The 72,089-nt window shown below is 42.5% G+C and overlaps 1 long non-coding RNA gene across 1 annotated transcript; it reads right to left on the bottom strand.

Moving 5' to 3' along the window:
* Positions 1–7,096: 7,096 nt before the first annotated feature.
* Positions 7,097–34,329, bottom strand: LOC308477915. Its single transcript, XR_013986741.1, has 3 exons — positions 34,146–34,329; positions 9,213–9,370; positions 7,097–7,561 (listed from the first exon to the last, which is right to left on the bottom strand). It is a non-coding gene; the product is annotated as an uncharacterized lncRNA (long non-coding RNA).
* Positions 34,330–72,089: the final 37,760 nt, after the last annotated feature.

Here is a 72,089-nt window from a genome sequence, read left to right on the forward strand (position 1 = left end):
ACCATTGCATCATGTTTAAACTTCTGAATCCTTCCCAGTTAAGTGTGAAGAGCCAGTGTGGTACAATTACAGAGTTTTGTATTTGGGTGTGTGTATTGGATTCAGACACACTGAACTAAACTATTGTGGAGAGCCGGTGTGGCATAGTGATTTGAGTGTCAGACTAGGACCTGGGAGACCACTCGGCCATGAAGCTCACAGAGAGATCTTGAGCCAGTCTCTCAGCCTAACTAGTTTACCTCACATGGTTCTGGTGAGGCAAAGTTGAGGAGAGGGAGAACTTGAGATCCTTGGAGGAACAGTGGGATAAAGAGCGAGGAAAAGGAATAAACAAAGAAACTGCATTATCCCCTCATATACAGCCCAGCCTTCAGACTCTCGTTCTCGCTCTCCCCTTGGATTACGAGAATCCCTACTGCTTGCTTGTGTTTTCTCACTATATAACCCTTTTTAATAAAGGCCGTCTACCACAGAATAGTGTTTGTTGGGGGATGATTGCCTTGCTTGTGGGCAGTCCAGAGGCATCTAGTTGGTCCCTGTGGGAACTTGGATGCTGTACTAAATGCACCTTCAGTCTAATTGAGCAGGGTTTGTCTTACGTTCCTGTGTCTTATGTTAATAATAATAATAGCAACGCAACTAAGATTATGTCTCTTGTGGATGCAATTTTTGCTGATGAGAGAGTGTGCCAGCTTCCATGCTTTACTGACTTCTTTAGGCAGAATGAGAAGGCTAAAGATAACTTTGACTTTCCAAATAAAGCAAGCAAGACAGCCAATTAGCAAGATGCACATTCTAATTTAGTAGATGGGGTGAAAAATAATTCTCTAGCACACTGGAGTAGGGCTCAAATGAATTTAACATTCAGAATCTGCCTTGAGGTAGATTTCAAGGTCAGATGTTCAAGATGAAACAATCAGAACCAATCTCCTTGCCACAGTTTGAATATCAATATTGAAAACGAGTAGGTATTAAGCTTGTTCCTTGAAGCTCAACCCTTTCATATTTTTCTCTACTTCCCTGTAGCAATAGTTGCAGAATCTTGAGAGCAAGTTAGACCTACTAATTGGGTAAACAGAGATGGCACAATTCAGCTAAGGATGGATGGATCATTTCCAGTTCATGTTTGTTTCACTTGTGTTCATTCCATCCTGTTTCCACATTAATCTGTGAATTTTTTTTTTAAAAGTCAGCATGAATATCCAGTATAATTCAGTATAAATCCACCGTGGAATGCACTACGATTGAGCCAAAGACATGTTGCAGAATACAGCCCCACCAGAATGCAGAATACAAAGCCTACCAATCTGGAGGGGACCCTAGGAGAAGATGCAAGAGCTTCCATTTACCCTGACTTGCAGCGATACAAACTGGACCTGGAGGGCAAGCCAATGGGCAGTCATGACAGTGGAGGTGTACCTACTTGAAGAAGGACCATAGCTCAATGGTAGAGCACCTGCCTTGCAGGCAGAAAGCCCAGGTTCAACCCCCCAGCATCTCCAGGTAGGGCTGGGGAAAAGACCTCTGCCTGAAGCTCATCTGCTGCCTGTTAATGTAGGCAACACTGAACTAGATAGACCAATGGCCTGGTTCAGTATAAGACAGCTTCCTAAAGGAGTGGGCCTCCTGGAGCCAATGTTCTTAGGCTCATAGGAAGCTGCCTTATTTTGATCAGACCATCTGTAGCAGTATTTGACAGTAGCTCCCCAGAGTTGCAGGCAGGACCTTTTCCTTGTCCTATCTGGTGATGTTGGCAAATGAACCTGAGATGTTCTGCATACAAAATATGTACTCTGGCCTGTTGAACGATGGACCCTTCCCAGGCTCCACCCCACAAAATAAAAACCTGAAGGAAGCACTGTTTACAGGGTGGGGACGTCTCACCAAGGAGTTATGCTGATATGCGTGGGCAGACGAACTAGTATAAGTGTTTGCAAGGTAGTAGTTTTTGTTTTTTTGTGAAGTTATGTTGTATCAATTATATTGATTTTTAAAATGTCCTTTTTGAGCTGCTTCCTATTTTGCTGATGAGCTGGCATTTTCTTTCCCCACAGCCACCCTTTTCAAAACTGGTCATGTTTTCTTGTTTTAAATGCCATCATACTCAGAAGCCTACTAATATTGGCAGGAGGCAGCCCACATTAAAGTATGTTTGCCTCAATAAACACCAAATTGTTTTATAATCTTGTCTCGCGTAGGTGTTGAACAAGCACAAAACTGTACAAAGGTCTCTCTCCTCTCCAGCTGTACTCAGCATGACGGAAACCGTAACAGGCCAACAGTCAAGGTCTGCAAATGGCTCCATAGTTGTGTATACAAACACACAATAGCCTTCCTGTTGATTTATAATTTCCAGCAGTGGCAGACTACGCTCATAAAAGAAAGTGGGATAGCTCTGATCCTTCCTCATCTCTCAAGGGAAGTAGACAGTACCTTTTGAGCGCAACAGAAGTGGGGCTTCTCAGGTGCTGTTCCTGGACCTGTGGGAAGGTCACTTAAGGAAAGAAAGAGACTGCTGTGTCTCTCATGCTTTTTATTCCCCAGGGTAGCATACTGTACAACACTTCTGCCTCCACTGCAGGAGGCAGAATGCCCGTAAATTTTGGTCAGTGTCCTCGACACTGCTTTTGGAAGATTCACAGAGAGGGCTTCCATTGGCAGAGCCCAGCAGAGGCAAATCTCTGCCAGCTTCAAAACCCCACTTGAGGCAGAGGTTAAGGGCAAGGGTTGCTCCCTAGGTGTCATTTAGGCTGTGTACACAATCCCATTTAGTCTGCATCCAGCGCTCTCCCACTACTGAGTTGGGAATTGGCCTAGCTGCAGTCCATGTCTATCCTGAATCTGTTCTGTCGTTTCTTATGAAATACTGCATTTTGATGTGTCCCCTCCCAAAACCATCTTCGATTGGAATTGAGAAAAAGAACAACCTGGCTGTGTTTTCAGCTAGTAATGTGTACACAGCCTCAGACAAAGAGTACTAAATGGATGAGTAATGGATGCCATCCAAACATCCATATGCACAGCCTAGTGGCGGCTAGGACAAGAAGCAGGGGTAGCTTTCCTCACTGGACCCTTTTTAAATGAACTATTACAATCCATTCTCCTTGGCCAGTGCACATAGGTGACATCCACACCATACATCTAATCCTGGGAAATGTATTTTTTTAAAAGGATGCTTTAATTACAGTTCTTTGATGGGTAAACTACAGTTCCCGGGATTCTTTTGGGGAAGTTGTGACTGTTAGTGCTTTAAATGTATGGTGTGGATACGACCACAGAGAACTACAACCATGTTTTTTGGAAGGAGAAGGCTTCTCTGTTTATCTAATGCTGTCATTACAATTGAAGGTAAAATGAGATGTGATGTGGTAGGCTTTCATAAGAAAAGAAAAAAAGACCATAACAACGCAGGGAGTTCCTGATGTGATCTTTGTAATCCTGATGACACCCCCTGATAATAAATATGAAAAAAAACCAACAACCCACACACAGACAGATCACCAAGTGATGTGTTCAGAGTCTCTGTCAACACTGGTCCTCAGTAAGTCCCAGTGTTTTTTAAAATGTGCTAATTTTTACTATTATTTTTTCATGCAGTATTTTCTGTTTGAATCTGTCTTCTCCAGTTCTTTGCATGTTTGCGCATTCCTTTACCGTGTCAAGTGCTTTGATTAACTATTCATCTGTTTAGAGTCAAGATGAGGCGCTTTGTTCTCTCAGGTAAATCAAAGACATATGTTTGGGGCATCTGCAAGATGAGCAGGAAAGTATTTTCAGACTGATGACACAGAGCAAAATTAAAGTAGCACACGAATATGTAATTATTTGCAAACTTGTTAACCGAGTCACATTATCTTGTTTTTAGACGTGTACGTGGTTTTGTGACGGGTGGGGAACCTGTTGTCATTCAAGTGCTTCTGGAGACGCCAGCCCTCCACTATCCCTGACCATTGATGATACAGTGTGGGGCTGATGGGAGTTGGACCCCAATAATGTCTGGAGGGCCATAGGTTCACCATCCCATTGCCTCCTACTACGAGCTGTTGGGAATGGGCGGAATGGTCAAATCAATGAAATAGTCTTCAGCCCCTCACATAACTATTTGTGCATTATTAGTCCCATTGAAATAAATGCATTTTTATACATTAGAGTGGGGCCTGCAACAGAAAGTTGAAAGGTGGAGCGTTCCTGTTCAAGTAGACAGCCAGCCAGTCAACCATGGGGAAGTGTGTCCTTTGAGATAGGCCTGTGCAAAGTTTTGGTACATTGCCAAAACTAGACACTAAGCACTGAAATTCTAGAACTGTAGAATTTGCTGTATTTTCTAACATTTGCTTGTGAAAAGTGTGTCTCCCCCTCTTTTTTTGGCTTATCTTCCTGTATTGTACTATGTGCACATATATATGATAATAGAATTAATGTATTCAAGTTGCAGCTTATAGTGATTGTTTTGTTCCGTAAGTCAACCATTGCTTCCTGAAAACCAAACTTTTAAGTGCTTGAACACAGCAAGCTACCTTATACTGAGTCAAACCATTGACCCATCTAGCTGACTAGATTTCAGGCGGCAGACTTTCCCATTATTGCTTAGAGATGTCAAGGGCTAAAACACGGGGATGTTTTCCATGCAAACCATGCACTCTATCACTGAGCTACAGTCCTTCTGGGGGTGGGCAATCTGGGGAACATTGACTTTTTTCTATACAAAAGATTCTTCACCCCCCCCCCCCCAAGATGTACTAACATAACTGAATCCATGAAAGTAAAGCAATTCTTTTACCTTCACTGTTGTGGCAATCCAGACCATAGCCTCCATGACCATTTGCTTTTTAAAAGTCATCCATACAATTGCTAATTGCATGAATGGTGTCTTGCCTAGTTTGGCCCAAGTGTGATGCTTTCAGAATTAAAATGGTCAAAATTCATTTTCCCTACAGCTCCTTTCCTCCCTCCTCCAAAAGTTAGGGAGACTTACATATATTCTCTTTCTATTCATATATATACAGCAGCAGGAACAACAATTTGGTTGTGTGGGCCAAGTCTATTTTTGTGTTTGTGCATATCTTCCATTGAATATCTATTCTGAGCGTTAAAGGTAAAGGTACCCCTGCCCGTACGGGCCAGTCGTGTCCGACTCTAGGGTTGTGTGCTCATCTCGCTTAAGAGGCCGGGAGCCAGCGCTGTCCGAAGACACTTCCGGGTCACGTGGCCAATGTGACGAAGCTGCTCTGGCGAGCCAGCACCAGCGCAGCACACGGAAACGCCGTTTACCTTCCCGCTATAAAGCGGTACCTATTTATCTACTTGCACTTAGGGGTGCTTTCGAACTGCTAGGTGGGCAGGAGCTGGGACCGAACGACGGGAGCCCACCCCGTCGTCGGGATTCGAACCGCCAACCATACGATCGGCAAGTCCTAGGCACTGAGGTTTTACCCACAGCGCCACCCGTGTCCCATTCTGAGTGTTACGTAGCAGTAATTCTTAAAATTTTGAAAAGCAGCACATACCTTGGGCTTCATATCCAAGGGTTGTCTAATCCAGCTCCCTGCAATGCAGGCATCTTAGGTAAAGCATCCATGACAGATTGTCACCCAGCCTCTATAAGCTGGTAAAAAAAGGTAAAGGTAAAGGACCCCTGACAGTTAAGTCCAGTCGCAGATGGCTCTGGGGTTGTGGCACTCATCTCGCTTTACAGGCTGAGGGAGCCAGCATTTGTCCACAGACAGTTTTTCTGGGTCATGTGGCCAGCATGACTAAGGCGCTTCTGGTGCAGCGGAACACTGAAACCAGAGCAGCCCATGGAAACACCATTTACATTCCCGCTGGAGCGGTACCTATTTATCTACTTGCATGTTTTGGTGTGCTTTCAAACTGCTAGGTTGGCAGGAGCTGGGACTGAGCAACGGGAGCTCACCCTGTCGCGGGGATTCGAACTGCTGACCTTCTGATTGGCAAGCCCAAGAGGCTCAGTGGTTTAGACCACAGCACAACCTGCATCCCCTATAAGCTGGAGGTTACCCCAAACCTGCTAATATGGCCTTCTTTTGGTTGGCTGATACCATTTTAGCTACGTAAGCAGTGGCACTCACAGCCTGAACATTGGAAACACTCTCTCTCCCTCCCTCTCTCCCCCCCATCCTGAGAGGCTTGCAGGAATCTGCCCCTTAGCTGGTTATCATATAAATGTCGATGAATGTCTCACCCAACACAACAGGACTGCGGAAACAGCTTCTGTTGCACTTGCCAGACGGAATGGCTGGCAAGATTACTACCCTTCCTGATGACAACTGTTCCTTCAGTTGTCACTGGAAATGTGAATCAAATCTGGCATGGATATCTCTGAACATGTGCTCTTCCAACTGAACCTTTTATTTACAGTCATCTCCTAGGCCCACAGCCTTCCTTATAGAACATTTCCTGCAAGTATGTGTGGGTTTCACAAAGAACCTTGCAATAGGAAAGATTGTACCACTAAGTGGCACAGACATTCCTTCTTAGATTTGGTAGGGCATGCTTATTTGTAACATAACTCAGGAATTGACTTCCTAATTGGTAATTGGTTCAACCTTCCTAAACCTCTCCACTTCTCAGCCTCTCTGTTCTCTGTTGCTGCTGCCTCTGCTGCCTACCTTTCACTTGGCATTCTCAGTGCCTTTGGTTATCTTGACTTCCGTTGGCATGTTTCATGTTTTCAGACCCTTTTGGAGTTTCATTAGTCCTTTCCCATAACTTGAGAATGATTTTTCAAACATAACGTATGAGTGATTGAATGCTTTTACTTTTACCTTATACTTTTGTTGATGCTGCTGGCTATACTTGTAATGTTTTCACCACATATGGGAGACAATCTATGGTCAGAAATCATGTATAAAATGTCTGGTCAGAACGAGTCCTTCCATGAATGAAAAGGGCCTTTGATGAAGCAGCCATTCCTCCCAACAGAAAGAAGGTAGGGGTGTGAGTAATTTCCACTGATCACTGTTCTAGAGGGCACCCCATCCCTCCGCAATAGATTTTATGGGAGGACATGGGGTTCGGTAGAGGGGAGATGCGTGAACCTTACTGTGGCGTTCGCACAGAGCCCCAGTCATTCCACGGACCATTGGCCCTGCACCACCACGGCTTATCTCTTCCACTGCCACCAACCAGGTTTCCCCGGTAATATATTCAGACTCAGTCAGGTTGTAACGTATTAACAAAGATTCCAGTTTATTGTAAACGCAAACAGGTTTTAAATACTTTGAAACACTGTACTCCGATTCACTGTCTCTGTCTCCCCTCTGTCTCTAACTCACTCTGACTCCTATGCCTCCCACCCACAAGAAACCAACCAAACTAACTGCCAAAACCCCTGTGTTGAGCCTTAAACACAGTTAGGCTCCGCCCCCGGGCTTTCTTATTGGTCAGCCTAGTAACACTTTCGCTCTCTCCGCCGGTATGACATCTCCATAATGAGTGGGCAAACACCACATTTGCTTCTTCCCCTTCTGTTAGACAGTGACAGGAATATCCTTCTTGGAGTAGAACACTGGCCACATGATCTTGAGAACCAGTCCTATGTCTGGAGATAAGGGGGAAGAAAGATTATCACCCATCTAGGACATTGTAGGGAATATGCAGCCAAATCCTAAGAGCAAGGGCTTTTTCCTAAGAAAAAGGAGGGTGCAAGTACATTGCTTTGCTTTGCTTTATATTTCATTTTATTATTTAAACAATTTATACCCTACCCTAAAAAAATGTCCAGGGCACCTCAGAGCATTTGAAGTAACCTTACAAATTCAATTTAAAACAGCATAAAAGAGAAAGGTAAAAAAAAAAAGTGAATTCCATAAAATAGTAGCAAAACAACACCAGCAAAATTAGCAGAATTAGCATAGCAGATTTAAATCAGGGTGTGTGTGTGTGTGTGTGTGTGTACAGTGGTACCTCTGGTTACGAACACTTCTGGTTATGAATGCTTCAGGTTACGAGCTCTGCTAACCTGGAAGTAGTTGCTCCTGGTTGCAAACTTTATCCCAGGATGCAAATGGAAATTGTGTGCCAGAGGAGCTCACACAGCGGGAGGCCCCATTAGCAAAAGCACACCTCAGGATAAGAATGGTTTCAGCTTAAGAACAGACCTCTGGAATGAATTAAGTTGGTAACCAGAGGTACCACTGTAGTTAGTTACAGCACATCCTTGAATTATATATATGCATTATACAGCACATTCCTGAATGATCAGATCAGATCATAGATCATATATTATACTACATTATTATATTAAACACCATTCAGTGCTTCTGTGTTAACCTTGAGTCCTGGTTTTCTGGGTCTGGTGTGTATTTATCAAAGCACCAACCCAATAGTGAGTTAATACATATTATAGATGATTGGCTTACTCAAGTACTTCACTTCGGAGAAATTTAGTTAATAACAGCCCCCCCAATATCTCCTATGTTTCTAATGTCTCCTATATCTGTTTCTGACTTTTATTCTTTCTCCAGTTCCTTTTCTGCTTCTTTTATGCCCCCCTCTGCATTTGTAGTGGGAGGCTGCAAGCTCCTTTGATTAGTCTGCCTGACGAACCACGAGCTAAGATGGATGAGTTCTCCAAACCAATCAAAGTCAGATTACATTGACAGTAAACAGAAAAAAAGGAAAACCTGTGCCCCTCCAAAAAGCGGAGTGTGGGAGGAAAGGGTGAAGCAAGGGACATAAAACAAGCTGGTCTAACTCCAGTAAGATCCTGTCTCTGTCCCACCAGTTGCAGCTGATACCTGCTGAAGCCCCTATGATATATTCAGATCCTAAAAGGAGCAAATCTTTGATTTCAATGATGCATTTCCAAGTAAAGCACTTAGAAGTGAGGTTCTGCTTGCCTATAATATCCGGTCACCCTGTTGTTCATTTTAAAAAAGGTCATTTTAGAAAGGTCTGATAAAGTTCTTGAGTGTTGCACTTGTTCATATAGCGGCAGATCTTTAGAAGATTTAAGTGCTCCTAATACACGGTTCTTCAACTACTTAAAAGTGGTGACCACAACCTCCTGTAGCCATATTTTCAGGAGGCTTCAGCTTGCTAAGCTATTCCTGCAGCAGATAGCATTATAATTTCCAGAAACTAGTGTTGGTAGTTCCGATTGAGTGAGACCTGCATCTGAGCCAAAGTACATTAGATTGTGCTATAAGGCTGTGTATTCCTGAAGACCCACTAAAGTTACTAGGTCTTACTTTTGCAATGCGCTGTGTATTCCAAGGAGAGTGGGAGGGAATGTTCTCCGGCCACGTGTCTTTTTTTCCTCTTTTCTTTTTTGGTGCCAGACATATTTCATTGAAGGTGTCCACCAGACTGGCACTAAAATATTGTCTTAACTGGCCATTTGTCTCGCCTGGTTGAAAAACAGAAAAACAAAAGCATGCCTCATTTATGAAAATAAAAGTTTTTTGGTCTGCTTAGCGTAAAAATTATACTACGGGAATATGAAAAGCAGCTGGGTCTTCTGGAGGAAGATGAAGATGGCAAAGTTCTCTTTTGAAACTTTGGAGGCTAGTTAGATCCCACCCTGAGCAATTTTGAGGCAACGTTAGCAAATTATACACATACTTTCATTTGCCATAGCTTGCTCTGTTTTTCTAGCCCCTGAATGACTGTATTTTCTGGATAGTTTATATGTGCACAAACTGTGTTGTAGAAAAGGGAACTGATGTGAAAAATCAGTCATGATTGTTAAGAATTGAATTCAAGCTGCTTTTCCTATAGTGCTTTTCCATCTCATTTTTCAGAATTGAGGGTAGCATTTGGGACTGTAACTGGGCAACAAAGTTTTTTTCCCATCCTCTGCAGCTCAGGTCAGTCACTTCATGATACTTCTCTTGCACAGCTTTGAACGAAAAGCCAAAAAGGTATGCTGTGCTCTGTGGCTCTTCTAGAACATTCTGATGTTGCCTCGTTCACTGTTCTTTATATGCAAATAAGCAATTGTAGGACTTCTATGTACATTATATTTTGCCTAATTCACACCTCCCAAAACAACATGTGAACTGAAACATAGCTGTCTTTTGAAATTCACGTTTCTATGAATTTTGCATTGTAGTTCTCCAGTTGAATATTGTGTACAAAAAAAATCATACATAAGGTGTGAAGAAATATGTGTATTAGTGAAAATAACATACAAAAATTGCATTATATTAGGGGGAATTGTTCTGTAAAAAATGTGTATATTTGGCAAAAGTGTGCATTAGGAGCTATTCACACTAAAATGAAAATTGAAACTGACATGAAAATGTGGAAGACACTAAAGTTAAGATGGGGGAAAAATGAGAAACTGTGGAAACCTGAACTTGATAGTCACCTATCACTATTCTGTACATACTTTCTTACACAGTAACAAGGTAATATACAAAAAAGCAAGAATACGATAAAACTGCAATTCAGAATAAATCAGCATTTATTTTGCATTGCAAAACATCAGGTTAATTTTTGTACATGGAAAATGCTGGTTGCATTTCATATTTAGTATTAGCTCTGAGTTGTATTTCTAAATTTAGAGCAAATGCTCTTTCCTGAAATTAATCCTGTTAAACTGTTTTATATGTAAACAGTGCTGAAATCCTGATCAGTTCATAGCATTTAAAGGAGGTTGGAGTAGCCGGTAGGAAATGAGATTTTCCTGCTGAGCAAAAGAACCTGTTTTGTCTGCCAAGTTTTAGACTCAAATGCAGACATCTTGGACTTTGAAATGTCAGCCAACTAGGCCACCAAGTAACCTGTGATAAACTTTGACTGAGTACTTTAAAAAATGTGTAGCCAGACTGCTTGCACTTTGTCTATTTTTCCTACCAAGTATGAAATCACTTAAGTATAACCCAGACAACAGTTTTGCTGACGTCTCTCTTTCCCTCGTCTAGCAGCTATGCTTTTAGACCCCAGCACCCTTAATATAGTTGTATAGACATCAGTCAAAATATGGCCAAATAACTGATTTACTTCTAAATTTTACAAAACTCTTCCTCTGATGTTTCAGTATTTGATAGTCATGCCAGATCATTAGTAATATTGGAACTAGGATTACTGAGAGGAGGATTTCTAGACATAGGATCTCTTCCTCACATGTAAACATTTTTTAAAACTGCACAACGTTAGACACAAACACCATTCTAATTTTTTAAAAAACAAAGGCCTCAGACCTTAAGTGTGCCAATCTCTGTACACAGCCTTAGCCCATGTAGCCTTCCTTTCTCCTCAGCCCACCCAACTGGTACATGTGCAAATCCAAGCTAAACCAGAGTTGGGGGAAAAAGATGCTGAACAAATATTGCAATATTCACTCTTATTTGCAAGTTAAGTTTCATGAAACGTAGTGTCACATGTTTTCAAAGACTGTGCTTACGACTGAAGTATAATAAATAATTTGTTACACAAACTGTCTAAAGGTGTTTATCCAATCTCAGACTTGATTACCATTGGTTGTTAATCTGTGGTGTGTAGTACCAAGTAGATACATTGTCAGCTGTTTTCCCATTGGTTTTTATGAATTAGTTAACTGATTGCAGGAAACAGAAGCTGCTTCTAGTGGTACTGGTAATGGTAACTGCTTATATAGCAGTTGTCCAAAGTCTGCAATCTCTCTCTCAGTTGATTTTATGCATTGTCTAGACAAAAAGGAATTCTATAAACGAAGTCTTCACTATCCAACCAGGTCAGTTTCAAGGTAATGGTGTACTGCATCTGGCGCTATTGGTTGGGTTACTGTATGTCGCACAACTCAGCATCTAAGGTGGGCTAAAAGTAAGTTGGAAAAATGCAATTAAAAACAACATTTCTGTTTAGCACATGCTACTTGTATGCTGAATAATCCAGAATCAAACTGTTTCCTTGAGGAAGCACCTAGTGATTGCAGAAGCTTTCAGATCTTCTTTCGGTTGTTGTCTGTGCTATTTCAGATGCTGCTTTTGAGCTTCCTCAATCCACATTTTGAGGGACGCTGTCTAAGACATTGAATATATACTGACACATGTCACTACATTCAGTTGGGATTATTTCCATTTTAATGTGCATAGGATTGTGCCCTTTATCTGGGATAATGCCTGTTGTCCGCAGTCTAGCTGTGATACAGATTAGTAGGAGTAATTGCCAATATAATGCAAAATATAGACGAATAATAATATAGAGGGGAATCTTGCAATAGGAGCTATATGGGTCAGTGAGTCATAATGTTTATTACTCTTGTATTAATAGTCATATTTCCAAAACCAGTCTGAATGTACAAACATGGGAGATGTTTCAAGGGTGTATCTGTTGGAACAGTTGCAATGTGGCTTTCTCAGCAAGAGAAACTATTGATCTGTACCAGCCAGTGGTAATGGTGTTGACCTGCAGTCAGTCTGGCTGAGTTATTTGTTACTCATGCAGCAACAGATATTCATTATAAACTATATATGCTGTTAGTTTGCTCTGTTTATACAACCATTTAGTGGTCATTTATTAAAAAGTAAAAATTATGTATAGTTATTGGATGTACAATTTGGCAGGGAAGTGATCCTGGCAGAAATTTAGCCAAAGAAACCACACTAACACCAGTCATATTCCATGTTGTGATAGAAACAAATTCTTCTTCTTTAAATGTTTGGAACTGAAGCTCTTTTATCTTTGCAGATGTCGAGGGACTGTAAAAGCACACAATTTCTTGGCTTCCAGTATAGCAAAGATCCTCTCAGCTGAAGGCTGGAAGGAAGAGTAAGAAATTATCTGCCCTTTCACAGGTATACCCATTCATTGCCATTTCAATATAGTGTTGCAAAGTAACCTTGTTGACAGTTCCTGATAGGATGAAGTGCAGTGAGTTTGAGGACTGAAGTGGGCTGGGTGTGATGTTATTCAGACTGTTTTCTCTCCACATACTTTTCAAGGAAACGTTACAGAGGTAAGTGCCTTAGCCATAGGCACAAAATTATAGGAACTATGGGAAAATGAAGGGATTATAAATGGTTTTTGGAAGTAGAAATGGAGAGAGCTCATTGGAACTGATCAGGAACGGAAGGTGGCAAGTCGTCTACAGGATCCATAGCTGCTGAGAGTCTTCCTCAGGCCACAGATTAGGGCCACAGGGTAGAGTTGTGTGTGTGTGTGTGTGTGTGTCCACGCACAGCCCTGCTCCATACCTCTAGTCATCTTTGTTTCCCTCCACTGAACCCATCCCAATTTCTTTACATCATTTTCGCATTCCACACCTGAATTCCACACATTCCATATTCATGGAATGGATGCACATCTTGTGAAAGTGTAGGCCAGTTGAGAATTATTGGAAAGAAGTTTGATGCATGATGGATTATTGGATAAGATGCAATCTATTGGTTGTTCTATTGAATTACTGCAAACACTGCACAACCTCAGGATAGATCGCCTATTGAAGATCTAATTCTAGATGCAGAGATTGTCTTGGCTGTGTACTAGAATTTCCCTAAGGTTCCATCAATCTCTGAATAGCTAACAAAGGTTTTGAATCTGGCTGAGATAGAAAAATCTTACTTTGGTTATGAAAAGAGAGCATGACTCCTTATGATGGATGGTTTTGTAGGGAACTTGAATCCATTCATAAATTAGTGGACTACTCAGTTCTTTGAAGCAATATGTATATTCAGTTCCATAATAAAAACAAACATTCATTGAGACTTTGATCAAAATGAGATTTTTTTTTTGAGCTAGCAGTTTAGATGATGGAAAATAACAAAGAAGAAATGTTGCTAATACTGTGATTCCCAAGCATATCATGTTTATTCAATCTAACACTTTGTTCTTTTTATAGCATCGCTCTTAGTACTATGCACTACTTTTCTTTAACACCTCTGTCTATTTGAAGCCACTTACTGCATAACACTATTTAGAAGAAGCTGAACATATCTACACGAATTTCCTTAAACAAGCCTCAATAGTTAGTTTAATTATAAGTCATTTAAAAAGTGGTACTTACACAGGGACATTTTGTCTCTGTTGTTGAAACTGCGGATGTGAGCAATAACAAGAAATGGCATGATTCATTATGTGTCAAAGACTTTTCTGTAGCTGAGAATTATTATTATTTTTAATTATTGTGCTCAGGTTCTGCTAGCTAGCTTACCATTGGCGTCTATGAGAACAGGATGCTGGACTAGATGGGCTATTGGCCTGATCCAGCAGGACTCTTCTTAGGTTCATAAACTGAATGGGTATAGCAATATTTAGATGTGTACTGTAAAAATGTAAAGGACCCCTGGGCGGTTAAGTCCAGTCAAAGGCAACTATGGGGTTGCAACACTCATCTTGCTTTCAGACCAAGGGGGCTGGCATGTGTCCGCAGACAGCTTTCTGAATAATGTTGCTAGCATGACTAAACCGCTTCTGGCTCAACAGAACACTGTGATGGAAACCAGAGCACACAGAAACCCCATTTACTTTCCCACCACAGCTGTACCTATTTATCTACTTGCACTGGCATGCTTTCGAACTGCTAGGTTGGCAGGAGCTGGGATCAGAGCTGTCAACTTTTTCCTTTTTTAAAGGGAAATTCCCTTATTCTAAATAGGATTCCTTGCAAGAAAAGGGAAAAGTTGACAGCTATGGCTGGGATAGAACAACGGGAGCTCTCCCCGTCAAGCAGATTTGAACCCCGACTTTCTGATTGGCAAGCCCAAGAGGCTCTGTGGTTTAGACCACAGCATCACCCGTGTTCCTATGAGCACTGTAAGACCCACATCTCAAGTTACACATGCATGACCATTTAGGAGTTCTGATGTGCTCATGTCAGAAATCAGAACTTATGGAATAATGGAAGCAGAAAAATTGGTCTCTGACCCAAGGAATCTAAATTTTAACTGTGGGGGGAAAAACAAGAGGGAATGAAAAAGCCAGAGTAATGAGTGATGAATGTGAGCAAACATAGTGTGGTGTGGTAGCTATAGTGAGGGACTAAGATCCTGGGAGTCCGGGGTTCAGATCCCCAATGAGTCAGGTGACCTTTCAATCACTGTCTCTCAGCCTAACCCACCTAACAGAGTTGTGGTGAGGAGAAAATGGATGGGGGGACAGACCATATGTGCCACCTTGAGCTCCTTAGAGGAAGAATGGAATGTTGTTGTTTCATCTTTCTTTCTTTCTTTCTTTCTTTCTTTCTTTCTTTCTTTCTTTCTTTCTTTCTTGTATCTCATTTGGGTTGGGAATATGGACTAATGAGGTTTAATGGAATGAGAGAGAGGCAGTAAAATGTATGAATTCTGGAAGTAATTTAGAGGTGTATTTATTTGATTTTTATATCCTTGGTGGCTTTGAGAACTGCATGAACTGGGTAAAGTTTAGCATAGAAAAATAGGTAGTCAGGCATCACATCTATTCTTTGAGCTTTCTCTGTATTTACTTCTACTGTCTGTAGTCTCAGAAGGAAGAATATTATGCTTTTGTTTATGGCAAACTGTAAAGGCAGGGATGGCTGTTTCAGTACATACACTCCTGTTTCCCAAACAAAAGAGAGAGAGATTAATTCTCAGCAGTTTCAGCTGCCTGGCACGTCCAAGCCAGTCAGAGTATCACCTCAAAACAGCAAGTTCCAGTATGTACGCTAAAGAAGACAATTCATTCCTGAGGTATTTTGAGCTGGTTGATCTTTTCCAGCGGGGGAGGGGGGACTTATAAAATAGAGAGCACATTATACACCATCACATTCTCAATTTTGGGATTCATTAATTTTGTTCAGTAAAACATTTCCCACCTAACAGGATACCTCAAATTATCTGTGATACCCAGTGTTTGGCATGTCCAACATAAAAGACTTTCCATTTGTCATATAGTGCCATTTGATGGGATAGTGCCCCAGTAATGCATCTTGCTGATTCAGCTGCAAATCTTTGCACCAGGTTTGTGGTAAAGGGCATTTTCTGTGGTTTTGCTGCACAGGTGACGTCACATATATTCTTAATTAAAAAGGACAGTAAGCAGAATATAAGAATTTTATAGCAATGTTTCTTTAAAGTTAATTTTGCTTCACAACTATACCTAATACAACAAATTCTACCTGTGCAAAGGCAACAGAGAAGGACGGGCGTGTTTGCATCTTGGGTCCTGAAACAGCAAACTAATAGTATATACAGACACTTGTAAGAATGGCCAATTTTGGTTTTTCTTACTTTCCCCTTTTCCCTGCCTTCAGTCTGCCAAATTTCTGCATAAGTCTGCAAATTTTTAAAATTGAAAAATCCTCGTGAACATTCATCAGCACATTTTTTCCAAGCGATTCCCTGTAAAATAATGCATTTTATATGCTAGTATCACAAATATATGCATTTTTATGCACACTTTACCATAATGCACACATCTTGGTACACAGTATTTGTTTGGAGGACTGCATCGCAACATTTGGAGAAGTGCAAATTTCAAAGAATAGTTGTGTTTTGGTTCACATACCGATTCAGAAAATGAGAATTAGGTAGGTTTGTATTCAAATCTGAACCAAACCAGATTTGTCTCCCATCCCTAGATACAAGTGTTATCAATCTGTCCTTCCTTCTTTGTTGTTTGTCCTGGCTGCTTTTGCAAACTGCTTCATTTTTTGTTGAGTGCTCTTTCACCAAATTCCCTCTTCACGAGTTTTTACTTGTACACTTCTGCCCAGGGGTGGGAGGAGGGTACTCTGCTTGTATGCTAACTGGGGATTAGGAAATGGCTTCCTTGATGATGGTAGACCCATTTGACATTACATTCAGCTCCCACTTTGAACTGGGTTCAACTGGAAATGAGCTAACCCCCTGCCTCTGCCACTACCCCAGCCATCTGCAGAGATTAGGGGTGGGAGACCTTACAGAGAGAGAATTCTTATACCAGGACTTTTAAGTAATACTTTTAAAAAATACTAGCTCAGATCAGTTTTGATACTCTGCCAAGAAGACATTCCCAAATAATATTCTTTCTGCTTCTGAAGAATATGAGTACCAGAGCGCTGAGAGTGGGGCTATTTGAATTTCTCAGTAGCTGGCGGATACAGGAAGATGAATATGTGCAGCACACTGACAAATCCAATTCTGCCAGAAAGAAACAGCTTCACTTTAAAAACAGCTTTGCTCAATATCTCGAAGATGTATACAGAAAGCAGCCGTGTAGCATTTATGCAAACAATATGCAGCATGGAGCAACTTGCCTACCCCTGTCTTGGACACCCCTAACCCCTTGTTACGGGGTGAGCAATATTTTGTACTGATGCATAACCTCATCTCATTTTTTAAAAAAACAATTGGATAAACAATTGTCATAGTTTATTATTTATACGCTGCGCCACCTGGCTCATATTAAAACATTAAAAAATGTCGAACATTATAAATTTCCCTAAATAGGTCTGCCTTCAGATGTCTTCTAAAAGTTGTGTGGTTCTTTATCTCTCTGACATCTGATGGGAGGGCATTCCACAGGGTGGGTGACATAATAATAATAATAATAATAATAATAATAATAATGTATTATTTATATCCCGCCCATCTGGCTGGGCTTCCCCAGCCACTCTGGGAGGCTTCCAAAAAATATTAAAATACTGTGATACATCAAACATTAAAAGCTTCCCTAAACAGGGCTGCCTTCAGATGTCTTCTAAAAGTCTGGTAGTTGTTGTTCTCTTTGACATCTGATGGGAGGGCATTCCACAGGGAGGGCACCACTACTGAGAATGCCCTCTGCCTGGTTCCCTGTAACTTCACTTCTCGCAGTGAGGGAACCACCAGAAGACCCTTGTAACTGGATCTCAGTGTCTGGGCTGAACGATGGGGGTGGACATGCTCCTTCAGGTATACAGGGCTGAAGCCATTTAGGGCTTTAAAGGTCAGCACTGAAACTTTGAATTGTGCTCGGAAATGTACTGGGAGCCAGTATAGATCCTTTAGGACCAGTGTTATATGGTCCCGGTGGCCAATTATGAACATTACTGGAGGACATTCCATATATATAAATAAATTAAAGTGCCCCCTTTTTCTACACCGTTCTCAAACATGCATGTATTTTTGCGTGGTTTAGTGTGTATGTACATGTGTGTGAATAGAAATGGTGATGAATGTTTTGAGTTGGCATTCAGTCATTCATTATATGTGTGTTCTGCTCTTTCTATAATGTTCAGGTTGTGATAGTAACCCACCAGCACATGGTGCACTTCATGGTAGAATAGGTCTTTTAAATCCAGGACTTCCTGATCTATGACAAACACAGCGCTGTACCATATGGCATGGGTAGGGTACCTGTGACCCTCCAGATATTGCTGGACTACAATTCCCATCATCCCTGATTACTGGTTCTGCTGGCTGGCTGGGACCGATGGGAGTTGAAGTCCAGCAATATCTGGAGGGTCACAGGTTCTCCATCACTGCCATATTGGTTTGCAATATTTCAACAGAGACGGAGATCCAATAGATAACACTTTCACCCCATGTGTCAGGCATCAATACACAAAAAATCAGCCCATTTCACAACAAATGATATTCAATCCACAAAAGAAAGTGTGCAACAATTTAAATTCAGTCTGGGTTGAAAAATAAAAATGTGGTTGGCCACATTCAGTCCTGGGATCTGCTGCGTATGTAAAAGAACAGCAATGGAGGGAGCAGAACAAGTATGTGTGTGGGTGGAGAAGTGTGGTAGTGGGTGGGTGATACCAAAAGCGAGTTCCTTGTTCTTGCTTGCTTTTATCAGAATGCTTTTCCTTTCAACCCGGACTGTATCAAAGCATCCATGCGAATGGGCCAGGTTCACAGAGAGCACCCCTCCGCACAGCTGAGAAATACATTAGCAGGAACATTGCCGGTAGATTATGACAACAGAGAGGTGGCAACTAGAATCTGCAGCACCTTCTCTCTCAACTCAGGGCTTTCATGTCCTTGCAATCATCAGGTTTTGCTTAAAAAGCACTCCCAGCATCTCTGAGCTGGGGTGACATCACCACAGTGGTATTTTGGGCTTTTGCCAAGTTACTTCTAGGCTTCCACTTTCAGGGTTTCCAGCTGTCGAAATCAGCAACAGTCTCTTTGTATACACAAAACCACAGAACTGTAGAGCTGCAGAGCCCTTTGTCGAATGCTTGCCTGTGTCTGCATTTCATTTTGCCTCAGGTCTTCCTGCCCTTTCTGGAACTTGCCTTTCTGTCCCCATCTCCTGTGCAGGACAGCCTGCCATTCCTGCTTCAGCAGACCCTTATCTCCAGTCACAGCAAAGTTCTCTCACTCTCCTGCCCAGGCCCTTGCAGCATGAACTCCAGTTGCCCCTGTTTGCCAGCTGGATCATCCCTACTTTTTGCATGCATGGTGGGCTTCCCTGAATCATTGCCCCTATTTATTTATTTTGCCTTGTTAAGGTTTTAGCACAAACATGTAAATGCAGGCGCATGAATGTTCAAGGCGCAACATAGGGCAAAGACTGCCATTTCACATGATGCTGAGACTCATCATGAAAAGCTCGGTGGTTTATGATCTTTGGGCATCTCTTTAATTGAAAGAAGACACAGTTTGGGTTTCTTTACAAAAACAACATGTAGAGAGGATACAAGAGACAAGGCATTTTCAGTTGTGGCCACCCAACTGTAAAGTTATTCTCCCCAAATATGCTTACATGGCATCTTCTTTGGTGTCAATCAGCACCCAACGTACATCTTATTTTCCTAGGCCTTTAAAACCCGCCGTAGCTTTAAGCTGTTTTTACTCTGTGCCTTGAATAGTTATGCTACATTTATTGTTTTATTGGGATATTTTAAAAATTTGTATTTCAAATTGCTTTATTTCTTCTTTTGAGCTCTGAGAACTTTGTTGTGGTGAAACCTAGGAATACTGGCTTGGATTCAGACTTCACTTCCATCACCAGAAGTGGAAGGGGAGGAGACTTTTGCCAATTCTCTGTTGTGCCCTTCTAAAATCTGCTCCTGAGGCTTAGGGGACATCCCTCTGGAACAGTTGGGTGGGAGGAGGCACTGGCAGTTGTAGAAGGAAGAGGAAAGTTGGCAAAGTTGCCTCCTTCAGATTGGTGGGATCCCTCCACTAGACCAAAAGCCTTCAGTGGATGGAAAGAAACCTTCTGTATTACGGTATTTTAATATTTTGTTGGAAGCCACCCAGAGTGGCTGGAGAAGCCCAGCCAGATGTGCGGGGTATAAATAATAAATTATTATTATTATTATTCTGGTCATAGAGCGTGAAGAATGGACAAAAGCCATTTAAAAAATAAATACCTGTGAGTCGAACAAATGTCGTTTTATAGTGTCCAACATGCTATTGCAGATTAACTGAAAATAGCATTCAGCAAAATTAGAGCCTCCAGCAGCAGAGAATGGGGCTCAGTCAGTGGGAAAGGGGGTGTTTAATATAGTACCCTTTGTTGTTTGGAGGGGTATAGAACTGGATTAGATATGCTGTAAGCCACCCAGCCAAATGGGAGGGGCATCCATTTAGTATTTCTCTCCTGATTAAATTATATGGTCAGGATTCTCTTCTTATGTTTAAACAGTATTGTTATCTGGTAGTATCTGCAGTACAATGAGTTTAGAATAATAATAATAATAATAATAATAATAATAATAATAATAAGTCTCTCCTTTCGACTAGTATATGCTAACTGGTCTTCAGTTGGTGGGTTGGGAATTACCAGTGGGTTGTCACAGCCTGATCCAAGGCATAGCTGTCAACGTTTCCCTTTTTTAAAGGGAAATTCCCTTATTCTGAATAGGATTCCTCGTAAGAAAAGGGAAAAGTTGACAGCTATGATCCAAGGTGAGTCACATCAGGAAGATAGTTAAAGATTAAGAAATGGTTCCCCAAATGCATGTTTGGGTCAAAAGTGGGTTCTGGGTCTGAAAAGGTTGATGAATTCGGATGCCGCTAACTCAGAGATGGAAAGAAGAAATAGTACGTACCAGAGAGGAATGGCAAACTAAGCTGCTGGACTATGCTGAAATGCCAAAACTGACTGGAAAGCTCAAGGACCAAGAAGACAAGAAATTCAAGAAGGAATGGGAAAAGTTTATAATTTATTTAGGAGAACTTTGTAAGCAGATGAAAACATTAGCAGGATTTTAATCTCACTTGTAATGTAACTGATATTGCGTGTCGAGGTCCCCAAGACACCCCCCCCCCCAAGAAAAACACAATTGACACTTAATTTTTGTTTAAGGTTTTTGGCATAATTTTGGCCACAACTTTATTCAATGTGAGTGGTTGCTTAGGCATTGGTAGCACTAACTGCCCCCACAAGGGGACAGCTCTGACATTCGCACCCCCCGCGAAGTCAGGAAGGGTAAGTCACCTGGGGAGAGAGACGGGACTGGGAACCATGCCTCACCTCTCCCCAGCATGCTCCCAGGGGCTTGCGTGGCCCTAGCCCCTTGCCAGGGGGTTTCGGACAAAAGCATGGGGGAGCCCCTGGGTTCCTTTAATGGTAAAACCCTTCAGCAGCAGCAGCAGCAGCATTTTGGAGGGGCAGGCACAGCCGAATCCATACCCCTCCACCACCAGCAGCATTTTGGGGGGCAGGCACAGCCGAATCCATACCCCCCAGCAACCAATTCCAGACCAATGCCTAACCGCAAACCTTACAAGTTGTGACGATTTGCTACGCGGTAGGCAAAAACCAAGTGGCACACACTAATCAGCCAAATAGCAAAATTCCTACCAGGCCCCTGCCCCAAGGCAGATGACCCCATGACAGGCAATAGCAAGGTCAAGGAAACAGCCTAACAGTAGGGAAGGGAGGGCAGGTGATCCGAAGCATGCAGCGAAAGAGGACGTCCATTGCTACATGCCTTGTATTTAACAAATAGGGCTGTCAATCACTAATTGGCCACATCTAAATTTCCCCAGTAACAGCCCGCCCCTGCTTACAGGATGGCCAAACCATTTGCCTAGTAACAGTGAGGTGTCTTGTCAGCCCCGCCCGCAACCTGTGCTCTCCATGAGGGAGAACACACTTTACGGACAACATGGACAGATACAAAATATAGATCACTAAATAAAATGCAGTTGAAAATGTTGACAATAGGAGCCATGGAGGGGATGGGGGAAGTCTTGAGATTCAGAGTAATGTCTTTAGATGGATGTGTATTTGGTATGGTTATAAATTTATATTTGTAAAATCAAATAAAAATGATTTCAAAAAAAGAGAGAAAAAGTTGATGAAATCTTCACTAACAACAATAATTACTAATAACATCAAAAGGCACAATATACCACAGAATTTGACCTGGTCTCTGTAATGTATTCAGCTGGAGGTAACATTATATTTGATTAAACAAAGCTGCTGGGGGCTCATTGCTTTCAATAAGAAAACAAGAGTGTTTGCTTCCAGTGGGGCCACATTAGCATTGTTTTAAAATGATTATACTAACTAATACAATAAGGCAAACTCAAAATACAACCGCAGGGCCTTGATGAGAATGTAGATTGACTTGTTCTACTTGGTGGAAAACCCTCTGACCCAAAACACACCACTCCATCTGTCAACGTCTAGGCAGCAACAGCAGGGCAGAAAAATGAATGAGATGGCTTCAGAGGAGTAACTTTCTGAAACGCATTTGCTCACTTAACACTTAATCTGTGCCCTGCACTGAAATATTGTTCTCCGCCGTATAGCATGGCTAGGTCATTCCCAGAATTAAAAATGACTTGATAGAACAAGAATGAAAATAACCACACTTTTTTATTTTAAAAAAGCACAGTTTTCTTTATCCCACTTTATTCAAACACTCTGAGTGAAAGAAGCAGTATTTATTTAAGTCAGCCTCCATGCATAGCAATAAATGAACACAAATTTGAGATCAGAAGCAACCTCATTCAGAAATCAATGGTAAACATTTCAGTGTCCCAGGGCACTGATGCTGATCTCAAAGGGCTCCTTCAGATGATCTGTTTATTGAGCATAACATGGTTGTTAGATTATGTCTGGTCTTTACTGAACATTCATTTGAATTCATTTACAGGACAGTTGCATGGCAATCAGCATCCATCCTGATTTGCTAACGGGGCATTTAAACATTTTCCCATTGTTCATTCAACACTTTTAAATGCATTTCCCCATCACTTTCCAAACCGCAAAAAGTTCATGGTTTTTGCGTTTGTTTAATGTGGATTTGCCAAGTGCTTTGTTGTTGTTTAGTTATTTAGTTGTGTCGGACTCTTCGTGACTCCATGGACCAGAGCACACCAGGCACTCCTGTCTTCCACTGCCTCCTGCAGTTTGGTCAAACTCATGTTTGTAGCTTCGAGAACACTGTCCAACCATCTCGTCCTCTGTCATCCCCTTCTCCTTGTGCCCTCAATCTTTCCCAACATCAGGGTCTTTTCCAGAGAGTCTTCTCGTCTCATGAGGTGGCCAAAGTATTGGAGCCTCAGCTTCAGGATCTGTCCTTCCAGTGAGCACTCAGGGCTGATTTCCTTAAAAATGGATAGGTTTGATCTTCTTGCTTTAATCCATGTTAAATCAGAAAACTTAAAATTCCACAATGTACTTGACTTCCTCCTGAAAAATAATGACCACCTGGAGGCACCCAACATCAGCATACTACAATTTTCTTACTTTACTTTTTTACTTTAAAGTGAGCCTTCACCACCAAATTGCTGAACTACAGTGTATCAGCAAATTTGATTCTCCTCAATTTGGACTTAATCAGAACTGTGAGTTTCTTGCACACTATGTGTGTTCAATGGCATAGGCATAGCTATGACTGCAGTTGAGAATGCATCACTCAGTTCTCAACATGTATAGCTGGATTCTGCGTAGAAATGTCACAAGCCTACTCCTAGCCCTTTCAGTTTTGGGCTCTTGGATATGCTAGCTATATCCACCTGTTTGTGTGTGTGCGCATATGAGAAATAAGACTCTTTTTTTGTATGTGACATAATAGACTATAAGCCATTAAGGTCCATGCCACAACCAGTTGTAAGATTCCACAGAACTCTTCCTTTTGCATTTGCTCTGGAATGTATGCCTACAATAGCTCACCAATATGTCAGGACATTTTTTAACAACATAGGCAGCCTTTAATTAAACTACTTTGCTTTCCATTGGCCTTTTTGACCTTTTAATGATGGTGTTTGGTTTCCTTGTTTATCTGACATGCTGTTATCATGCTCTTTACATTCCGGGCGTGTTATCTTTCCCATGCATGTGCGTAAAAATCCTCAGATCACAAATCAGTAAACAAAGTAAAACCCTTGAGAAATATCATGTTCTGAAGATACCCTCCTGGAGGAAGTGAGTGACGGGAAAGAAAATGTGGGAGAAGAATGACTTCAGAATTCATTTGCTACACATTAGTATGGTAACGTTTCTCAGGTCACTTTCTATGAAAAGCCACCTCTCCTGCAAACGAAATACGCAACGTTTTATACAAATCTGGAGTTTTGCAAAAGACCTGGGTCTGCTGGTTTTATTGTTATACTTCTCAAAAATGGTTGTGTTTGCCTCGTGCTTTGCCAACATTCATAGGCCTTTCTAAGGCATAACCCTCTGTGCATGAATTGGGGTTTAAGCCCTGCTGAACACAGTGCAACTTGCTTCTGAGTCCATGTGAATGCGACCAGACTGCATGTACTACAGAAGTTGATCCTCAAAGACGCACACCATATAATGCACCCAGGTTGTAGGATTCCTTCCCTGTGGAAATCCAGCTGTTCATGTTGGTACTATTCAGGCAACAACTTAGACGATACTTGCTAGTTTGGACCTTTAGTACATTGGTGGAGTAGAGCTCAATAGCTGTTTGCTTTGTATTATTATTATTAGCTGGCAACTGCAGTGGCAGTTCTGCCAGCATGCCCCCTACCTTCCCCTTGCTCTTCTTCTCCATTTGTCATTGCCTTCTCTCCCTGCTTGCCCCCCTCTGGTGGCTGCTTCAGCAGTTACAATGGAGCAGTAGGTGGTAGGGGAATGAGCCCCTCTCAGTCTCTCTCCCTACTCACTTCTTCTCCGATACATGAAACACAGTTGAAAGTAGTGTGCCAAGGGACCTCTGAGAATTGCAATCTTCCCAAGGTGTTCTAGCTCTCCTTGGGAAATTGACTTTCCCACACATTGGATGAGGAAGAAAGATTGAGGTAAAAACAGGAGAAACTGAGAGCTGTTGCTACTGGAGAAGGTGGGCATTCTTTTCTGGCTTGGATTCAGATCTGAGCCAGAGAAGAACTCAAGTACATAATGTTTGCATGTTGAGGTCCCCAAGCCACCCCTCAAATAACTCACAACTCACACATAATTTTTGTTTAAGGTTTTTGGCATAATTTTGGCCACAACTTTATTAAAATACGTATCTGTGAGTGGTTGCTTAGGCATTGGTTAAAACTATCTGACCCCCCCCCCCGCCTAGGGACAGAACTGAGCTCCAAACTCCCTCGGAAGCCAGTAAGGGAAAACAATATTGGGGAGCAATGGAGCTGAGTCACAGGCCCTCAGCACTCACCCGCATGCTTCCCGGGGCTTGCCGGCCCTAGCCCCATTCCAGGGATTCGGACGAAATCGTGGCAAGCCCCTGGATTCCTTTAACGGAATTCCCTTCCGCAGCAGCATTGGAGGGGCAGGCCCAGCCAGTCCTTACCCCTCCTCCAACCAATTTGATAACCAATGCCTAACTGCAACCTTACAAGTTGTGGCGATTTGCTACGCAGTAGGCAAAAACCAAATAGCCCAGCCAATCGGCCAGATGGACAAAATTCCTACCAGGCCCCTGCCCCAAGAGCAGACGACCCCATGACAGGCATAGCAAGGTCAAAGCAAAACCTTCGAAACTCAGGGTGGGTGGGCGGGTGATCCGCTTCACGCAGCGAAAGAGAAAGCACCAAGCTGCGTGCCCGGAATTTAAAAGGTTCGATCCCTCCCACCAAAATCGCAACAAGTAAATTTCCCCGGCAACCCAGCCAACCAATCAGTCAGCTTGGCCACCTTGCCTGGCAACAGAGGGGTGACTCAGCGGACCCCACCGCAACACGTGCTCTCATTTCAAGGAGAACACGCTTTGCCTTAATATTGAAAGCTAGTCTAAGAACATCATCAGTGTGGCCCTCATAGCATGACTTTGGGCACTTCGATTGTCATTGTTTAGGGGTGGGATTGAATCACATACTGACAAATTCAGGTTGCACAATTAAAGCTAGCACTCCACCAAAAGAAGTGACAGAAAAATGCAAAACCTCTTAATACATACTGATAGAAACCCTTTGCACAACTGCATTTCAAAGACAAGCTACTAATGGGTCTGTTGCTGAATATTAGCATGAGGTGTTGTTTTCATGCAAACTTTTCATGCGTTCTATATCTGTTTCAAAGCAAAAATGACCATCACTCCCACACAGTAATAACGTTAACATTAATTAATGTCACACTTTCAAAACAAACGAAGTAGAAAAGGCCTCCAAACATCTGCTGAAGATATTAACACTGGAAGCAAGTGAGCTGGTCAGTGCTATTGTATTACCTTTGTACCATTCTGAAGTACAGTATCATGCTTGCAAAAGAATATCTGTGCAACATAATTCTTGCTTCTGATGGCCTGGAGAATACCTCATAGTAGTTCTCAAAACAAACACACTTCTAAGATATCCTGCAGTTGAGAGAATGTCTGAGGTTATACCTGAGTGATTGTGTGCTTTTGTAGTAGAGATGTGATATCGTCCATTCACATTATATGTATTGCTTTCTATCCAACAAATGGCCCATGACAAATTGAAAGAAGCCATGCACATTTTTTCCTTTTTTAAAAAAAACACTTAATACTTTGTTTTTAGGGCTGCATTTTTGACAGCCCCCCAAATTGATTGCAAATGAAAACAACAGTATTCCACAAAAAGAAGCCAATTTCAAGAGTTGAATTTGCAGGAAAATGTTACAAAAAGTAGCCTTTATCAAAATTTATTTTCAGTGTTAAAATTTAGCAGTTTATTGAGATTTCACAATACCAAATCAGAATATGCCAAAAGTTTGAGCACCTGCTTAACCACCAAATCATATTTAGAGGGGCATGCAAAATTTTAAAATATATTTCAATGCAATATCTTTCTTTGATACTGAGATATTAGAATTTATTTTCGTGTGCAATTTTACATTTAGTGTTTTGATCTGAAGCTCAAACCCAGCATCAGTGTTCAAGTAGCCTGGAAACAATTTCCTCCCTTGAGTGTTAATACAGTGTAACCCACCTTCGGACTGCATGGTGAAGGGTGGATTAAAAAGTCTAATAAATAATTATTTGATTATAAAACTTCATAAATACTCGTATAGCACAGTTTTCCATTCAAAGTCTGAATTCTAATGCAATCCCCACAAAGGAGAGCAGGAGAAAGCAGTGTATGACTCTGTAACTTCCATTTAATGTTTCTTATATTTTAGATCCATTCTAGGTTGTGGAAGGAAAAAGAGATTAATAGATTTCCGAGCCCCCTGAACAGTTTTATTAATTGTCTGAGAGCAGAAAGTAATTTGATTTTGTAGAATCTGGTTTTGGAATATAATGTTCAATTGCTTTGGATTACTAAAACTGTAAGTGCTTCGAAGCATGTCTGTTTAGATCTAAATTGTGCAGTTTAGTATGTTGCTGGACGTAGTTTAATTTGTGTATTATTCTTGGTAATAACTAACGGAAAATATCAATGGAACCCTATCAAACTGTTCCTGCTAATTTAAAATTATGGATTTTGAATAGATCTGTACCTTGGATGTTGTTGTTGCTGGAGAAAGCGTGTTCATTAAAATGAGACCCTGAGACTCTGAAAGTTGCTTCAGACTATAAATATGCAGCCTTGAAGAAATATGCCAATAATTCAGGTACAGAGTTTGGAATGTTTAGTTACAGAGTGCAACTAATATTCATTTGCAATTTGAAGGGGGGATTATACGATCTCTCCTCCATCTGCCACTCTTAGGGAGGAGCAGTTCCATGCGCAAGAAGCTTGCATAAAGCATGCCGGCGTAAATTAAGCTGATGTAAAGAAATGGCCTTTTAGAATGAGGCATACATCTTTTTCTTTTTAAATTGACATTTGCCATGATGGAATGGAAGAAGGAGGATTCTCCCTGAGGTCACTGTGTTATGCATTATCTTTTACCCTTCTGCACTGAGTCGGTGTCCTGCAACATGGGGCTAGGTTTTTAAAGTTGCCTGTAAAAAAACATTTACAATGGCACCTCGGGTAACATACGCTTCAGGTTACATATGCTTCAGGTTACAGACTCCGCTAACCCAGAAATAGTGCTTCAGGTTAAGAACTTTGCTTCAGGATAAGAACAGAAATCTTGCTCTGGCGGCGCAGCAGCAGCGGGAGGCCCCATTAGCTAAAGTGGTGCTTCAGGTTAAGAACAGTTTCAGGTTAAGAACAGACCTCCGGAACGAATTAAGTACTTAACCCGAGGTACCACTGTATTGTTTAATCTAGCCTTTCAAGGTATGTACAATCCTGACCTGTGCTTTGATCTGGTTTTTAGTCTACTGTTGATTTCAATGTTTTGATCACTTAAAATAGCCGTTTTTTAAACTGATAATTTCATTATTTGATTCTTTTTTTGTAGACTGCTTTGAGGTGTGTTCCCTGCCCCCCCCCCCGGGGCAGGGGGCACACCAATGAAGTGGTCTATAAATTTTATGAAATAAAAAGGAAGTCTATTTGACAATAAACACATGCTGGAGAATGTAGGTTTGCTCAAGCAACCCCATCCTGTTTGGGGCCCTTACTCTATATTCCACAGGCTTCTGCGCTGTAGTCTTCACTTATAACAAGAGTTTGTAGCCCTTGCAATTCTATCTGTGCCCCTGCAGGGAAATTCAATGAATGACATTAAACCTTCATTGGAGGAAACATGGGATTAAATGCCCTAACTTTGAAGTAAGGATGCATCAGTTCCTATCATGCATATTAAAAGTTTGGTGTGTGTGTGTGTGTGTGTGTGTGTGTGTGTAATCCTGCTCTGCTGTTCTTTTACGCTAGCATGATATATGATATTTGCTACTATTAAGTGAAAATTATGTGAAACAGCTGCAGTGACAGATAAGATTAATTATCTTTTGCACTGCTGACATTTAACCCTGCTTGTAACTTGGGCTGCTTGATCAGGCTTCTGTAGCAAAGAAGGCAGGGCAAACCAGGGCTGCCTGCCTGCCTTAGTAAGGGCATATCTGCAGCAACTTGTCGTGCTTTGACATGGCAGGAAGTGGGAAATGAGGCCCTGAGGCATGCTAAACCTTCGAAAAAGGAAGGGTATGATATAGGAGGGACCCCACACCAACACTGTTGTGCAGCTTCACATGGCAGCTGTAAGATTGCAACAAGTATTGCATCAACCTACCATTCGGTTGTTGTTTTATGGCCCACAAAATGTCCCCAGGTAGCCCTCTTACTATTATTTTAAAAAGTGAAGGCAGATTGCAGTCACGGGTTTAGGGTGGGACTTGAAAAAACACACTTCAGGTGTCAGCATTCAATGAAATCTGTATCAATATTTTTATAAATATAAATAAAAAAATAAAAAAATTGTCCAGTAGCAGCTTAGAGACTAACTAAGCTTGTTCTTGGTATAAGCTTTCGTGTGCATGCACACTTCTTCTCACGAAAGCTTATACCAAGAACAAACTTAGTTGGTTTCTAAGGTGCTACTGGACAATTTTTTTATTTTATTTTATTTTTTATATATTTCGACTGCGTCAGACCAACAAGGTTACCTACCTGAATCTGAAATCTGTATAGTTCGAAGTGACTGGAAGCATAAGCACTGCCTCCTTTTGGAAACAAAGCTTTGTCCAGACCCATAAAAATTTTATTCACAGTTTTACTTATGGAACCTTCTTCACAACAGAATTAAAACATCAAAGGTACATAAAAAAATACCTGTACAATATCTTGTGCTATCCATCACAGGCTCAGCATCTTAGAAAATATGAAATAATTCAGACAGAGCTTTAGGCATCCATTTTGCCTGGAGCTGTTTTCTTGGAGAGCTTCATCTACATCTTCCTTCCATGGAGTTTTGAGATAAGAGACTCAAAGGCAACTCCCTTCAGAATGGAGATTTGCAATCAAATACCTTTGTCACGCCCTTCATGGATCACTGCCTTGCCATGGCGAAGGGGCTTGAAGAACTCAGAGAAGCTATGAACTATGCCGAGCAGGGCACCCAAGATGAACAGGTCATAGTGGAGAGTTTTGACCAAATGTGATCCACCTGGACGAGGAACCGGCAAGCCACTCCAGTATCCCTGCCAAGAAAACTCCATGGACAAAGACAACAGGCATATAAAAGTTATGACGCTGGAAGATGAGCCCCTCAGGTCAGAAGGCGTCCAACATGCTACTGGGGAAGAGTGGAGGACAAGTACAAGTAGATCTAGAGCTGATGAAGCGGCTGGGCTAAAGCCGAAAGGACACTCAGTTGCGGATATGCCTGGAAGCGAAAGGAAAGTCCAATGCTGTAAAGAAAAATATTGCATAGGAACCTGGAATGTAAGAACCATGAACCTGGGTAAGTTGGATGTGGTCAAAAATGAGATGGCAAGAATAAATATTGACATCCTGAGCATCAGTGAACTAAAATGGACGGGAATGGGCGAATTCAGTTCGGATGACCATCATATCTACTACTGTGGGCAAGAAACCCGCAAAAGAAATGGAGTAGCCCTCATAGTCAACAAAAGAGTGGCAAAAGCTGTACTGGGATGCAATCTCAAAAATGATAGAATGATCTCTATACGAATCCAAGGCAGACCTTTTAACATAACAGTAATCCAAGTTTATGCACCAACTACTGGTGCTGAAGAAACTGAAATTGACCAATTCTATGAAGACTTACAACACCTTATTGAAGTGACACCAAAGAAGGATGTTCTTCTCATTATAGGGGATTGGAATGCTAAAGTAGGGAATCAAGAGATAAAAGGAACAACTGGCAAGTTTGGCCTTGGAGAGCAAAACGAAGCAGGGCAAAGGCTAATAGAGTTCTGTCAAGAGCTGGTCATCACAAACACGCTTTTCCAACAACACAAGAGACGACTCTACACGTGGACATCACCAGATGGGCAGCATTGAAATCAGATTGATTATATTCTCTGCAGCCAAAGATGGAGAAGCTCTATACAGTCAGCAAAAACAAGACCTGGAGCTGACTGTGGCTCAGATCATCAGCTTCTTATAGCAAAATTCAAGCTTAAACTGAAGAAAATAGGAAAAACCACTGGGCCGGTAAGATACAATCTAAATCAAATCCCTTATAAATACACAGTGGAAGTGAGGAACAGGTTTAAGGATTTAGATTTGCTGGACGGAGCGCCTGAAGAACTGTGGATGGAGGCTCGCAACATTATACAGGAGGCAGCAACGAAAACCATCCCAATGAAAAGGAAATGCAAGAAAGCGAAGTGGCTGTCCAATGAGGCCTTACAAATAGCGGGGGAAAGAAGGCAAGCAAAATGCGAGGGAGATAGTGAAAGATACAGGAAATTGAATGCAGATTTCCAAAAAATAGCAAGGAGAGACAAGAAGACCTTCTTAAACGAGCAATGCAAAGAAATAGAGGAAAACAACAGAATGGGAAGAAACAGAGATTTGTTCAAGAAAATTGGAGATATGAAAGGAACATTTCGTTCAAAGATTACCATAATAAAGGACAAAAGTGGTAAGGACCTAACAGAAGCAGAAGACATCAAGAAGAGGTGGCAAGAATACACAGAGGAATTATACCAGAAAGATATGGATGTCTCGTACACCCCAAGTAGTGTGGTTGCTGACCTTGAGCCAGACATCCTGGAGAGTGAAGTCAAATGGGCCTTAGAAAGCACTGCAAATAACAAGGCCAGTGGAAGTGATGGTATTCCAGCTGAACTATTTAAAATTTTAAAAGATGATGCTGTTAAGGTGCTACACTCAATATGCCATCAAGTTTGGAAAACTCAGCAGTGGCCAGAAGACTGGAGAAGATCAGTCTACATCCCAATCCCAAAGAAGGGCAGTGCCAAAGAATGCTCCAACTACCGCACAATTGCACTCATTTCACACGCTAGCAAGGTTATGCTTAAAATTCTACAAGGAAGGCTCAAGCAGTATGTGGACCGAGAACTCCCAGAAGTGCAAGCTAGATTTAGAAGAGGCAGAGGAACCAGAGACCAAATTGCAAACATGCGCTGGATTATGGAGAAAGCTAGAGAGTTCCAGAAAGACATCTACTTCTGCTTCACTGACTATGCAAAAGCCTTTGACTATGTCGACCACAGCAAACTATGGCAAGTTCTTGAAGAAATGGGAGTGCCTGATCACCTCATCTGTCTCCCGAGAAATCTCTATGTGGGACAAGAAGCTACAGTTAGAACTGGATATGGAACAACTTATTGGTTCAAAATTGGGAAAGGAGTACGGCAAGGCTGTATTTTGTCTCCCTGTTTATTTAACTTATATGCAGAATTCATCATGAGAAAGGCTGGGCTGAATGAATCCCTAGGCGGAATTAAGATTGCTGGAAGAAATATCAACAACCTCAGATATGCAGATGACACAACCTTGATGGCAGAAATTGAGGGGGAATTAAAGAACCTTTTATTGAGGGTGAAAGAGGAGAGCGCAAAATATGGTCTGAAGCTCAACATCAAAAAAATGAAGATCATGGCCACTGGCCCCATCACCTCCTGGCAAATAGAAGGGGAAGAAATGGAGGCAGTGAGAGATTTTACTTTCTTGGGCTCCATGATCAATGCAGATGGTGACAGCAGCCATGAAATTAAGAGACACCTGCTTCTTGGGAGGAAAGCAATGACAAACCTAGACAGCATCTTAAAAAGTAGAGACATCACCTTGCCAACAAAGGTCCATATAGTAAAAGCTATGGTTTTCCCAGTAGTGATGTATGGAAGTGAGAGCTGGACCATAAAGAAGGCTGATCGCCTAAGAATTGATGCTTTTGAATTATGGTGCTGGAGGAGACTCTTGAGAGTCCCATGGACTGCAAGAAGATCAAACCTATCCATTCTGAAGGAAATCAGCCCTGAGTGCTCACTGGAAGGACAAATCCTAAAGCTGAGGCTCCAATACTTTGGCCACCTCATGAGAAGAGAAGACTCCCTAGAAAAGACCCTGATGTTGGGAAAGATGGAGGGCACAAGGAGAAGGGGACGACAGAGGACGAGATGGTTGGACAGTGTTCTCGAAGCTACCAGCATGAGTTTGACCAAACTGCGGGAGGCAGTGGAAGACAGAAGTGCCTGGCGTGCTCTGGTCCATGGGGTCACGAAGAGTCGGACACGACTAAACGACTAAACAACAACAACCTTTGTCACATGATCTAAGGTTACTCACTCACGTGTCAGCTAGCAAAAAACAACAATTAGTTAATTATCAACTCATCAAGAGCTCAAAGTGCTCTTCTTGCTGTTCTAAAGCTTCAATGGAATCTCCCCATGTTAAAGCTTTTCACTACACAGACATTCCCATTTCAATGTCAATTAAAAGAATTATACTTAACAAGGAATTCCACAACTTAGCAGGCATGTCCAAAGTCCATTTTGGGGGCCTAATCCGGTTGGTTTAATCTGGACCTTGCCAGGGTATTTCCTGGGGTAAAAATCCTAAAAAACCTCAACAACTTCAACCCTAAAAGCTCAACAACTTTGGGGTAAAATCCTAAAAAAAGCTCAACTTCAATTCTAAAGAAAGGTCAACAACTTTGGTTGGCCATTTGGTCAGCCCTCACGGCCCTTCACTTCATCAGCCCTCTTTGAAAAAAGTTTGGACACTACTGGGGTGCCACAGAGAATGCCTCTCTTGGGCCCCCCGCCCCCCTCTAAGGAGGTGGAACCAATCTTAACACCCAGGAGGATCTGGAGGGGAGGGAGCCAGCATTTAGGGCTTTAAACACTAATGTGAGCACCTTGAACAGGGTCTGGAAATGAACCAATGGTGATGAACAGGAGTGTCCTTTAAAAAAAGCCAGCCACATGATACTGTTATGAATGCTTTCATTAAAACATTATGCAGTCATTATCTATGGATACAGTGCATGCACTGGTAAAGGGGAGTTGTTCGTACCACTTAGATCTGCCACCCTGCATCTGGACGTCTGCAAAATACCACTGATGGGGTGAGTTAACTCAGTTCATGTAACCATGCTTCTGTATGTTTAGGCAAGAGCCAACAGTAGGGTGCCGCTGCAGAACTGCCACTTACCAGAATGGAGCAGGAGCAGGGCAGGGGGGCAGGGGCACATCAGTGGGACCACTGGATCATTTCCTAATGGCTCTCCTGCCATGAGACAGCAATGCCATGGCTGGGAGGCCAGCTCTGCAGCTCTGCTCAGCCCCTCCAGCTGCTCCTGAGCTGAACCACTAATGCATAAGCTCCCCTTTGCAGAAGTCTGTACAGATGCAGTGTGGGCGAGGGCCACTGGTACAGCTGTGCTCTCCCTTATCTTGCATACATGGATAATGATTGACTAGGGCTTAAGCTGTACAACAAACCGGCTTTCAGGTATAACAAAGAACTTCAATACCTTTTGAAATGTTTCCTTGCGCTTCTATCATAGCTAGAAACGAGCAAATTGGAACAGTTCATTTCCTCATTCTTCCAATCTTAAATTCAGTTTGTCGCATCCTACATCAGTTTGATTTTTTTTATAAAAAAAGAACCATCAGAAAATTCACGTTTTTCCTAATGCAAATATTTCTGCATGCAGTTTTGTGCCACAGATACTTGTTTGCAAGTGATTCCCCTAATATCATGCACTATTGTTAGGTTGAACCCTACTGCATATATTTCCAGGAGAGGGTCTGTCACTGTGGCAGCCCCTAAATTGTGGAATTCCCTCCCCCAGGGGTGCATCTAGCACCATTATTGCATCACTTCTGCAGTACGCTAAAGACTAACCTTTGACACCAGTGATTTATATTTCCTTGAATATTTATGACCACACTTTAATAAAATATGTCTAGGCAGCTTACAACATGGAATCTAATAAAAGCAATCTATAGACAGCATAATTAATATAATTAAAAACATCAATAAAGCACTAGTAGATAGTGGACAGTTAAAAAGAGAAGTTCATATTGTGAATGCCTGTCAAAAACGTAGTTTTCAAGAGATCTGCTCAGTCCCTAGTGAAAATATACAAATATATCTGTTTTAGGACCTGCCCTTTTCTTCTGATTGCAATACAATTGATTTTAAGATTGTTATATTGCTGTAAGGATTTGAATAAAACCATAATAGTTGTCATAACAATAACAGTAACAATTGATCACAACAAATTAATAATAAGAAGAATACTGCCTGCATAAAATAAAAAAAGCTCAGCCCCCCTGGGCTTTCTTTTAAAAAGGCGCTCTGACTAACTAATTTAATTAATCTCAATTTCATAAAGTAAAAAACAATACGCAACCCTCAACTGAACGGAAGGGACCAGCTCTTAATAGGATTGGAGAGGGGGAGGGAAAAATACTTAATTGCATAGTTCAGCTGAGTTAAGAAACATGAAAAGCAGGAGGTAGTGCAAAGTGTTAACTTGATTTAATTCAGAGCATGGCCCTTACACCTGTTGTTCTCAATATTCCCAGATCTGCAACATGACCCTCTGAGCAGCGCGAGGTAGGAGGGCCAATGAGAGCGAGCCGTGACATTTGGCTGTTTGGTGCCTTTTGGTCAGTGGGCTGAGGGGAAGCCAAAGATGAAGTTTTCCTATTGCTCACTCTCACCTCCACCCCCCATACACACACAAGCTCAAATTTACTTGGCACTCAACATGTGCTGACCTGGAAGCTCTCTGTGCTGATTCTAGATCAGCGGGATGTGTTTACTTAGCGAGGGGTGTGGGCAAAGCACTCTGTGCATGTTCAAAAGCACATTTTTTTTTTAAAAAAAACCAAACACTCCAGTTTTCAGAGAATTGAACCTGGCAGTGAAAGTTATTTGGTTCATCCTTCTGGTTTTCTGTTGCATTTACATGTCAGCTGTCATGACTAAACTGACCCAAGCGAAGACTTTTGGATTGACTCTGCTGTCAAATGTGTGCCTGTTTGCCCCCAGTCTACTAGTGCTGTGGTTTTAAACTAACAGAAGTCTGCTTACTACATGGAAACAAAAGCCAGTGTTGAAATACAATATTTATTGTGATGGCTTTTTGAAGCAGTTCAGACTTTATCACCCCAATGTTCTCTGGTGCTGACAACCTAAACAATTTTCTGTTCAACGCAGACTTACTTCTAGGTTTTTATCTTTCAGTATGAATGTTTCTTGCTGAAGCACTTTTAAACAATTGCACATATTATTCCTCCATAGGACTGTCCCTGAGACTGAACGCTCCCACTTTTCTTCTGATAGAAGCTTTGTGCCTTTCAAACAATTGCAGGGCAAAGATTAAAGTGCAGCAAGGAGATGCAATGAAAGGGAAAGCAACACCTGTTGAATTTCTGGCTGCCATACAAAGTCTCTGTCAAGAAAAGAGGTGGTGATCCTAAAGGTCAAACTTGAGCATGAGATGGCTGGGATTTTCCTTCCCAGCTGTGGGCAAGGAGCTGTGGATTGGGGAGTTGTGGTCTCATGGCATGATCTCCACACAATATTGAGCATGTATGTACTTAAGAAATGTAGTGTAGGAATTTTGGGCAGAGAAAATAATTTTGGGAACTATTATTTATTGTTTCTTTTATTTAAGAAATTTCTATACCACCCTTCATCCAAGGACCACAGGATCACCTCTTAAGGTGCTTGGAATTATGGAATATTATGGAAAATAAATGTATGAGGGGGACAGCTAGTGCTATCTCAATCTGTCATTAGAGGGGTGTCAGTTTTGGGTTCTCTCTGCTTCTCATTTTTCCTGGTCTTGAGTTCAGTTCTTAAAAAAAAAAAAAGTCCTCATCAGCATTTTTGTTTGTTGCCTTCAGTAATACATTAATTTATTTGCGCACTTTACCTGAACATGCACAATTTTGAGTCCCTAAGACAGCTGGATGGCATCTTGTACATCTCCTTCTGGCAACTCCTGCAGCCAAGCTGGTGCCAAACATATTGCTCTGCTTTCCTTTCGAGCACATCAGTGGGTTTTGTTGTGCAGCCCATGACCTCCATACTCACTGCCCAGGCTTGCACCCCAGAGAGGTCACTCTGGTGTTGCTAACTTTAGAGGCAGCAGTTATGAGTAATCGGTCTCTGCAGCCATAGCAGGCGCTGTTATTCCCCAGCGGTTTGATTTCACCCCTGGTGGCACACTCCCTTGTGAGACAGATGGATGCCAACAATTTGGCTGGAGAACTGCATTGCAAAATTCAGCAAATTTCGAAGGATGGCTGCTTTAGAATTTGCTTATTATTTCAGGTAGTGGGAATTCCCCTACCTGTCACTGTTTGGCCTAATTTGCACATTTTTGCAAAGCAAAATCCCCTTATCAAATTCATTTTTGTATGCTATTTTCACTAATACAGTGGTACCTTGGTTTTCAGATGTAATCCATTCTGGAAGACCGTTCGAGTTCCGAAGCATTCGAAAACTGAAAACTCAATACAGAAAACTCAATAGAATCATACCTCGGGATAAATGTGCTTCAAGTTAAGTATTTTTGGGCTGCACTCTGTGGTGACCCGGAAGTAACAGAGCGCATTACTTCCGGGTTTCGCTGTGCGTGCATGCGCAGACAGTCAAAATGACGTCATGCGCATGTGCTGAAGTGGCGAAATGCGACCAGCGCACGCGCAGAAGCGGGTTGCATTCGCTTCAGGATGCGAACGGGGCTCCGGAACGGATCCCATTTGCATCCCGAGGTACAGTGGTGCCTCGCAAGACGAAATTAATCCATTCCGCGAGTCTCTTCGTCTTGCGTTTTTTTCGTCTTGCGAAAGCATGGCTATTAGCGGCTTAGCGGCTTAGTGGCTTAGCGGCTATTAGCGGCTTAGCGGCTATTAACGGCTTAGCGGCTTAGCGGCTATTAACGGCTTAGCGGCTTTAAGAAAAAGGAAACAAACTCGCAAGAACTCGCAAGACGTTTCGTCTTGCGAAGCAAGCCCATAGGGAAATTCGTCTTGCGGAACGACTCAAAAACGGCAAAACCCTTTCGTCTAGCGAGTTTTTCGTCTTGCGAGGCATTCGTCTTGCGGGGCACCACTGTACCACTGTACGGGAAACTCAAAATGGAAGCTGCGTGGCATGTTCGACTTCTGGGACGTGTTCGAAAACTGAAGCATTTACTTCTGGGTTTATGGCGTTTGAGAACCGAAATGTTCATGCATTTTTAGTACTATGTCCAGTTTACTCTAGAATATTATTTTTAGGACATGTTACATGGCTGGAGAACTACATTGCAAAATTCAGAGACGTGCAGCTTTTGAAGGGCGGCTATACAAATTTGCATATTGTTTCAGAATGTGCAAATTAGATAGATTTACCTATCAATGTAAACAGAATCAAAAGTCTCCTCCATACCTATCTGAGTGTAAGTTCCATTGAATTCTTTGGGGATTTTTTTTCCTGAGTAACCATGGATAGGATACGATAGGATTGCAATTTTCATGCATTGTAAACTCTGCAGCCAATTTTGTCTCCTTTTTTACGGGGAGAGGAAGCTGGTACTATTTTCCTTTAAATCTATGTGGTCTATACCTGAATTTGATACTTCATTTATGTTTCTGTGACCATGCTTGTGCCCTCACTAATTATCCAATGATGGTTTTGACTTTCAAAATAGATATAGAAGTGCTCAGGTACCATTTGCTATTGGATGACACTTGGCAGAATAAGGAGGTTGTGTTTGTGCGTTTGTGTGTGTGTGTAATAGAAGTAGATGTCACATTTCTAGCAGGATTAAAAATTGTATTCATCAAAATGTCTTTGGCACTACATTTTGAAATAGCTGTATGTATTACATAAATTATAGGATGTTCAGTGAAGATATAATTTACATCTTTGAGAATCACAGGGATTTCATTGTGAAGTGGATTGAACATCCTCTAAGCACATCTTATTTTTGAATCCTTTCTCTGTGTGTCTGTAATTTAGGGCACTTAAGAGTGGATGAGGAACAGACAGTTATAGTTGGAAAACTGGGTGCATTACAAAGGGGGAACAGATCAACACCATTTATGTTGCATGTCATTGTGGGAACGCTAAAACTGAGTGGCTCTTTCTATATTCTGATATTAAATGAAGGGGCTTTTTAAGATGGGAACTTGACAGCTATCAGTAGACTGGATATTAGAGAAACTCCATTTTAGATTAGCCTGTGATTGTCAAAACTGACTTAACTTTGGTATGGTATCTGGTTTGTAAAAGGGAGTGCAACTAACTGTGGCCCCCAACTGCCCTATACATTTAAAGCACCCTTATACCACTTTAATAGTAATGGCTTCCCCCAAAGAATCCTAGGAATGGTGATTTATTAAAGGTTCTGGAGAGTTGTTAGAAGAGTTACAATTGCCTGAATTTCCTGGGAGGATTGTTAAACCACTCTGGGAATTGTAGTTCTGTGAGGGGAATCGAACAACTCTCAGTGCCTTTATCAAACTACAATTCCTAGGGTTCTTTGGAGGTTAAAGTGGTACAAGAGTGCTTTAAATGTATAGGGCAGATTGAGTATATAAGGTTTTCTTCTAGTCCTTGCTCAAAAGAACATTGGCCGTGCTTCAGTGCATGTCAAAACTATAAATTTGATGGCACTCTTGGCATCAGAAAGGCTACATTCTGCTTTTACCTGGAATAATAGGGCAACAGAGGATTGCCCAAACCATCACCAATATCATTTTTGCTAGAAGTGAAAGTGTCACCAGACTCACAAATTATATTTTCTTCCATGATGTTTGGGAAGGATGTTGGCCTTTGAACCTATTGGCTCTGATTATCCCTCTAGTTCCTTCATTTTTTCACTTGAATATCATGCTATTAAGGTGGGACGTGTAATACAAGCAGAGGACACATGTTCTAAATTTCTAGGGAAAACAAACTGACATAACTTGTATCTTCCAGAATACAGTAATCAGTGGAAATCTATGCATTGGTTATGATGTGTTTCAATTCCAATAAGAAACCTGATGTGTTGGATTAATTTTTCACAGATGTTGTCTGTACAACTGTTTAATTAGAGCATGCTGGCAAAGGCAGTTAATTCCTTCACCCAACTGTCTGCGCAAGGCCCCTCTGCTGCTTGGAAAGGAGAGGGCGATTGCTGGGTCAGCCTTCCCCACCTGGTGCTATACAGATGCTTTGGACTACAACTCCCAGGGGCTGATGGGAGTTGTAGTCCAAAGCATCCAGAGGACATCAGGTTGGGGAAGGCTGCATTAGATTGCAACTTTTGGCTTGATTCACATCACGCTTAAGGCCCCCCACAGCCTTGCCTAAGAGCTTTTAACTGTGCTGTTAAACGAAACAAAGCAAAAGGGACAGAAATGAAATAGATAAAATGAAAAGTGCAGTGGCTCAGGTGAGCTGTTTCAGTAAGTGAGTGGATGTGACCGGTTGTGGCTTTCTAGGACTCTGGCACACATGAGCCTTATAAAAGGCTTCCCATTTAGAGAAAGTGGAATGTAAAGAATGAGCACTTGCTAGAGGAATGGGCTACTCATTATGATTGCTGTAGCACCACGGTGCATGGTGCTCTATGTAGTATAGGTCCCTGCCCTGAGGGGCTTGCAATCTAAAATTTGACACAGATGAAACAATGAAGGAAGGGGGGGGGGTTAGTAAGCACCGCTATGGTGGACTTTGGAAAAGGCAAAAACTGTGAGTTTCTACCCTTAGACCAATGTATATGGGTTACACCAGAATATTCTGCAATACCTTGTGATAATTACGCAATAGCTCTGACTTCTGCTATATTTGCACTCATAATTATACTGGTAAGCCGTATTCTTTGAAACTTTGTTGCCTTGATGTCCTAAAATCATATGTAGCTGCAGCTTTCAAGCATAAAAACACAAGACAATGCAGATAATAATTGTTTGAGTCTGAAAATACGTCATACTAGACAGTCCCACTGATGTCATGAAGCAATGTACCGTATTTTTCGCCCTATAGGACACATTTTTTCCCCTCCAAAAATGAAGGGGAAATGTGTGTGCGTCCTATGGGGCGAATGCAGGCTTTCGCTGAAGCCGGGAACCGAAGCTGCGCACCGACCCCTCTCGCCTTCCAGGCTATCCCCCCAGCCCCGCAAGCTCCCAGAGTGATGCCGAAGCTGCGCGCAGCTTCGCCATTGCTCTGGGACCCGTTCTGGGGGCTGGGGTCGGGGGACGCTCCGGCTTCCCCCAGCCCCGCAAGCTCCCAGAACGGGCTTCGCGCAGCTCTCTGCTAGCTGTGGGAGCCTGGCGCCCACGACTTGCGGAGAGCTCGGGCTTCCCCCGCCCCAGCCCCGCGCCTGGGGGGGGGGAATAATTTTTTTTCAGCATTTACCACCTTGCTATGTTGATTTGACTGTGATGTTCACAACAGTTCTATTTAATGCAGATATGCAAAATCAGCAGTAATGTGACTTGCCACAGGCAGTATATCTTTATTTCCTTTTTAAATGAGATACGCAGTATTATAAGCAACTTTGATGTTCATCTATCGTTTATCATAAGTATCCTTAGGACATTTGCAGTAGAACTTTCTCAATAGGAAAGAGAGAGAGAGAGAGAGAGAGAGAGAGAGAAATGCTAACACAGGGCTACCATTTTATTTGTGTAATCCTAAGCCTTTCCCTACAATGTCTGGGTCTATTTGTTCTTTTGCACAGGTGCTAGCCTGTCCGTCTTCTGTAGAATGCAGGAGGACCTTGAGTGTGGATGATGGCATATTTCACAGTGGAAGGCGAGTAGGTGAATGAATCCCTGATGCTGTGGATGACATACATAGGTCTTGTAATAGTGCTGCCAAAGTAGGTATGTGGACAGAGCGGGCATTTGGGTCTGTTGTAGGGGCTGGTCCCTATCTCTGCATCTCTATTATGTGGCCTGCTGCTGCTGACTAGTATCTGTGTTAGGTACCAAACTACTAAACCATCTGAACATTTACCTGTGACTCAGGATAACACTTCATGCATCTGATAAACCTTATGCCATAATAAGCACATTAGCCTTTAAGGTCCCACAAAACTCTTTGCTGCTTTTCCTGCAAGAGACTAATGGTGCCATCCCACTAGAAATTCAAACTTAACCCAGAAATCTTAACTGCATTTGGGATTGAACATTTACATAATCATCAAATTGTCTATTCTTCTTATGCCATGAACCCAAGGAGATAGATTGTGCCAGATGGTGTCACCAGACCCCTTGGGAAACTCCGCAAAGGATGTTTACAATTAGAGACCAATAAATTAAACTTTTGTATCATTTTAAACTATTTTTTTTTTTACAGCTCTTGTGAAGGATTAGCTAAAATTCTTCCTAAACCTATCAGAAGGGACTGTCTTCTAGACTCCCCAAAGTAAGGATTCCTAAATTATCTCATAACTCCATTCAAGAAAACAAATGTTTGGTTTCCCAAAGTTTATTTAAACATAAATCAAAACAGATCGTTAGCTGAACAATGCTCATTCTTTCCCCAAGACCATGAGAAGCGAAAACAGGGAGTTGGGGCTGTTTCGTTCGTGGGAAAACACACTGCGGAAGCAAAAAAACTTCTAGGGGTTTGCGCCAAATACTCCCCTGCACTGCTGAGCAAACCAAAAACCAGGAGCTAAAGGCTATTAAGTAGCATTTGCTGGGAGTGTGAAGATTGCTAGGCTGTCTCATAGTCTGTAATTGAGACATACCTGGAAGGGGCAGTGCCTTCCTTTAGAGGAACTCCTTATACTAGGGATGAGGAACCTATGGCCTCCTAGTTATGGTTCAACTCCAACTCCTATCAGCCACACCACAACCAGATGGGCCAATGGCCAAGGAAAATGGGTGCTGGAGTCCAGAAACATCTGGAGAACCAGAGGTTCTCCATCCCAGTTTGAAAGCCATTATTGTAAAGCAATGGTGGGGAATATTTTTCTGACCACGGCCTCATTCCCTTGTGGGCAAATATCCAGGGGCCTCATGCCAGTGATGTGTGGGTCAGAGTCAAAAGCGAGAAAACTAAGGCGAATGCTATCTTTGCACAGCAGGTTAGTTTTAACACACTTTCACACGCCACTCTCTGAGCCCCATCCAGAGCCATTGTCAAGTTCAAGGACACATTCCAGACAGGCAAAAACAGTTAAGGAGCATAAAAAGTAGGCCTGGTAAGTGGTGTGGGCTGGGGAGAAGCCCAAGGATCAGAAAGAGGGAACTAGAGGGTTGCATTTGGCTCTTGAGGTTCCCCACCCCTGCTACTTAAGAATCTCTGGCATCCATCATTTTAGTCTCCACAATTTATTTTATAAGCTCTTTGTCAATATCTGATTTTTGTCACAGGCCTTTGTTTCACATTCATTCAAACAACCAGGTTAAGATCAATTAAACATCTGGTTTAAAATATAAAAAAAATGAAAATGAAATTGTACAAAATGAGACATATTCTTTTTTTTTTTAATGTCAAACTTATGTTTTAACCCCCCCCCCCCCAATTTTAAACCTTTTTATTGCTTTGGCAGTTGAAAGCTATTTTCAATTAGTCAGTATGAATTAAAGATATAGACTTGCATTTAAAATTATGGGTAAGAATATATTTTAATTTAAACCTAATAAGCCACTCTAACCTATAAGCCAGAAAACTTGTGCATGGGTGGTTGTGCAAAAGATAAGTTAAGAAATTGAAGGAAAGGTTTTCCATCAGCAATATTTGTCCTAGAGCACTAGGACAATGGCACTCAGGCCATCTTCCTAATGATGGTATGAAGGATTGGATCTGCATGTAGCAGATTGGACGGCTAATTCACGGTAGGACATTCTCATCATAGACTGCTATAGACATTGAATAACAAATTTCCCTAACGTGAAAAGGCATATCGAATGAAGTTTGCAGCAATACACACAAACTTCATGACATGCCTATAAGTAAGAGACGACTTGATTTGCTGAGTGTATCTAACCAGGTGGCGCTACCTATTAAAAACTAAAGTGGTCTCCATCCTATACTTTACAACTCTACAGACAAATCCATCATGCTCTTTGACAGATAAATTAAATTGGATTAAAGCCATTCAAGGAGTGCAGATTGTATTCCCACTAGACTGTTACAAATCATGGAGATTTCCTCCCATTAGTTTTACTTCAGCTTCTCCCCACCCTGGCTATCCTACAATGGATGGATAAAACCTAGCTACAAAACAGAAAGGAAAAATATTGCATGGCGGTAAACCCCGATGGGGAAAAAAAATTCAGCACACATTTCTGAGGTTACAAAATTTTCCAGAGTAGATTTATTCAACACATACTTACTATCTGTTAAAGTTGGACAGCAAAATTTTCTGCTAAATACCGTTGCTAGCAGTTACCCATGGGGCAACAGGAGATTTCTGGATCTGGGGATTAGAGGGCTCTAGCACACAATTTAACACATACAAGTCTTGATTAAATTCTAACACTTTATTTGGACCCAGGAATTTAGAGGAGTCTGGCACCCACAGACTCATAACTATATATATGTATATATATAGAGGGGGTGGTGGTGGAAACTGTTTTACGCTATGTTCCACTTTCAGTATGGAATTATACATGGTGCAATTAATTAAGGGTGTGCCTGTATATATCTATATCAATATATCACAGATAGCTAACGTCATGCTCACCCAGATGTTGTTGAACTACAAGTCCTATTATCCCTGTCCATTAGTTATCCTGTCTGGGGATGACAGGACTTGTGGTCCCACAACATCTGGAGATGACATCTGGAGGTCATCATGTTGGCTACCACTGGTGTATAGATTTAGTGTGTGGTTGTGTCTTCCTTTTCATTGAATTTAAAGCGTTTATCACTCTTTTCTAGACTTGTGTGAGTCCTGCCTTATTGAGATTTCTGAACACTTAGCTAAAGATTAAAGACAACAGTCTCAGCAGCTCTTTGGGATTATGAGTACCAGCTCAAACCTTTCCTTCCAACTGTTTTTCTTATTGCAGCATGATTGCCTGTGAGAGATTTTGTCAACACGCATAGGTGGGAAAATGAGGCCACCAGCTTGTTAAACAAACAAGAAGGCCCTATGCCATTCCAGAGAGAGAGAGAGAATGGAGAGAACCTCTGAGATGAGATTTCCCATTCCCTTATCTTTTGTATTGAGATATATTAAGGTTTTGAATCCCTGAAGGTAAATCTATACTATGTACAGCGGAAGCCAGAAACAGGAACATTTTACCCATACTGCCTACTAAGAGAACATAACTTTAAACACAAATCAAGATGTTGCACATCATTGCCCTTTGCTCAATTAATAAACCACTACCTTTCATTTTTTTTTCATTTTTATTCATTCACATTGGTATCAAAAAACCCTATAATTTAAACTTCATCTACAATTCTGTCAAAATGGAATGATTGGATTTGTGCAGATGATGGGCAGTCTGAGATGTTTTTGAATTGTGCACAGGCCGCTGTATAAGAGTAGATCTTGACCTGTCCTGTACTATAGAATAGGAGCCAAGTAAATTGACTTCATATAGTGCAATTCTACATGCTACACTGAAGAAAATCTAACAGAATTCAAGTAAATGGGCAGAGGGTTGTAACTGTTGAGAACATGTTGGAGGTGGAAGAGCAAGTATATGCAGGAAATGTAGTCTAGTTTTTAAAAGTCATTAACATTTTAAAAGTCAGTTATCAATAAAATAAAAAGAAGAGCAGATACAACTAAGTTGGTGCACCAATAAATCATAAATTACAAAGAAAGAAATCAAGCCAGCTTGACAGGTCAAGGTCAAGGTAAAGAGATCCCTGATCATTAGCTCCAGTCCTGGCCGACTCTGGGGTTGTGGCGCTCATCTTGCTTTATTGGCCAAGGGAGCCGGCGTACAGCTTCCGGGTCATGTGGCCAGCATGACTAAGCCACTTCTGGTGAACCAGAGCAGTGCACGGAAACGCCGTTTACCTTCCCACCGGAGCGGCACCTATTTATCTACTTGCACTTTGACGTGCTTTCGAACTGCTAGGTTGGCAGGAGCAGGGACTGAGCAACGGGAGCTCATCCCGTTGTGGGGATTTGAACCACCGACCTTCTGATCGGCAAGTCCTAGGCTCTGTGGTTTAACCCACAGCGCCACCCGTGTCCCTGGTGGGGATTAGCACCTCACAAATGGTCAGCTCTGCAAACTTTGGTTCTTGGTGTTCAGCGGGCAGGGGGAGATATTTCCCAATGTGTGAAAACTTGGATGGGAAACAAAACAAACAAGAGGAATATTTCTGGGGAATTTAACATAGAAACTAATAGATCATATCAGTCAAAAATTTCAAGCCTGCATTTAAAATACTATTTTTAAAAAATATTTCATGCCTCTTTGTAATATTCTTAGTTTGGTGTGGTTTAAATTATTCTTCTGGATGAAATTCAAGTTTCATCTGCCTTGGAAGTCTGTGATCGTCGGAGAACTATTGAGGTGGTGACAGCACCTGAGTTCAAGTAAAAGTTGACTCACTGGAAGCAGGAGAAAATTTTAAATAAACAGTGCTGACAACTCTTTCAATTTGATATTGTGATATTTGGTGTTTCCAGAGCTTGATGTTTTCCATATGCAGCTGTGTAGCAGCATTAGGCAGGATGTGATATTTCACAATTACTATTCTCCCTAGTAAAGTACTACATTACAAGTGTGGACTTTAGTGATCTAAGGATTATCCAGTTTGGCTTCCCTGCATACCTAAACATTACTATATTGCTTCATACAATATTGCAGCTTGCATTTTGTGACTACTGCTAATGCATGTAAAATGCTGAATGGCAAAACGTCTGTTTGTAAAGATTTGCCAGCATAAAGAAAGCATTAGGAATTTTTTCCTTTACATAACAGCACGATGTGTTCTGCTGAAGGGTGAAATATGATGGAATAAATGACTGGTGTCCTATACCTATATATAGGATGTGCAAGGTTTCTAATGTGCAAGATCTTATTTCAAAGAATGTTTAGACATTATTTTACAGAACAAAATGCACATTTTGATTGTATGGACCATGGTATGCCCAGTGCTTAATCTGTCAACAGTAAAAGCGGGAGAATCAACGTTTTCGAAAAGCCATATATCATATACTTGTGGTCCTCCAGTTGCAGAAATCCCAGCCAGCATGGTCTCTGGTCACAACTGATGGGTTCAGTGGTCCCACAACATCTGGAGGACTGCAGGCATTTCAGCTTGCCAGACTGAACAATACACCCTCTCCTCCACCTCTATGCTGTTCTGCTGACCCATTCCCAAGCCCATAGGACCCACCTCCTAGGGGCTGAGCTCTCTTCACCCCCCATAAAATATTTGAGGGGGCAGCGCCCCCAAGTTGATAGGCATTGCCATTCAAATGGTGTGTGTGTGGAGGAGGGCTGACCTGGAGACCCCCAATATTCAAGTTGGCACCCCGCCCAAGCCAATTTCAGGCGGTGCACAGGGGGAAGAGAGCCATGTTGTACAAGCAGAAGTCCTTTTGCTGGGCTTCTACTGGTGGGATTCATTAGATGAATCCTACCCAAGGGTTATTAACCAGCAAGGCTACCAAAGATGTGTAGAAAGATTTTCATGGTGCATTAGAACAAAAGGCACTGGTTCATACAGCAAACCATGGGTTGTAGCTGACATTTGGAGACCCAAATTTGTTCAGATATTTGCACATTAGGCACAGCAGATACATTTATTTAAAATGCAGCAAGGAGTGTGGTTATTTTATATTTAATTATACTGTGCTGCTCATGCCTCATACCATCCAGCCATTATAGAAGAGTTACTCCCTCCAGTAGCAAATTCAGGTGGTGGATGCCAACAGAAGTGGAGTCAAAAAGGAGTCACTGAAAAAGTGGATGGTATCAACATGGGTGGGGAGCCCCAAGGTTTACAGATGCAAAATACAAAACAATGAAAGCTCCCCACAAACATCCCAGTGGGGTTGAGCATGTTCCGTGGCTAAGGCTTTGAGTGTCAATTGGAAAAGGGAAATGAAAATGGCAGAAGTAGAATGCCTGGATTGGGTTCCTTGCAGCTTATCCTGAAGTAAGGCATGGATTACAGAACAAGAGCCCTATGGCTAGGAGGTGAAAATACATTTTAGTATTTTGTTGTGGATCCCACTTGTTACTTGTTAACTATGTTCAATCTATTAACGCATAGCTGGTCAGTTATCAGTGCACCTGATGGATGACATATTTCGTTCTAAGGACAAACAATATTCCAATCTAATGTCAATGAGGCATTCTTACGTGGCCATGATTACAAGAATTCTTGACCTTCCCTATTCTTAAAACACTTTTTAAAAACCAAAAATGTAGCAAAACCTGAACCTGCTTCATCATCACTCCTAATATCACCAGCTGGAGTCCTTTGCTTCCTTTAACATCACTCCAGAGATATCTGGTGGGCTGCTTGAAGGAATGTCAATTCATTCCTTTCAGAAGAAAAAGTGTCCACTTGTGTACAGTTGAGCAACCTGAAACACACCTGGCAGATGTTTTCCAGGGGAAAAAATGCCTTGCAGCTGTAAAGCAGTGTGATGGCTCCCAGATTCATCATTCCCCACTTCTTTTCACATAACAATGATTTCTATGACCTTTTGGTCTGCGCCCTCCATCAAGAATTCAAAGAGGCACTAACAGTTATAAGCCACACTTAGTCCTACACATGCTGGAAGAATCTGGCTACTCTGTTCCTACGATGACTTGCAACAGCCTTCCCTACCTGGAGCTCTCCAGATTCTTTGGACTACAACTCCCGTCATCCCTGACCATTGGCCATGCTGGCTGGAGCTGATGGGAGTTATAGTCAAAACATCTTGCTAGTACTAGGTTGGTGATGGCTCCCTTATAAACCTTTCCAGGACTGCCCTCCAGCAGCAATGTTATTCTTTTATTTCCACTGGCTTCTTTTCCATCTCCTTCATGAGGCCCCATTAGCACTTTGCTGTTGTAATCCCTCTTTAAACAGGCCTTACTCGGCACTAGCATCTGTGTTATCGTGTAGCATTACAACACTTTGATGCATGGAAATTCTCCTCCATGCAGTAGCAGATTGCATTTCCAATGAAATTCCTGAATTTCTGCTCATAAAGCAAAGGCACAAATGACGTTACCAGTCAGTAGGCCATTTTTCTATATTGCCTACAACCGATCAATTTGGCAAGGATAGATGTAAGGAGGGGAGATGGTGCCCAGACAGGCAACTGGAGTTGTTCAACCAATATTCTTGCATCATATATGTGGCATCTAAGATGTAATCAACTTTGATCACCATTTTAGGCACCGGAAAGGAGGAACACACACCAGACTCGTTCCATATGCTTTCTATGCAGAAAGCTCCTTGTTCAGTTCCCAACATCTTGTCTGAAACCCTGAAGAGTGATTGCCAGAATGCCAGCCATTGTGGGCAATGCTTGAGCTCAATGTTTGGTGTGATGCAGCTTCCTATGATACTAGCCAAGTAGGCCATCAGCACTGTCAGCAGAAGAGGGCTTTGTAAATGCAGCAACATCTGAGCAGCCACCTGAAAAACTGGCTAGTGTCTGAACTGGAGCCTCAGTCTTTGAAACTTCCTGGCCCAGCCTTCCCCAACCCAGTCTCCTCCACGTTCTTTGGAGTACACCCCCATCATCCCTGACCATTTGCCATGCTGGAGGTCATCAGGTTAGGGAAGGCTGCTCTAGCAAATCTTTACATTCCATTAAGCAGCTCTCATTGTTCCACGTGCCAAGATTCCGCCTGGCTCCATCTCTCCTTCTACTTAACTGAGCCTCTCACTTTATCCCAGTCTTCACACATCTGCCTTCTTTGCCGAGCTCCTGAGCAGTCTTATCTCTCCAAAGGGGCTATTACATCTTGGCTGTGATGTGCCTCTAAAGCTCAGACCAAAACCACACTACCAGCTGTTATTATGCCCAAGTTAGCTCTTACTGTCAGCTAATTGCTATTCTATCAAGTAGGACATTTTCCATTTAGATACATTTAGGTGCCATTCTCCAAGGCTGTTTTGTTGATGCCTCCCTGTAGTGACATAGAGAACAGGATCCCCAGCTTCCATGAAAATGCCATGAGTAGATCATTTGGGTGGGGGGTGAGGTGGGATAAACAGATGCATTAATTTTTATACTTACATGGTTGTCACCTGACTATATATCCCAGATATTAGGACAAAGCTAGTAAAAATGTCATTTGCTATTGTGGAGAATCCCTTACTCCCCACTACTTACTTACTTACTTACTACTGAGGGATGTCTCATACATTAGTTTGTGTCCTTAGCTATGACCTGTTACTTAGCTATGACCTGTTTTACCTTACCCTTTATAACCACTGACACCGCACATCTTAATATCACCTATTTTCTATCTCATTTTAAGTACCCGTAGCTAAGGAAAAGAATAAGACAAAACAGAGATGCAAATATAGAGGGGAAAACAAAGGAGGCTATATTTTATTTAGATGATTTATTAATATAAGCAGATGGTGATGGGTCCTTAATAAATGAGATAAGTTAACACTATAAATTTACTATTACTTTCAGATGAAGCTATGTGAGCTTCATTTCCTCCCTCTATTTAAACCTAAAGCCAGTTCCCCTATATCAGTTCTCCTATATCCTACTTGGGGCAGTTAACGCTTATCAAGTGGGCACCAATGACTAGTAGTCTTCAGTCAGGTCCACACTTTCTCACCTCTGGAGTCTCTCAGGACTTCTGCCGCTGTCACCCCCCCTGGTCCCACAACCACTGTTGCCTCAGGTCCTCAGCAATCCTGCTTAAATTTGGTTGTTGAAGACTCCTCAAGGCTGGCGCTGGAGTTGCAAGTTCTTCCTGGCAAACCTGCTTAGCACTAGCTAGTGATATCAATCATTGGCTCTTCTCAGACTTCCTAAGTCTCTCTGACCCTTGTCCCTTGACACACACTGCCTAACTCTAATTTCCAGGTCTTCCTTCAGATGCTGAGGGAATCCAGTCAGATGGGTGGCTTATAAATAATAAAATTATTATTATTATTATTATTATTATTATTATTATTATTATTAGCTGACCAACAGCCACTCTCAGCAATTTTCCACCCTGACTGGAGCCTGGCTCTTTAATTCTCTCCAGCCAGGGCCAACTTAGCCAATCATTTCAATTTAGGTCGAATTCTGCCACCTTGCCGGCCTATAAGCATTGCCCAGTAGGATGAGGCAGAATGTAAACTATCAATGATAATTTGCAGCTGCTGCCACTTTCTTGACTACCAATCTTACAGAGGCTGTGAGAGACAGCAACAGTAGCAGAGGAAGACCTGACCAATGAAGACCTAACATCTGGCTGTTCTAGCAAACCAGTTCCAGACTGCAGAGTAGCAACTGGAGCACTGGAGGGAGAGAACTTTGCCCTGCCATAGTAACTGTTGTCCTGCTATATACAATGCCAGCTGCCACAAGAGCTTCATTTAGTAGGTGGGGTATAAGCATGCCAAATGAATGAATTCAAAACTCTTCAGGCAAGCTCCCTTCTTGACTTTCCCCATTGGGTTCTTTTTCCTGCTACAGGAACACACTGCAAACACACATAGGTTTCCTAAACATGGTCAAATTCACTGGTGTTCTTAATATAAGCTGGTTGTTACAGTGGACTATTTCAGCTTATTGGCAAATGATATGGTTGACCACCAGAACAAAAGCCACTGATCCACAAGGAGGCACTGATGATGAAATTTACTCATGTATACGCATAAATATAATTCATTTCCAGGCTGTTTTGTGCACTTTGACTGGCATGACACCCCTGAAGTGCTGTGTGCAAATAAAACTATTTATTTAGGCTTTTATCTTAACCATGCATTTATCTGTGATTTAAGTGCATGTAATCAGTCAAGAACTGCAAAGCAAAATATCCCAATGGGAAATGTAGGCTCTACCCTTCATTTAATCAATATGCCCTTCTAGTGAAATTATTGATTGGAATGTTAGCACAATTCCTTCCAGTTTTCTCCTCTTACCTTTCTAAACAGCTTGGGGGCGGGGATGAGGGGGTGGAGAAGAAAGTCTTCCAGTTTGACTTGAAGATCTACCTATTTGCATTGTAAGGAGCAAATTCCAACCAATTTCCCTTCTAATATAGAGACTCTATGTGAGACAAGGTACAATTAAGTATATAGTACTGTCTCTCTACAGTTGTGTCACACTGTAAGTACTTTTCAGACATTAATTTGAGGGTTATTTTATTTTATTCTATTTATTTATTTATTTATTTATTGAAGAAGGGAAATACAGAACACTTAATCAGAGAAAAATTCTAAGCAGTGTACATAATAAAATAATTATCTATAAAACCATTTTTTTAAAAAAAGGGGGGACCAAATATAAATTTTTAAATTATCAAGAAAATGCATATTTTGGCTGCATAAACACCATCCACTTAAAGCACATGGCTTTCTCCCAAAGAATCCTGAAAACTTTTAGAAGAAGAAGAAGAAGAGTATGAATTTGATATCGCGCTTTATCACTACCCGAAGGAGTCTCAAAGCGGCTAACATTCTCCTTTCCCTTCTTCCCCCACAACAAACACTCTGTGAGGTGAGTGGGGCTGAGAGACTTCAGAGAAGTGTGACTAGCCCAAGGTCACCCAGCAGATGCATGTGGAGGAGCGGGGACGCGAACCCGGTTCCCCAGATTACGAATCTACCGCTCTTAACCACTACACCACACTGGCTCTCCTTTATTTACCCCTCTCAGTTCCCAGCACTCTTTAAAAAACCCCCAAAAATCCCATGATTCTTTTGTACACAACAACAAAAACTTTGTACAAGTATACATAACTAAATCATGTCTGTATAGCCTTGCAGAAATATTAAAAAGTATTCAGTAGGCATCTATATAGTGAGGTTGCCTGCCTAATGTTAATGAACACATGGTGGGGGAAATGGCATTGTGGTGGCAGGCTGCCTCTCTGACCTATACATGGTCATTAGAGGCCCATCTACTTCAAAAAGGCAGGGGAGCCTGCAAGTCAGAACTGCTTCTCAATGCTGAGTGGCAAGAGTCAATAGTTCTTAAAGGAGCCCACTGCCCTGCTTGCAAAGGGTCTGTTGGGTCCTCTTAAAAAGAAATAAATAAAATCCCTTCTTGCTCAGTGCTGAGTGATGCACCAAGCAGCTGCTGTGGTAGGCAAATGAGTCTCCTTAATCCCTCCCGGTAGCAGAACGATGCTACTTTAGAGACATTGGGGAGATTGGAATGGCAGCTCCCACACTCCCAACAAATGCCTGCAGCATTTCTTAGTTCTGATGCCACCTGACTTTGCCACCTGGGAAATCATGGGCAGGTCCCACTTACACAAGGGGGCTCAAAATTCATGGCAGAGCCCTCTCAAACTTGTACCCAGTTTTGACTGTTAAGCACCAACTTATTCCAGGGGCAGCTGCAGAATCCTATCCCCCCCCCCCCAATTCTTCTGTTCAGGTAAATAAACTTACACGAGCATTTTGGACCAGAAGCATAAAAACACAAAAAGGAAAGGCATGTGTCTACCACAACGCTGACCAGAATTTCTTACAGAACATCTTGTTGTAATGTTATATTTTGCTGTCAAACGTTATATTAGACGAAAGTTTGGTATTTGTCCAAATTTTGGTGGGTGGTTAAAAGGCAACCTTTTAAACCTGTCAGTGACCTTTTGGCTTCCCATACCCCTCTGTGTGAACAGATGGCCGGACAATCATTTACCTGTGATTTCTCTAGGGGCAAAGCTGTAACATTATTGGAAAATTATTTAAAGCTAGCAGAAACATAAATTACAGATGTCCGTAGTTCCTAAGCACCTCACCCAAAATGCAGAGTTTTATATCTATCGATTGTATGAACCTAAGCTAATTTTGTGTGAACATACTCTAGTAGGTAATAATAATTTTAATATGGTTATTGCCATTATATGCTTAAGTTTAAAATAAGGTTTGTTTTTTTAAACTATTCCTCTTTACTCTAATTTGATTGTGTAACGTTAGAGTTTAAAAATGACACAATCCTTAACAATTTCATATCCCTTGTCTGATTCCCTGCCTTACCTGTCTCATTATACTCCTGAAGTTCTCTACCCACAGTATTCCCCCATAAAAACCTTAAGAGCATGCAGATATAAGGGCAACCAATGAAGAATTCCAAGAGATGCTAATAGTCTCTTTCAGCTCAACAGAAATCAGAAAAGATTGCATCAGTTGGCATTGCTTATTATTCCCGTCTCAAGGAACAGCTGCTTTTTCCTTGCAGCTGGCAGTCTGCCAAGATAGGGGGAGGAACAGCCAGATGAGACAGAACTGTCAATAATTTTATGGAAGCTGGTCTTAATAAAGTAATTGGGATGGGAAATAATTGAATTAGGTCTTACAAACAGTGTGAAATAATCTGGATTGCTAATGAGCTGCACACATCAGGAAAAAAATGGTACTTTGAATGGATCAATTGAATCAAACACATTGCAGGGATTTTTGAGGGAAGGCTAGGACTGGCTGCTAATCTCCGTTTCATGCTCCATGTGCAAAACAGGGCAGTCCAATTCCTCCTGGTACCTTTGTCTTCTTAAATGCTGTGGCTGATCTTAAATGCAGCACTTATATTGGCTGGCTAGGTACCTCTGGTTTCTCCCAGCCTCAGTGAAGAAATAAATATAGAGAGATCTGGGAATCAGATGCACAACATACATAATTGTCCAAGATATATCTGTGCATGTGTTTGTTTGTCTTAATACACTGCTGCTAGTTTGTATACATATCTGAGTTGTGGATTTCCTTTCTATAGATATATACATAACAGCCACATGCTCAGAGGGTGATATCTAATGTGACTACTGCACATATGTGTATGACTGAAATTTCACAATCTCTCGACTATTTTTGGAAGAGCGGTAAACAAAGCTATTCTATAACAGTGGCACTGGAACTATCACAGCTAACTGGTGGAGCACAATATTTGCATGCAAAATGTTCTGGTTAAAGGATTATAGAATCATAGAATCATAGAGTTGGAAGAGACCACAAGGGCCATCGAGTCCAACCCCCTGCCAAGCAGGAAACACCATCAGAGCACTCCTGACATATGGTTGTCAAGCCTCTGCTTAAAGACCTCCAAAGAAGGAGACTCCACCACACTCCTTGGCAGCAAATTCCACTGTCGAACAGCTCTTACTGTCAGGAAGTTCTTCCTAATGTTTAGGTGGAATCTTCTTTCTTGTAGTTTGGATCCATTGCTCCGTGTCCGCTTCTCTGGAGCAGCAGAAAACAACCTTTCTCCCTCCTCTATGTGACATCCTTTGATATATTTGAACATGGCTATCATATCACCCCTTAACCTCCTCCAGGCTAAACATGCCCAGCTCCCTTAGCCATTCCTCATAAGGCATCGTTTCCAGGCCTTTGACCATTTTGGTTGCCCTCCTCTGGACACGTTCCAGTTTGTCAGTGTCCTCCTGAAAAGCACCCGAGTCGTGGAAAGAAGCATACATTACACTTATACCAAAAACAGAAGTGGAGAAGACACAGTTGAAGAACTACCGTCCCATATCCCTACTTAATGTGGATTACAAAATTTTTGCGGAAATTATGGCTAAAAGATTAAAAAATGTATTGGTAAAAGAGATTCATAAAGACCAGGCGGGCTTTCTCCCTGGGAGACATCTGTCAGATAATACTAGGAATATTATCAATATTTTGGAAAAATTGCAAGTTAATATCAATACTAAAGCTGTCTTAATATTTGTAGATGCAGAGAAAGCGTTTGACAATATTTCTTGGAGTTTTATGAAGAAAAATTTGCAGGGGATGGGGGTAGGCCAAAGTTTTGAAAATGGTATAGGTGCAATCTATTCGGAACAAAAAGCTAAGCTTATTGTGAATAATGTAGTTACAGAAGAATTTAAGATAGAGAAAGGAACAAGACAGGGTTGCCCAATCTCCCCATTGCTTTTTATATCGGTCCTGGAGGTTTTGCTCAATATGATTAGAAAAGACCAATTGGTTAAAGGTATACAACTCGGAGCTAAACAGTACAAATTGAAAGCTTTCGCTGATGATTTAGTTTTGACATTACAGGAGCCAGAAGCTAGCACAAAAAGAGTATTACAATTAATCCAAGAATTTGGTCAAGTAGCAGGTCTCAAATTAAACAAGACGAAAACTAAGGTATTAGAGAAAAACCTTACAGAGATTGAGAAGGAGAGGTTTCAGAAAGAGACAGGATTAACAATAGTTAATAAAGTGAAATATCTAGGGGTGAATATGACTGCCAAAAATGTGAATCTGTTTAAAGATAATTATGAAAAATGTTGGTCAGAAGTGAAGAAGGATTTAGAAATATGGTCAAAATTGAAGTTATCATTGTTGGGCCGAATTGCTGCGATAAAGATGAATGTATTGCCTAGAATGTTGTTTTTGTTTCAAACATTGCAAATTGTGGACAAAATGGACTGTTTCAAGAGGTGGCAAAGAGATATTTCCAAATTTATCTGGCAGGGCAAAAAGCCTAGAATAAAATTTAAGATATTAACAGATGCGAAGGAAAGAGGGGGATTTGCCCTGCCAGATCTTAAACTTTACTATGAATCAGCCGCTTTTTGTTGGCTGAAAGATTGGCTACTTCTTGAAAATGTGGACATTTTAGATCTAGAAGGTTTTGATAATGTGTTTGGATGGCATGCATATTTATGGTATGACAAAGTTAAAGCGCATAAGGCCTTTAAGAATCATATTGTCAGGAAAGCATTGTTTAATGTTTGGGTGAGATATAAGGATTTGTTGGAAAGTAAAACACCAAGGTGGCTGTCACCAATGGAGGCAAAGGCATTGAAAAAAACTAATATGGAGACAAACTGGCCAAAATATTGTGAAATTTTAGAACAAGTTGGAGATAAATTAAAATTGCAGAGTTTTGACAAATTAAAAACTAAAGTTCGAGATTGGCTTCACTATTATCAAATAAGGGAGGTTTTTAACCTAGATAAAAAGACTGGTTTCCAGGAGGAAAAATCTAAACTGGAAACGGAATTGTTAGAACCTAAAACTAAAAATCTGTCAAGAATGTATAATCTGCTGCTGAAATGGAATACACAGGATGAAATGGTTAAGTCTGCTATGATTAAATGGGCACAAGATGTTGGGCATAATATTATGTTTGCTAACTGGGAACGGTTATGGACCACAGGTATGAAGTTTACGGCTTGCAATGTATTAAGAGAAAATATAATGAAAATGATCTATAGGTGGTACTTAACCCCAGTCAAGCTAGCCAAAATCTATCATTTGCCCGATAATAAATGTTGGAAATGCAAAGAAAATGAAGGAACCTTTTTCCACCTTTGGTGGACGTGCCCAAAGATCAAGGCCTTCTGGGAAATGATATATAATGAATTAAAAAAGGTATTGAAATACACTTTTGTGAAGAAACCAGAGGCTTTCCTCTTGGGCATGGTCGGCCAATTGGTGCGAAGGGAAGACAGGAATTTTTTTATGTATGCGACAGCAGCGGCAAGAATACTTATTGGGAAATACTGGAAGACACAAGAATTGCCTACCCGAGAAGAATGGCAGAGGAAAGTGATGGACTATATGGAACTGGCTGAGATGACCGGCAGAATTCGAGATCAGGAAGAAGGGTTGATGGAAGAAGACTGGAAAAAATTTAAAATATATCTTCAGAAACACTGTAATATAAAAGAATGTTAGAAAAAGGTTGGAGAAGAATACTAGACCGTATTGGCAGACAGGGTATAATGGAATAAGTAAATATGAAGTGTAAAATGAGGATAGAGGAGAATTAAATACTTTCGAATGTTAAAATAAGTAAAAGAAAAGAAGGTTTGAAGGATTTGCTGGAGATACGATTTAAACTAGAATACAAAGCAGGGAGGTGAGAGGAAGTCATGGAAACAAGTAAAAGGGAAAATGGTTGTAATGGTCTAATTTGATTTTTGTTATTTTCTACTGTGATTTTTTGTTTTTTTCATTTCTTTTTTACTGTCTGTTTTTTGTAAGATGTATGTGGTTTGTTTTTCCCCCTCTATTTTTTTTTTGTAACTTTAAAATTGGAATAAACATTCTTTAAAAAAAAACAAAAAACAGTTTGTCAGTGTCCTCCTTGAACTGTGGTGCCCAGAACTGGACACAGTACTCCAGGTGAGGTCTGACCAGAGCAGAATACAGTGGCACTATTACTTCCCTTGATCTAGATGCTATACTCCTATTGATGCAGCCCAGAATTGCATTGGCTTTTTTAGCTGCCGCGTCACACTGTTGGCTCATGTCAAGTTTGTGGTCAACCAAGACTCCTAGATCCTTTCCACATGTACTGCTCTCAAGCCAGGTGTCACCCATCTTGTATTTGTGCCTCTCATTTTTTTTGCCCAAGTGCACTTTACATTTCTCCCTGTTAAAATTCATCTTGTTTGTTTTTGCCCAGTTCTCTAATCTGTCAAGGTCGTTTTGAAGTGTGATCCTGTCCTCTGAGGTGTTAGCCACCCCTCCCAGTTTGGTGTCATCTGCAAATTTGATCAGGATGCCCTTGAGTCCATCATCCAAGTCGTTGATAAAGATGTTGAATAAGACCGGGCCCAAGACAGAACCCTGTGGCACCCCACTAGTCACTCTTCTCCAGGATGAAGAGGAACCATTGGATTAGGTAACAGGGACCTAGAAAGATGCTGACCTGAGGCTCTGCTCCTGCTAGCCAGAGTTGATAATGTTGGACTGGATCTCTTTATTTGTAATATTCATAATCCGCCCTTCACCAAATGATCCCAGGGCAGGGAAGCATGACATCATTGAAACAAAATGCAGTCAAATCAAAATCATGCACACTTTGTAAAGCTGAAATCTTGGTTAAAATACACAAAATCATATGCAGTGCCAGTGGGCCAGTGATCTAAAACAGTATAAGCCAGCTTCATATGGCCAGCATGGATGGAAAAGTATTTGAAGGAGTGTGACAGTATTTGTGCGGAAAGCGTTTTGATTTCCTTCTTAAGAACTGGGGCTAGGTGCATGGCATGGGATAGCAAGGTTAGTATGATAATTGCTTGTTATTCTGGAATAACAGAGTAATTATCCTAACAAACTCCTGCCTGACTTGTCAGCATATAAATTAAAGCTTCCTGCAAGCAACAGCTTCTTTTTTAATGAATAGCACAGAATAACCATATTGCTTCACACTACTACTACTACTACACACACACACCACACACCACACATCCCATCTCATTTTCACTTTTATCTAGAAAACTCTCTTGCTTTGTAAAATGAAGAAAGAAATGCCCTTGAAATACGCTTTTCATATAAACAGGTGTATCCTCAACGACATGAAGACAAATCAGTTGTCAGAACACCTATATGTTTCCTAAATTATTCTGTAGAATAAAAAAGATGCCAGCCGAACAGGAAGAAAACTGTGCTGCATTAGATTTTTAGTGCAAAAATCCTTAAAATACTGATGCATTCGGAGCTGTTGTAGGTTTTTTCTCCAGCATGGTAGCAGCGTAGGGGGCTTTCTAAAAAATGTGATGATGATTTGTCGTGAACAACAATCCCTTTCTGTTCCTAGAGCATGATTCACTCATGAGCAGCAGACAACAGGGAAGGGCATCATGGATGGATGTTCGGGAGACAACGCTGTATGTTTGTAAGCCCATGATGAAGAGCCCATGTTTGGGATGGGAGAATCTGTTAATTGTGGTTTATCTCAGTTTCTCATTTTTCCAAGCTTCACTTCTCCACATTTCCACATCATTTATTCATTCATTTACTTACTTACTTATTTGCTTACTGATTGATTGAGTTTACCATATTTTTTGCTCTATAAGACTCTCTTTTTCCCTCCTAAAAAGTAAGGGGAAATGTGTGTGCGTCTTATGGAGTGAATGCAGGCTGCACAGCTATCCCAGAAGCCAGAACAGCAAGAGGGATCGCTGCTTTCGCTGCGCAGCGATCCTTCTTGCTGTTCTGGCTTCTGGGATTCAGAATATTTTTTTTCTTGCTTTCCTTCTCCCAAAACTAGGTGCATCTTATGGTCTGGTGCGTCTTATAGAGCGAAAAATATGGTATATACCATCCTATACCCAGAGGTCTCAGGATGGTTCACAAAATAAAATCAAAATATAAACCACAAAATACATAACCAAAATAAAAACAACCCAATAACTGACCCCCACAAAACCCCCACATTTTAAGAGGGCATGGGGTGTCAATCACATTAACCAAAGGCCTGGTTAAAAAGGAACATTTTTGCCTGGTGCAAAATCTCGTTTATTGCTCTCTCTGCCTTGGCATTGCGTTTCTTCTTTCAGTTTTAATATGCATCCTAATTTGCTTGAGAGTCGTCTGGTTTCAACAGACTTAGCTATCCCTCAGTAGTATTCCCCTCCCCACCCCAATAATTCTTAAGTGGAAAAATGCAAATAAACTGTCATCATGCAGTGAAGGAACCACACCATCCTCCTTTTGCAGGTTTAGGGCAGATATAACTTCTGACTGCTGCACACTAAATGATGGGCCGGCCAGTCAACAGCCCTGACCTGCCACACTGGAGGAAGTTAGGATGCAATGGATGTTTGTCTCCATCTAGCTCTGATGGGTTCTGCCATTGTGGAAGTCCCCACTGTTAGAATTCCTTTTCCATGATTGCAGTCATGGGATTTATGTCTATCACATGACGGTGTATGTTTTGACTCCACAAAGTGGGAAGTGACAGAGACAGGATGTTTGTGTTACTGTGTTCTGTGAAGTGGGACTATTGTCCTTTGTTCTTTTTCTCTTTGCTGTCTGATGCTAGAAAGAGGGGGAGCCATGTTGCAGTGCTCCGTATGTGTTTATATGTAAATAAAGTAGATTAGCCAAAATGCTAAGTTCTGTCACGCGAACTGCACAGACTCTGCGGATCCCTAAGTGTGCCGGTGTCTGTTGGCATCAGTTGCTGTGATGTTTGGGCAGAAGAAAGCTTTTGAAGCTCCCGAATGAACGACCAGGAGGGAGAGAATGTGCCAGTCGGGCATGTGTCTCTGCCAGGGTCCTGCTCCAGTGTAGGACGAGCTCCTGACAACTGTGTCCATTGAAAATGTGGATGAGCAGAAGCTGCTGGAGGTGGCAGTAACTAGCACAATGGGGTTGTTATGTACTGAGTTGAATAGGATCCAAACTGTAGCAGTCTGATTGGTCCTAGAACAATAGGATCCAAAAGGCAGCAGTCTGATTGGTCCTAGAACAATAGGATTCAGAATGCAGCAGTCTGATTGGTCCTAGAACAATGCAGCAGTATGATTGGTTGGCAGGAACCACCCAATCCTGCTCCAGATAGAAGTGAATCCACAACCTGATTGGCTTACAGTAGAATTCCAGAATTAGCCAATCATGTGCAGCCCATTGTGTAAATAATGTATATAAAGCAGATACTGTGAGGGGACATTTATTCATTCCTCCTCACCACTATGAGCTGAATAAAGAGCATGAAATCACTTTGCGACTCTGAGTATATTTCACTGGCGACGAAGGTGGGATCCCGCTGAGCTGACTGCCACACACAGCACCGCAGCACCGCCAACTGCCGCACCGCTGCCTCGCACCGTGTATCCAGGCTTCAGCTCCGGGGCACAAGGAACTCAGAATGGCAGCCAACAGCAGCTTCTCGCCATTCAACCCAGCATCTGGAGACTGGGAAGCGTACGCCTCCCGTTTCACCTTCCTCCTAGAAGCCAAAGGGGTCACCGACGAAGAAGACGCCAAGAAGAGGGCGATATTCTTCAGCGTCTGCGGAGAGGAGACGTTTGAAATCGCCCGGGCTCTCCTTGCGCCTGAAGACGTCGCTACTGTTCCATACAAAACAATAATGGAACAGCTGAAGGGGCACTTTTCGCCGCAGCCCTCAGTGGTGGCTCGTCGAAATGCCTTCTACGCAAAGCGGCAAGCCCCTGGGGAAACCATAACTGGGTTTGTGACCTCTCTCCGCCAAGCCGCCCGGTTCTGCAACTTCTCAGAGCTGGAGAACATGCTTCGTGACCGCCTCGTCGGTGGCCTGAAGGATGAGAAGCTGCAACGACGCCTCTACGCTAAGAAGGACCTAACGTTCCAGGTCGCTCTGGAGGAGGCCCTGGCAACAGAAGCTGCCGAGAGGTCGACCCAAGAGGCACGGCCGAGCCTGCCATCCCAACCGAGGGTCCACCATGAAGACCTCACCGACGACTCAGGATCCGACAGGGAGGAGGTGCACCGAGTACAGCAGCGCACTCAAGCAGCGCACAGACCACAGCTGCCTCGACGAGAAGGAGGGAACTGCGCAAGCTGCGGGGAGAGTCACGAGAGGAGGACCTGCCGTTTCCGCAACGCAGAGTGCAGGCAGTGCAGAAAATCGGGACACATCGCCCGGGTGTGTCGGGCTCGGCCCACCCGACACCAGGCATCAGATGACCAATCCAAGAGCCCCAGGTCCCGGGGCCCAACGCACCAAGGCAACTCGACGGAGCTCACGGACTTCCAGGTATACCAGTTGCCCCACCCCAACGTAGAGAAAATTTATGTAGAGGTACAGATAGAGGGGGCCCCATGCCGCATGGAGCTTGACACGGGTTCAACTCTATCCATAATCTCGGCAAGGACCTTAAGGAAACTGTGTCCCACTGGGGGTCCCAAACTCAGGCCGGCCCCATTCACCCTCCGGGACTTCCAGAAACGTAAGGTCCCCACAATGGGGGTGGGGACCTTCAGGGTGCAATACCGAGGGCGGACGCGGCAACTGGACTTGCTTGTGGTCAAGGGCCCCTACATTAGCTTACTGGGATTGGCATGGTTTGGACCACTGGGGCTAGCTGTCACCGGGGTGAACCACACTAGCTTACAAGTGGACGTGGACGCCATATGCAAGGAATTTCCAGGGGTTTTCGATGGGAAATTGGGACAGTATACGGGCCCCCCCATTGCGCTACAGCTTGACCCCGCAGTACGACCGGTCAGGCTCAAGGCCCGCCGGGTCCCGTTCGCCTTGAAACCCCGTATAGACGAGGAATTGGACCGACTCGTAGAGCAAGGAGTGCTGGAGCCGGTGCCTAATGCTCCCTGGGAAACCCCAATCGTCACACCCGTCAAGCCTAATGGTTCGGTCCGCATCTGCGCAGACTACAAATGTACCATAAACAAGGCCCTCACGGCCCACGCATACCCAGTGCCAGTGGTCAGCCATGTCCTTGCCACCCTGGCTGGGTCGAAAATTTTTGGCAAGCTGGACTTGGCCCAAGCATATCAACAGCTGCCAGTAGATGAGGCCACAGCAGAGGCACAGACGATTGTGACGCACAGAGGAGCGTTCAGGGTAAAGCGGCTGCAATTCGGTGTCAGCGTGGCACCAGGCATATTCCAGAATATAATGGACTCTCTCCTTAAAGGGATTCCTGGCGTCACCCCCTTCTTCGATGATGTGTTGATTGCCGGCCCCACACCAGAGGAGTTTGAGGACCGCCTCCGCACCGTTCTGCACCGTTTCCAGACGGCGGGTCTCAAGGTGAAGCGGGAAAAATGTCTACTAGGAGTGCCTCAGGTGGACTTTCTGGGATTTATGGTGGACGCAGAAGGGGTCCACCCGACTGGGGACAAGGTACGGGCCATTTGTGATGCCCCAGCGCCCAAGAGCAAGACTGAACTTCAGGCCTTCTTGGGGCTATTGAACTTTTACCATTCCTTCCTTCCCCACAAGGCGGCGGTAGCGGAGCCCCTACACAGACTCCTGGACAAGCGGGCCCCTTGGGTGTGGGGCCAGCGCCAGGAGGCCGCATTCCAGGCAGTCAAGGACTTGCTTGTCTCAAACTCGGTCTTGGCACACTTCGACGAGAGGCTGCCGGTGGTGCTAGCATGCGACGCCTCACCCTATGGCATTGGAGCTGTCCTGGGGCACCAACTCCCGGATGGAAGAGAGGTACCGGTGGCGTACTTTTCCCAGACACTCAACACAACCGAGCGGAACTACTCGCAAATCGACAAGGAGGGTCTGGCAATCGTAAAGGGAGTAAAAAAATTCCATGATTTCTTGTACGGGCGGCCCTTCACCGTGGTGACTGGCCACAAGCCGTTGCTTGGCTTGTTTGCCCCCGAAAAGCAGACCCCCCAAGTGCTGTCTCCTCGCGTCCTCAGGTGGTCAATTTTCCTTGCCAGCTACCAGTATGCACTGATTCACCGACCTGGGAAGGCGATGGGCCATGCGGACGCCCTCAGCAGGCTACCACTACCGGAAACAGGCCCTGACCCAGCACCTGCACAAGAGGTTATGAGCCTGGAGCTGCTTCCCGACCGCCCCATTCAGGCACAAGAAGTTGCACACCATTCCAAGAAAGATAGGGTCATCTCCCGGGTCCTGGACTGGGTGTGGAGGGGATGGCCCAGCAGCAGCCCCGGGCCAGAATTCGCCGGCTACACAACCCGCAAACATGAACTGTCGGCCCACAAGGGGTGCCTGTTATGGGGAAGCAGAGTCGTTGTTCCCCAGCCCCTCTGCAAAAGGGTCCTCACAGCCCTACACGAGACACATCCAGGGGTAGTAAGAATGAAGGCCCTTGCCAGGAGTTATGTGTGGTGGCCGGGGATCGATGGAGAGATAGAGGCCTGGGTCAAACACTGCCAGGCCTGCCAAGAATCCCGCCCAGATCCCCCAAGGGCCCCAGTCCAGTCCTGGGAGTCCGCCCGAGCACCATGGTCACGCCTGCATGTGGATTTCGCTGGCCCCTTTCAGGGGAAAACATTCTTCATAGTGGTGGACTCCTACACCAAATGGCTGGAAGTCGCACTGGTACCGTCCACTTCCACGTCCGCAGCCATCCGGGTACTACGCAGGCTGTTTGCAACCCACGGGCTCCCTGACACTCTCGTCTCAGACAACGGGACTGCATTTACGTCAGGAGAATTCCAAACCTTCACAGCGCAGAACGCCATCCGCCACATCCGTTCGGCGCCGTTCCACCCTGCCACCAATGGCCAAGCAGAACGCATGGTGCGGACCACCAAGGACACCCTTCGCCGCATGACGCAAGGGGACTGGGAGTACCGCCTTGCCACATTCCTTCTAGCACAGCACAGCACCCCCAGCTCAACGACTGGCCGGAGCCCCGCTGAACTACTAATGGGTCGGCGCCTTGCAATCAGATTGGACCGCCTTCACCCCGATAGAGCTCAGGATGAGATAGTGGTGGGGGAAGGCAGGAACCCCCGGACCTTCGAGGCCCAGGACCCAGTGTACGCAAAGAATTTTGGGGCAGGCCCAGCATGGGTACCCGCCACAATCACCAGGGTCACTGGCCCCGTGTCGTACGAGGTGCTAACGGATGGGGGGCAATGCTGGCGCCGCCACTGCGACCAGATACGGCGACGATTCCCGGGAGAAAACCAGGAGGAGGACAGGTCAGAGGAGTCCCAAGGGAACAGCGGGGCAGTGAGGCCCATAGAGCAGGAGGGGCCAGCAGGAGAGGCAGAATCAGTAAATACAGAGAGGACCCGTGAGGCCGAAAGGACACCGGAACCAGAACCACGACTGAGCGAGCCGGTTGCACCAGACCAAACAGCCGCATCACAGCCAGCATCCTTGGAACACGAGCCAGAACCCGGAGCCCGGACCAGGTAACACCCCAGGCCACAACGCACACGTAGGCCGCCGGCATACCTTGAGGACTATGAATGCGACCTCCCGGGCAGGACTGGAACTTAGAGGGGAGGGGTGTTATGTACTGAGTTGAATAGGATCCAAACTGTAGCAGTCTGATTGGTCCTAGAACAATAGGATCCAAAAGGCAGCAGTCTGATTGGTCCTAGAACAATAGGATTCAGAATGCAGCAGTCTGATTGGTCCTAGAACAATGCAGCAGTATGATTGGTTGGCAGGAACCACCCAATCCTGCTCCAGATAGAAGTGAATCCACAACCTGATTGGCTTACAGTAGAATTCCAGAATTAGCCAATCATGTGCAGCCCATTGTGTAAATAATGTATATAAAGCAGATACTGTGAGGGGACATTTATTCATTCCTCCTCACCACTATGAGCTGAATAAAGAGCATGAAATCACTTTGCGACTCTGAGTATATTTCAGGGGTATTACAATGGGGTATTCAGGACGGGAGGAGGTGGGTCATGCAAGAATCCACCAGATTCTAAGCTGGTCCAGTAAAAACAGGATGCAGAATTGAGCAGCAAGCCCAAAGTCAGGATTGATGGGCAACCAAAAGAGACAGGATCATGCCAGAGCTCAGGAGGACCTTGTGAATAAAGCAAAACTAGAAACCCTCTTTGGAGTTGGAGTGGAGGAAAAAATTGAGTAGCCAGTTGTAATTAGTTGGGGGTCAGGCTGATCTTCCTTTGGTAGTGCTCACTCTAAGGCAGCTCTCTGTGTTCTGCCAAGCTATTTATGCCAAAAAAAGCAAGATGCAAGCTCCCTGCAGCCTGTCGGAAGGTACTACAATCAAGCGTGCAGGTGAAATCAGACTTTTGATAAAACTCAGAAGGCAAGGGACTATTCTGGCAATAACCAAGGCGAAGGAAAAAGGATACTGTACTTAAAAAACAACAACCTATCAAAACAGAGAAATGTATCAAACAGGGAATATGATCAAATTTTCTATGCTAACTATTCCCATTTAATAGCTTCCCGGGAAATGAACAAAACATCCAGGAGGAGCTTCAATGCTCTAGAAAGATCCCAGGGAAGAACTAAAGGAAACAGGAAGAATAATCCTTACAATACAGAGCCGAATTGCTGTTTAAACTCTTTGCAGGTGAATGTGTATGATACTGTGAAGCAGGAGTCAATCAGTCTTGTTTAGTACCATATCCTTAGCATTAGGCCACATGCTTTGTGCATTATAGAAAGATGGTGTCGGGGACTGTCTGAGAGACAGATGCCAAGGAGAACCTTATTAACATTAGACAGCAGAATAAAGGTCGATTCACATGCTCTTCTGGGTATATTTATTTATTGTTTGGCTGTGTGGTGGTGCATGTTGCATGGCTCCCAGTCTGTATCAAACAGATCACATGTACCTCCTTGCCATATGGAGGATCATTTTTTTGGCATACCATCACAAACATCTTTTTTTTTTTTTTTAACATTTATGATTGTTGCCATGCCAAGATCCAAAGATGTTGCACTTGGCTAATGACAGAAAATTGGAAAGGAACCAGCATAGGAAGAAATCTTGAAATATTTTGTTATTTGTGCACCTTTGGGGTCTTCTTTTCTTTGTTTGGGGCCTGCCTGGCACCACCTTAATATATGTCCTGCAAAGCAGAATATCCTCTATAACCAGGCATTTGGCCTTTAACTCTCTGTGGCCTTTTAGAAGTGGGCAGGTTGGTTTTAATGTACTTCTTTTTCTTTTTGGCTTTAATGTCCCTATGAGTGTTTTTTTGTAAGTTGCATTGGGTTGCCCTAGGCAAGATAAAGCAACTAACAAATTCAATGAATGAATAAATAACTGAACAATAAATTTAAATAATAAATATTTGGATGGCATTCATGCAGATTATATTTATAGTATTGTGAATGTGGCCTGATGATTCTGTCCCCCCCTAATTTTTAATACATTTTCATTAACATATAAATATAATAAATAACAAATAGAAATAAATAAAGTGATGGATGCTGTCCTATTTTACTTTGTTTTCCCATTTCATATCATTCTTTAGCATGCAAAAAAGAAAATATAGATGGATCTCTCCTTCCTCCTGTCCTGCAAAGCAGAATATCCTCATTTAAAAAGCCATTGCAAATGTTGAAATATGTCCTTCATTAGATTGTTTCAAAATAGTCTTGGTCACTTGCTTTTGGATATGAATTTGTTCTACACACACACACACACACAGTGTAGCAAAAGGTTTTAAGTTGAATATTTAACAAAAAAGATATTTCATATTTTTTATTAAACTGCTTTTGACCTACTAAGTAGCATTTTAATAATAAAAGATCATATTATTTTTAATACAAATGTCTCTTTGTGATATGATTCACTTCAGAACAAATATTCATATTTCTAGAATTTTCAAGTAAACATTTTTAAATTTCCGTATTAAAAAAATGAAAAGAAAAACACATTGGACATGTATGAATTTAATCTGCAGAACAGGGTTTTTGTTGTTGTGGTTTTACTGCTCTTTTCTTTTCTTTTTTTGCCTGCAAATTGTTGTATTGTATATTATTATTGCTGTTGTTTGGTCTTTGCAGAGCAAAATCCACCTGATTCCTCTGGAGGATTTGGAATTTGAACCCTTGACCCAGCAGAGCAAATGCTAGAGCCAAAATTAGAGTTAATGGCAGATAAGGTAAAAATAGTCAAAAGGAACAGGGAGAGCAGGCTGAAAAATCAGTAGTGATTATAGTGAAGGGTTAGAAAAGGCACGTGATATTTTGCAATCCTCTTATTGGCTTCATTTTTGTACTTAAAATAAAAATTAAGGTCATGTTATCTGCTAGTTCTTTGGGCTTAAGCAATAGGGGTCACTTTTTTTGCAAAACAGAACAAAAAAATATCTTTAATCAGAAGTGAAAAGTATGTTCCTTTTTGGCAGTTTCCCGGTGTTTTCTCTAAAATGGGGTGAAAGTGTTTTCTCATTCAGAATGATCACAGGAAGTATTGTCCTCACTGTCAGTTGACTTTGTACTGTTGCCACATTGTGATCCTTGGCATTCTTGTGACTGATGAAGTGTCTGATCCTCTGAAGACTATTGTACACCAGTTACAAACTTTTAAAATATTAAGGGGTTTAGAAATGCTTTTAAATGAAGAAGAAGTAGAACCCTGAAAACACTGCATCAGCTTACAAGGAAAATAGCTTGAAGAGGAGGCAATAAACATACTAAATATTTGCGGAAATATTTTATCACTTAAAAGCTAACAACACATACACCTGTGATGATGATCATGATGAATCGGATTGAAATATTACACTATCAAGAAAATGTGGAGAGTAAAATAAATAATAGCTAAAAGGAACAACAAAGTGAAGATTATTAATTGGAATCCCCTTCCCTTGTGATCTTGGAAAACTTCGTTTGCATTATTTATCTTTCCAGATTATGAAATCATTATCATGCCACACAGTAGAACCAGCAGATTGGCACGGTTATAGAATGCATATGCCAGAGGTTCCTAATTGCCCACCTTACACCAGAGGGGGCATGGAGGGGGTGCCCTTCAAAGATATCTCTCGATTATGTTGCTGTTTACACTAGTAGAGAAGAGGTTAAGCTGGTTGCTCAGCAAATAAAAAGAAAAGCAAGCAGGGCTTTGCAGTTCGCTGCTTCTGATTTCACTGCTCTTCCTTCCTTGGACGCAGACCTGAACTCCTATGCACACTGACTTGTGAATAAACCCCAGTGGGCCTTACATCTGAGTAACGGTGCATAGGGTTGCACTTAGAGCTGGCCTGCCCATGAGGCAAAAGCTCCTGCAGAAGCCTTGCTTACCGGGGTCTGTGCTGGCAGCTTCCAGGTAGATCTTGTGAGATCTTGAGGAACTCTCGCAGGAGCTCACCAGGAGCCACCACTGTGCGACTCCGGTAAGTAAGACTTCTGTGGGGTGGGAGGACAGCAGGGGCCAGAGGCGTAAGCTAGCTGCTCTGGCATCTGGAGTGGTGGGGGCGGGGTGAGCTGCCCATGGGGGCACCACATCAATCTGCGCAGGGGGGTGCTGTGGCAATCTGTGCATGGGGGCACCATGGCGATCCGCCCAGGGTGGTGGTGCAGCGTCTGCTTGGTGGACGCAAGCCCCACGCTGCCATTTCAGGCAGGTTGTTGTTTGGCGCCCAGCCACACTTCCCTGCGAGCCTCTGCAGCCACCGCGTCACTCCCAGGAGAGACGCGTGGCTCGGATATGCTGCAGGCCAGGCACCGCGGTAAGTACTGACCCCTGCGGTGTGCCATTTTGTCACCCCCCTCAAGGATGACACCTGGGGCAGCCGCATCCCCCGCACCCCCCTGGCAAGGGCAGCAACTTCCCATTTTGGTGATGGGTTGTACCTGGTTGCTCTGTAAAATTGGAAGGGCTGTGCCTGGCACAAATAGATCTCAGGTTGCATTGAGAGCTCAAGGGGCAGATAACCATGGCTGTTTTCCCTTTGAAAATTTAGAAGCTTGCAGAGCTTTTTTTGGGGGGGAGGTCTGACTCTGCCATTAATCAGAACGCAAATGCAAGGTGGAGAAGTGGAAATTTAATTGTAGTTGTGCATAGAACTAGGATGCCATTTTTTCCCCTTCCAAAAACAAGTAAGCAAAACTGTTTTGAAATGAGTCTAAAAGCCAGGAAAGTAGCCTTTGAGTTTACAATGAAAGTGAAGGCACAGTATTAATTATTCCACTTTTTTGTGCTTTGAATTCTGCTGCCAGGTAAACTGAGGAGGGGAGAGCAATTAACCCTTTTTTTATTTCCCCCTCTCTTCCAAAATCAAAATGTATTATTACATGTATTTACTGATTAATAATTTACAAAATTGTTCCGCTAATGCAGCACTTGGCTGAAACATAAAGAAAGCTTTCAATCATTTCCTCCTTGAATAATAAAGTGGTTAGCCCTCTGGTAATTTGGTTGAAACAATTTTATTAAAAATAAAAAGATGGGAAGCTTCTCAAAATGTTGCCTGATGTCCTTTTAATTTGAAGTTAGCCAGATAGTTATGACTATGAGACAGCTTTTGGGGAGAGCGAGAAATCACCTTCTTGTTTATTTTGTGCATGTATTATCTTTTGACTTTTCTGCATCTCTTTGAATGCAATGTTTGTTATGATCTGGAAAAATGGATTCATGTATGGTCTGCAATGCGCATTTCTTCTTTACAGATGGTAATTTGTGACCTCCAAAGGGTCAACCGATAGCTTTATTCAGATAACTTAGTATGAACATGCAGGTATGTAAGGCAGGATCTACTAATGGCTACCCTCTTGCCTTTCCTCAAAGGCAGACATTTTGCTGCAATTGCAGGAATGTTTGCAGTGGAATTACAGGGAGATAAAATGACGCAAATGAATAAGACCGAATATTTAAGATCAAACCATAGTTTAGGAAGCTGAATATGAGTACAGGGCCTGCACATTCTTTCCTTCTCCTTTCACCTTGATTCCATACACTCCAGCTGCAGCATAGTGATCACAGTTCTCATTGCATCTGAAATAGTAAAAGAGGGTTGAGATTCTGGTTAGCATACCGATATTAATTTTGGTTTCTCTCAGTTTCTCATTTTTCCAATCGTCACTTCATTTCTTCATCTATTTGCAAATTTTTATTTTTAAAAGAATGCATTTTAAAAAGAATGCATTTTTCATATGCATTTTTCTGTACATTTATCTTAATATATGCAGTTTTGCACAGAGTTTTGCTTCATACATCACGTTTGCAAGCAATGTTGCCTAATGCGATTAGTTTCAGATGTAATTTTCACTTGCATATATGTTGTTTTTGTGCACAGTTTCTGCATCACAAAATTCAGACAGGTGCAAATTTCGAAGGATGTTTCGGTTCACTTATTTGGGACGTGCGAACAAGGTACATCTGGATTAAAATAGAAATGACTTCCTGCCCCTCCCTCCTACATTAAATCACATTTCCCTATTTGGGATGTAGTGGGGAACAAGGACTGAAGTGCTGAGGTTGGTACACAATGGAAGGAGGATAGTGTGTGTATGACTTATGCCTGTTAAAGATGTTTTATTAGGCTAGAAATGTTATGTCCAGGGCTTTTTGTATGATAGAACTCACTGGTACATTTTTTCTGCCTGTGGCAGCCATTTTGTGCTGCCACCCATGGTATTTTTAATCTGAAATTAATGCTGGCACCTCATTGCTATTGTGTTGTTGTTGTTTTTACCTCCAAAACACTGGCTATGTCTAAAGCAGCCCACTGAAGTGGGAATTAATATTTAATATGCAATGCAAGCAATATCCTCTTCTCTACACCACATACGCTTGACACTGCAGTACCTAATTCATTTGATGGCCCAGAATGTAGGATCTGTCAGTTTTAGGGCATTTCTTTTTCTTAAGCACCTTTTAAAGAAATTCTGGTGTGCTTCCCCCACCCTTTATCTGTGTGTGTGTGTGTGTGTCTGTGTGTTTGTGTGTGTGC

Source organism: Podarcis pityusensis (assembly GCF_964106645.2).
Source record: "Podarcis pityusensis genome assembly, chromosome: 5".
NCBI lineage: Eukaryota > Metazoa > Chordata > Lepidosauria > Squamata > Lacertidae > Podarcis > Podarcis pityusensis.